We start from the raw sequence: 71,390 nt of genomic DNA, 5'->3' as shown, positions 1-71,390 counted from the left end.
TCCTCGTCAGCCTGTCCAGGCACAGGGGCTCTATCATTGTCTCCTCTTTTGCGACAGGCGGAATATTACTAAAAGGAAATGCCTGTACCTCGGCTGGGAATCAGCATTTGGGTGAAAGCTGCCCCCTTGGTGGATCAGCATCCTGACTCTGCAGACAGGAAAGGCCCTCCTCCACCCCCGCTGCAGGGTAGCCCAGTGGCCCCTTCCCTGTGGTGAGTCTTCTCCGAGGAACCAGTGGAAGAGCTACACTTTAGTCCCTTCGGGAGCACGAAGTCTCCCCCAGGTGGCGGTCTGCAGCCCATTCTTCCACTTTACGGCTGTCTGGGAACAATTCTCTCACCGCCGAAGGTAACAAAAGCTTTCCTCTTCGCATATTTCCACAAAAACACGGATGGACTATGAATGGACTCCGAGTCACATTTGATGTGGCATGCCCATTTGGGGAACATCTGAAAGAATTTGCCTCCCGGCATTTCTGGGATCCTGGCTGGAAGCACTGGGTGCTTTCGGGGTGTGGGCCCTTTAATAGCAGCGAGGCCCCGCCCCGCCCGGCGTCTCCGGGGACGCCAACTTTCTGGAGACTACATTACCCAGGAGACGCTGCGGCGCCGGTGCTCTTAAAGTCACTTCCGTGCGTGCGTGGGGCGTGTGGGCGGGACATCCGGCATCTTCCTCGCGGACATCTTGTGGAGCGCCCAGCGGGACCGTGGGAGGCGGGGCTCTGCAGCGCCGGGCCGGTTCCGCGCTGACGGACGCCGGAGACTAGGAGGGGACGCTGTCCCCGCCGCAGAGTGGGTGGGCGCTGGGCTCAAGGGCGGAGCGCCGGGCCGGAGTGCGGCCGAGCGTGGGGCGAGGAGCCGCGGCGTCGTGGGACGGCGAGCCGCGGGCGCGAACCCACGGGTGAGCAGGCGGATGGCTGGTCGGGCGTTGCGGGTTTGCTGTGCCCTCGGAGCCGAGCCGGTCCCCCGCGCCCTTGTGGCGCACCCGGGGGCGACGCCGCCCAGGCGGGCGCGGGGTGTCGGGCTGGAGGGTGGAGCCGCCGGCCCGCGCGCGAGGCTGCCGCCCCGGGGATCCGACCTGGGGAGGGCGGTGAGGACGCTGGTGCCGCGGCGGCCTCGCCGGGGCCTGCGCTGTAGGCAGCGCCCTCTCCCCGAGCCCCTCGCCTGGGTTCTCTGGTGCCACTTCCCAGCGGGGTTCTGGTCTCCCCGCTCCGTGTGCTCCCTAACTCCTCTGCAGCTGCTCCAGGGGGCCTGGGGGTCAGGCGGTCAGCCCTGTGCATCCCACCACTCGTTGGGAGTCTCTTGTCTTGACACCTCTGGGCTCCAGCTTCTGCCACCTTTGTCTAGTTGACCTTTCGTTGGGTCCACCTGTGCCATGTCGCCATTTGTGGACCCTACTGGTAGTACCAGCAAGACATTTTTATTTTGTTATGTTCGTTTCTTTGGTGGGCTACTCAGAGCCAGTGCTTTGAGTTCCCTGTCCCATCTTCCCCCGGTGACTTGTATCCTCCAGATCCTTTGAGGTTGCGGACTGTAATGAGAGAGAACCCTGGGTTCCTCAGAGGTTATGAGGCTCCCACAGCAGGAGAGGCTTGGACGGACACTGGTGGTTCCCTGGTGGGGAAGGCACGACTTCTGTGCTGTGTTCTGTTGGTACCAGGAATTTGCCATGATTTGATTCCAAAGCCAGAGGCCATGCCTCATTTCAGTCTTGCCTCCCTGTTCGGGACACTTGTCATTTCTTATTCCAGACCCAGGGCTGTTTCTACCTCTCTCTCTGCAGTACTTTCCAACATACATGAACGCATCAGATGTGCAGATACCCTTCAGTAGTCCTTGCACCCCCATCCTTTGTTTTTAATAGATTTCCTGGGCAGAGACATGCATTCCTGCATAGTGTTTATCTGTCACCAACAGCCAGCCAAGGCCTTGCTGAATGCCATTTGCAGAGGATGAGGTTGTAGCCTGCTGACCTTTTCTGCCTGTGCTACATTGTCGTGTCTTTGTCCCTTGTGAGGCCTTCTCCATTCTATAAACTTTAGGTCCCTATACAGCAGACTTTCAAATCTGAGCCCCATCCAGCCAATAGTCCCATAGACTTAACCCTGAGGGTACTAGACTCACAGTTGTGATGGATTGCCCCATCTACCAAAGTCATCTTGTGTGTCAGCACTATTTTTCTGCTTTCAGGGTGTTGGTGCAGAGTGAAGGATGGAAGCAGAGCATTTCTGTAGGAGTATTGCATGGTAGCACTGATACATCTACTAGGTGCGTCCATGCAAGCAGCTCACCCTTGTGATTTATGTGGCACCATCTTGAAACATATTTTGTTCCTGGAAGGAACACACTGTGGACTTCAGACTTACACATGAGGGGTATATGGGAGACAGTTGTCGTTCATTAAAGACTTTAACTGGAACTTAAAGCCTTACAGTGTAGAGAAACCTTCACAAAGAGATGAAGGCAAGACTTCATTGGTGAAGAACTGCAGAGTTTGTGAAGAGCTCACTTATTAGAAAACCCCTTTAAATGTGAGGTGGAGCAGAAGAACTTCCAGGCTAGCTTGGGCCATTGCCAACAAAAGATCACCCATAACAAGAGGAAGACGGCCCAGAGAACTGCAAGCAGGGAGATCCTGCATGTTGGACAAATGCATTACAAATGCAGTGAATGTGGGAAAGCTTTCAGTCGCAAAGATACACTTGTCCAGCACCAGAGGATCCATAGTGGGGAAAAGCCTTATGAGTGCAGCGAGTGTGGGAAAGCCTTTAGTCGAAAAGCTACACTGGTCCAGCACCAGAGGATCCACACTGGAGAAAGACCGTATGAGTGCAATGAATGTGGAAAAGCCTTTAGTCGAAAAGACAATCTTACTCAGCACAAGAGAATCCACACAGGAGAAATGCCTTATAAGTGTGGTGAATGTGGAAAATATTTTAGCCATCACTCTAACCTAATTGTACACCAGAGAGTGCACAACGGAGCAAGGCCTTACAAGTGCAATGATTGTGGGAAAGTCTTCAGACACAAATCCACACTTGTTCAGCATGAAAGCATCCATACAGGGGAAAATCCGTATGATTGCAGTGATTGTGGGAAATCCTTTGGCCACAAATACACTCTTATTAAACATCAGCGAATTCACACTGAGACTAAGCCTTTTGAGTGCACTGAATGTGGCAAGTTCTTTAGTCGGAGTTCTGACTTTATTGCACACCAGAGGGTTCACACAGGGGAAAGGCCTTTTGTGTGCAGTAAATGTGGGAAAGACTTCATCAGGACCTCCCACCTAGTTCGGCATCAGAAAGTGCACACGGGAGAAAGGCCCTACGAGTGCAGTGAGTGTGGCAAGGCCTATAGCTTAAGCTCCCACCTCATTCGGCACCAGAAAATACATGCTGCAGGCAGGCTTTAGCTGAGCTGTTCACACAGCAGGATTCGTCAGTGAGATGTCAGGCCTCACGTGAACGTTCACACAGGGACATACCTTGTTTGCCAGGTATTCAGCGGCTTTCCAGGTCTGTGTTGCACTTCCTGACCACCTCAAGTTTATGCCAGAACTCATGCCTGAACTCATCTCAACTGCTCCAGCTTAGTTACCCAACATCTTCAGGGACAGTAGCACTTGTACTCTCTCCAATGCCCAGGGTGAGCCATGGGACATCGGAGTTCAGAGGGTCCTCATTCCCTTTTGTGTGACTAGAGGGTGTGAGTGTGACCCATCTCTGGTGGCTTTCAGATGTTTTCTTTCATGATGGACGTTTGTTGATCTTACATAAAATCTGGCCTTGAACTCATGGGCTCAAATGATCCTGAGGCCTCAGCCCTCACGTAGTTGGGATCACAAGCACATGTCACTGTGCCCAGCTTTTACTTGAAATTTCAATGGATAAGTTTTCAGCCTCCCGAGTCACCTAGCCTGGAAAAGTACTTCCTCATGTTGCTCTGGTTTGTAATAATAAAGGCCTTATAATTTAAGCCACCTTTAACCTTGGGGGTCTTTTCATTTTCTAGAATGGATTGAGAACAGAATTAGGCCCTGCCTGTGTGGGGACCTCCAGCTTTCTGTGGACAAGGTGTGGGTGGAGAAGTTCTCCGTTCAGCTTTGATGTTAATTCTTCCCAATTCATGTTTCTCAGAGATTGGTTTTTCATGGGATGAACTTCTAAATATGGGTTTGTAACAAAGGGACACATGCAGACTGGGACAGTTTTATTCTCTGGTGTCCAGTTTCTCTCTTACTGATTTTGTTCCCTGTATCAGTTCAATCCTTTTGGTCTTTATTTCCTCCTCTTTAGTGGTTCTTGGGTAATTCTTCCACTTTCCACTAATGGCTGATGTCCCTAGTGTGTCATGTGCATTGAAGTTAGTGCTGTGTCCTTTACTCCCTGAAGCACTTCAGGTCTTCCCAACAGCCATTGCCACCCAGGATACCTGTACATAACTTACACAGGTGCCACATGTGGACTTGGGTAGGAGAACAGGAGCATCAGTAAGTTAGAAAAGCACTGGACGTAGCAGCCCGCCATGAGCGTGGATGAACAAGGACGTGCAGGAGAGAAATGGGAAGCCCAAGAGCCACCTCTGCCTGAGCTGTGGTAAGGGCCTGAGTGGGCTCCTCTGCCACAGTCAGAAGTGGGTGAGGGACGGGAGGGGACAAGCAGCAGTGGCAGCAGGAGTCTGCCTACAGTGTTCCGACTGTCCAGTGCAACACCCTGCCACCTGACCTTTACCTGACTGGGTACTTCCTGACAGAGCCCCATGTACATTGCATGGAGACCCTGCCGCCCCAGGCCACCCACCCTCTTGAGTTCCATACTTTGAAGGCCCTGTGTACCTCTCACATGCTGCTCCCTGCCTAGGTGACTCGTTCCCAGGTGCCCTTCCCCATTCTGGCCTCTGTGCCCATCTAATGCTGCCTGCCCTCTGTTCTGTAGAATCAGGGTAGATGGCACGTGTTACTAAGAAATACCTGGGGCTGGCCCACACCAGCTGCCCAGGATCACTACAAACTGGTCTGGAGAAGTGGCTCTGGGGCAGAGATGGACAGCGGATGCCAGGCAGCCAGTGCAGGAGAGAGCCGCACTGGGCCCCTTGACCTGGGGAGACCTCTAGGAGGCCTGTCTCTGCCCAGGAGTTGGGCTTCACCCATGGCTCCAAGGCCATCCCTGTGCGACAGTAAATGAACCTTAGGTTGCCTGGTTATAGCAGCTAAAGTGATAGAGTGACGTCACAATGCTCGCTCCTGCTAAGAATTTGAACCAGGCAGGGTCCAGGCCTAGAGAACTGGCCAGGTTTTTGGCCAGAACCTGGAACCCTGGTGGAGGTCCACACATGAAAGGCCCCGGTAGCTGAGCGAAAGAAGCAGGGATGTGGGTCTGAGGAAGGACAGGTGCAGGCCATCTTTGGGGTGAGCCTCGCACTTCTGGTGGCAAGACTGGAGCTGCGGGATAGCTCTGCGGGGCGGGGCGGCGAGGGACTCCCCAGACAGGAGCGCCTGGACAGCAGGGCCAGCCAGGTACAGGAGCAGGTGGCCAAGCCTCGCGGGGTGGCAAAGCGCATGCTCCTGCCGGCCCTTCCTCCCAGGAGCCCTGGTAGAGCCCACCGCTGCCACTTGCCCTGTCCTGCCACCTGCCCTGTCCTGTGGAGCCGGGCTCCATGGCTCCTCTTGGGAGGCACCGCTTCAGTAAGGTTTTCAATTCATGCCGAATTTCCTTCCTTTTGATGCTCTGCTTCCTCGTGCTGGTGCTATGTGGCTGACTTCTCCCTGCGTTTTCCTTTTGTATGTCGCGTGTCACTCCCCTTCGTGGTACGTTCTCTTAGAACACATGCGTCATGACTGTGGTGCTGGGGATGGAACCCAGACCCTGGTGAACGCCAGACAAGCACTCTACCACGCGCTACGTCCCCAGCCCTAAAACAGCTGCTTTTCCGATGGCATTTCCGAAATCACTTTTCCTGTAAATACAGGAAAACATGAGCCACATGACAGTGCTGTGCAATGCGTCAGCCTCGAGTTTACTATGGCTGCCTAAATTCAATTTAATGACCAATGCTTCGTTTGAACTGGCCACACTTCAAGGTAATATTAAAATTATAAATAATGTATGTAGATTAATAGTAAAACAAAACTAATTTATTTACCAGCTCCTGCCCGAAGAAGGACGTGTTTTATGATTTTGTGTGATCCCCATCTACCCATTTCTGTTCCCCAGATATACTGTTCTTCTTAATTTTTATGATCAATTTCTTGCCTTTCTTTTTTTTCCCCCAATACTGATGACTGAACCCAAGGGCACTCTACACTGAGCCAAATCCCCAACCCTTTTATTTTTTATTTTGAGACAGGGCCTCACTAAGTTGCTGAGGCTGGTCTTGAACTTGCAATCCTCCTGCCTGGGCCTCCCAAGTCACTGGAGTTATAGGTGTGGCCATAGCGCCTGGTTCTTGCTATTCTTTAGATGATTATATTAAAATTATATTATAGATGATTATATTAAAACCAAAACTAAGCTGGCGCACGTCTATAATCCCTGTGGCTCAGGAGGCTGAGGCAAGAGGATCGTAAGTTCAAAGTCAGCCTTAGCAATGGTGAGGCGCTACAGTGAGACTTTGTCTGTAAATAGTATAAAAAATTGGGCTGGGGATGTGGCTCAGTGGTTGAGTGCCCTAAGTTCAAACCCTGGTACAAAAAAAAAAAAAAAAAATCACCAAAACTAGATTGAATTGTTGTGTATACAACACACATAAGTGGGTACTTTATATTTTCTGAATCTTGGTTTTATTAATATCAAACTTGTGGGATCTTACATCTTGGACAAATCCATTGATGATGTTCTGGGGACAACAGAAAATGAATGGAAGCACGCAGAGCAGTCTGTATCTAGGCACTGAGGCTACTTGTGTTTTGGTTTGATTTTTTTTTTTTTAATTCAACTTTTGGAAGTGTATCTCTGAGATTAGTTGGAAGTATAAACAAGCTAGAAGTGAAAATTGTCCTATTGACAGCATTTAGAATCATGAACTCAGAAGCAGCACACAGTGTGGCTCCATGCGACGGGTGTGTGGAGCATGCTGTTCATAATGTGATTTCAGCGGAAAAGTGGGGTGCAGTGCATGTGAGTGTTTGCACATGTGCAGTAAGACTAACAAGGGGGGAATCTGTCAAACTGGGGCAATTTTAGCTGGATACATTTTTTAGAAATTGCATTGTGTATTTAATCATACTGTGTATATAAAATTTATCATAATAAAAACAGAAGTGCCTTTGATGCTAAACTGCTATTTAGGAAAAAAAGATCAATATTCCCCATTTTCACTCCATCTACATGGGTTTTCCATAGGACAATGACTTTTCTCCCACAAAGGCTTTGGCATCATTAATGGAAATTCTTCTGCCGTGAGAAGCCTGAGTTCAGCGGGCAGCCAGCTGCCTGACCCAGGGGCCTGCCCTGGAAGTGAGCGCCTTTCCCTTCCACCTTGGGGGTGGTGTGTCCCCGGTTCTCTGGTCAGTGGTAGAGTGCTTGTCTAGCGTTCACCTGATTAGGGTTTGTTCTAGCCAGGTAAGACATGGAGACACAGAAATAGCTGTGAGGAAGTTCTGTGTGCACAGATCCCAAGAAGAAAGCCCAGGCAGCCTGGGGGGGGGGGGGGGGCTGCGAGGAAGGCACAGCAGCAGAGGTAGCAGGGGACAGCCTTCCTGGGTGGGAAGGAGCACAGCAGGCAAGGCAGGGGAGCAGCCAGGTTGGCCGCAGGCTTGGGATTCGCTGGTTTGAATCTTCTCTGTGGACTCCAGGCTTAGGGACTGTCCCAGCTGACTGGTGGGATGATGGCCTGACACCAAGAGTCTTGAGAATCCCTGGCCTAGATAGAGATTTCCCCACTCGAATCAGAACAGGGACAAGAACTTATCAGGGAGACCAACGGTGCTTGACAGTAGCATTGTCGTGGCTCCCCAGCCGGAAGCAGCCGGAGAGCTCAGCAGCAGGAGAAGCTGACAAGTTGCCATAGGATCCTCAACAGCTATGGAAACAGGCGAGATGTGCAACAGCCTGGTGAGTCTCAGGCATTTACTGTGCCCCCGACTAGCAGAACCCACAAGACAGTGTCCCCATTCCATCACCCAGGAAGTGTTCGGCCAGGGACGGGGATTCCAACTACGCACTGGGGACTTACACACTATAAAGAAAGCTACAGGAAAACCCGGTAAATGCTGTGTTAAAAAGAGAATCATGGGGTCTCTCCTGTGCCTCTGGAGGCCACTTGAGATGCAGACAGTGCCGAACAACCTCTCTCTGGCCACCAGGTGAAAATTTAAGAAAAAAATTGCGTCCTTTATTTTCCAGTATTGAGTATTGATTTTCCAGTATTTGAGTATTTGAGTCCAACAGCTGCCAGAGTCTGTGGGACGCTTGCTGCTGTGGCAGACAAGGTCCGGGGGTCATAAACCCACCTGGCTTTGCCTTCATTTCAAGGCACGTTGAGTCAGCACACTCTCAGGTAATTTGGTGTTGGTATCTTAGAATTCAGTGTCTCTTCACAGTCCATTTTTATACAACACTCAGACACCATAAAATGCACAATTCAAGTGAGCATTCCTGGAGCTGAGACGGGTGTGCACCCCTGGGTGTCCCCACCAGGCTGCACCGACGCAGCCCTGCCCAGCCCCCTCCTGGCAGTCAGTCTCCTCCCAGACCCAGAGGAACCAGGATGGTTGCCCACCACGGACGACGGCGTTTCCCTGGTGGCTGGAGTGCGCTCTCAGGTAAGGACCCTTCCCCGAGCCCGCGCTTTGAAGGTCACTCCCCGTGGTCAACCTTCTTTCACTGTAGATGTCGCATCTGCTTCCCATCACACTCATGCTTAGGTCTGCGGGCCCCACCCTCCTGAGACCAGTGTCCTAAAATGTCTGCTCCCCTGTCACCCGAGGACACGCCCGACCCACGCTGGACTGCGGTGGTGATCCTGGACTCTGGTCCGCACACCTGAGAGCAGGGTCTGTGCTTCACGCAGGGCCCAGCTCCCGCGGGCTAAGATAGGGGTCTGTCACACTGTCCCGTAATGGCCTCATTGACCTAGAAGAGTACTTTGAAAAGTCGGCCCCACCCTCTGTCTCTGAAGGACCCCTTTTGTCACATCAGGTGTCCCAACAGGTATGATCTCCTCCTAAGCTCAACACAGGTCCCCTGGCCCATGCTCCTGGTTCTGTGCTGATCTGCGGTGTCACCCACGGGTTTACCCTCATTTCAGAGGGCAAGGCTGCAGTCTGCAGGGGTCTCCTCCCTTCTGGGGCCCAGGAGCAGCAGGGGCTGAGTGCACACAATGGGAGGGTCCTCCCGCCCTCCCTGAGGCTGAGGCTGGCTGGAGGGAGCCCATGGAGAATGCCCCTAGCCCCCTTCCCAGGCTCTTGCCCACGGTTGACAGTGCTCCCTCCCAGCAAGCCCCTGACCGTCCCAGAACTCACCAGCTCTCCATTTCCCAGGCCGTCTCAGGGTGCTCACTGGGAAGCTGTCACTTCTCCCAGAATGTAGAGAGAATTGTGAGGACCGTTTCCACAGAGTTGAGGACATTCACGGGATGTGCCTGTTTACACCTATGACCCTGGGTTTAGAGGGAGATGACAGTTTCTCTGTCGGGTGCACCAGGGCCGGTGGCAGAGCCAGACGCTGTCTTTCTTTCTCAGAGGACAGGAGCACCAGGAGGCCATTCTCATAGTTATGTGCATAAGAAGCAGAAAAGTCAGACACCTGTGGTTTCCATTTCAGAAGATCCTGCTGAGGTCTCTCTGACCAGTGAATCCACCCAGTGTCACCCAGACCTCAGCACCCACATCTCTGCTGCTTCCCCAGTCCCTCTGGGCTTACCCAGAGTCGGGGCACCTTACAGAAGTGTCACATTTTTATTCGCCTGTCAGTTAGCAAACCACAGTACAACATGGAGGATGTCATCTCTGTAGGAAGCACACTGTTCACAAGACGTGTATTATCTCCACTCCGTACCTGGCATTTTCAGACAGATGCAATATTGTTGGCTAATTCTAGGAATCAATAATTACACTTCATTCCAACTACATTAAGGATCTTCTCTTGCCATCCTAACATGGAGACACTCGAGCATTCAGTAAACTCAACTTTAAAGTAACTTTGCTCTTTGGTGTCTTCTTATCCTTGTTGTATTTGATATTTGCATTTTGTGCATGTATAATACAGGCCTGTGGAACTTTTTAAATTTTTATTTGTTATATAGGACAGTAGAATGCATTACAATTCATATCACATGCATAGAGCACAATCTTTCATATCTCTGATTGTACACGAAGTAGCGTCACCCATTTGGGTCTTCATACATGTACTTAGGGTAATGATGTCCACCTCATTCCACCCTCCTTTATATCCCATGTCCCCTCCTTTCCCCTCTCTCCCCTTTGCCCTATCTAGAGTTCACCTAATCCTCCCATGAACCCCTAAGTACATTATGAACCAACATTCTTAAATCAGAGAAAACTTTCAGCATTTGGGTTTTTTGGGATCAGCTAACTTAACTTAGCAGTATATTCTCCAACTCCATCCATTTACCTGCAGATGCCATGATTTTATTCTCTTTTGTTGCTGAATAATATTCGTGTGTGTGTGTGTATGTATGTATCACATTTTCTTTATCCATTCATCTACTGAAGGACACTTAGGTGGGTTCCACAGTTTAGCTATTGTGAATTGTGCTGCTGTAAACATTGATGTGGCTGTGTCCCTGTAGTGTGCTGTTTTTAAGTACTTTGGGTATAGACCAAGGAGAGGGATAGCTGGGTCAAATGGTGGTTTTCCAAGGAATCTCCATACTGATTTCCATGTTGGCTGCACCAATTTGCAGTCCCACCAGCAGTGTAAGAACGTACCTTTTCCCCACATCGTCACCAACATTATTGCTGTTTGTCTCCATAATATCTGCCATTCTTACTGGAATGAGGTGAAATCTTAGAGTAATCTTGATTTGAATTTCTCTAATTGCTAAAGATGATGAGCATTTTTCACATATTTGTTGGCTGACGAGGCCTGTAGAACTTTTAACAGGAAATTAAACAGCAGGAGAGCAGAACTGAAGAGAGACTGAGAGACAATGGCAAGTTGAACCATCTTGCAACGTTAGATTGAGATGAGGAGTGTGAGGAGGGGAACTGACAGCTGTCACGTGCGCAGGTGGTCACTGTGCTCCTTGGAGCTGGACAGCTTGGGCTCTGCCGAGTTCTGGCCTTTGGCCAGCTCTAGGCCTGGGATTCTTCAGCATCTAGGGACCCAGGGAGCTTCATCTGAAGGAGGTCTCGTGCTCTGAGCCTCACTCAGGGCTGCTGTGAAATTCAAGTCGGGGACTGTTGGTCCAGCACTGGGGAAAGTGCCGGCCCTCGGCCAGCTGCACTCCAGACAGCAGGGCACTCTGGCCAGGAAGCTTGCTGTGCAGGACAGGCCTCAATGTTGCTGGGAGCAGTGGAGGGGACCCATGGAGAAGGTCACCCTGTGTTTGTATCAGGGGCCCGCTGAGGGACCTTCCCAGGACCAGGATGAATGGCCTCCAGAGATGTGGCCCTCTTCCTGTCCCAGACTGGACTGGGCACCTTGGCAATGCTGCCTTCCTCTACCACGTTGTCCTCAGCGACTTCACTGGGAGCAGGGTGAAGCCCACGACGTGAGCCTCAGAAACCTGGCCTGGGCCAACCATGGTTCCCCTCTGTAAGGGAGCCCCCTTTACAGAGGCGGCTTTTGGTCTGGGTCACTCCCTGGACGACATCGCTTGTAGACTTGTTTCTACTTCCACAGAGTCACCAGGGGTATGGCTTGGCTCCATGTGCCTCTTGAGTGTCTTTCAGGCCACCACCATCGCCCCAGTAACTCCAAGTGGGCACAGCTCAAGGTCAGAGCCCCCACGGTCATCGGTCCCTCCCTGTGCCTGTGCTGGGCCCTGCACAGCTGGTAAATGTCCTCAAACCTGTCAAAGTGGTGACACGGGCTGGAGACATCTCCCTGGGGTGAGGGATCTGGGTCATTGTGTCACCCAACGTCCCAGGAGACGGTGTGTGTGTGATGTCAGCCCTGCCTGCCCCACCGATGTCCTGTGTTTGGGACTCGTGATGTGGACCAGTGGCACAAGAAGAGGGCCCCACACACCCCCCAGTGCCTCTCCGAGGTCCTCCCCTGAGAGCAGGCCACCCACAGCACCCTTGCCCTCCCATACAGGACCTCCGCCATCTTAACCACCACGTGCCCTCCAGGACGGAGCCACGAGGTGGTGGTGGACATCCGTGTGGCAGTGGCTGCCGTGTCCCAGCCTCCTGCCCCTCTCTGCTCCTCAGCCAGGACACAGGTTCCCAGGCTCTGCTCTGCTTGTTGGTGTCGGGTGACAGCTGCCCTCACATGGTTAGGGAGCTCCAGAGGTCCTGCTCCTGACCACCCTCCATTGCTTGTTTCTTTCCAGTTGTCAGATGGTGGCCTGCTCCCCTCGTCATATGCCCACCGTCGAGGGCCCCATCTGTCACCGACCTTCACAGCACCTAAGGCGTACCACAAATGCTGCCGTCATGCTCTCCGTGTCCTTGGAGAATGTCACAGTGCTGCGAGAGCTAAGTGTGCAGGCTCTGTGGATGGCAGCAGTTGAGAGCTTCCATGGGGCTGGGTGTCCATCAAAGCTGTCCTCTGTAGACCCAGGTGAGCCGGCCTGGGCCTGCAACCAGAGCACCGTCCTGGAGGTAGAACCAGGGCCAGGGCCCTTCAGCAAACAGGAGCAAGTGGGGCCGAGAGGATGCGGAACCGGCATCCTGTGGAGCTCACCTGTGCCAGGGCTGGACACTGCATGGAATTTGGTATCAGAGATCACTCCTCAAACCCTAGAGGCCGGGGCCAACATCCGAAGGGCACAGTGTTGGGCTGCAGTAACATTGCTGGATCACACTTAGAAGAGCTCGGAGTTGAAGGGGAGAAATAGTAAGCACCAGGAGACCTTGAGGCGCAGTCACGGGGGCAGTGGTGTGGACGAGGCTGGGTGTGGCACAGCAACAGCAGGGGTCATGGGCCTTGAGAGGGGCCAGTCTGAGGTCAGACACGAGGGAAACTAGGGCGTCCATCAGGAGGAAAATCTGGTGGCCACGGTGTTTCTTCCTTGGGGAAATTTGACTTTTTGGGAATTTAGGGGTATTTGGATAACTGGAGGTAGAAACATTTTAGCAGGAAAGATCATGAATCATTTTCATGGCTTGGGGACTGTGGTACTTGTGGAATGTTTTAGGCATAAAACTGGACAAACTTGCTGGGCACAGTGGCACACAGCTGGCATCCCAGCACCTCAGGAGGCTGAGGCAGGAGGATCTTGAGTTCAATGTCAGCCTCAGCAATTTAGAGAGGCCCTAAGCAACTAAGCTAGACCTGTCTGTAAATTAAATACACACAAAAAGGCTGGGGATGGTGTGGCTCAATGGGTAAGCAACCTCTGGGTTCAATGTCCCTTCCTTCAAAAAGAACTGGACAGACTTAAAAGGAGAAATGAGCAAATAGAGTTCAATGGAGAGATTTTAATTGTTCAGATTCACTTGATCAATAAACATGAACAAAACCATCAGCATTTCCAACCCAATGCAGATGACTCTCAGATATAAAGTACAGGCATTTCTGATGTCATTAAAAGTATTTAAGAAAATACACTATCTAGGGCAATGCGCTAAATTCCACCAATAAAATTCAGTTGATCATTAACATAATGCCATGAAACAAATTCTGAAATGTCAGTTCTGAAGGAAGCTTGTCGTGGTGAGTACGTTATTGGAGGACATCAGAGCAGTTTTCTCGAGTTTATATATTACAAACCCTGAAGGAAATATCAAAGGAGGTAGCCATGGACTAACCTGCTAGAGAGGAATGAAATTTGAAAACCAAATGTATACATAAAGCAGAAAAACGGGCCTGAGGGCGGGAAAACAGAAAGGAGCCTTGGACAGAACTGGGGGCCCTGGGGGGCTCGGGGAGCAGGGCAGGAAGAGGGGGCAGGCACGTCCCTGGCCTGCTCCCCGGGCGCGGGTGACCCTGGCAGGCTCTGGCCAGGGCTGAGACCGCAGGGAGCTGGGCACCATTCTGACCAGGACTGGACATTGGCGCCGTTGTCTACCCCGCCAGGAAACGCCAATCCCCAGTAAAGGCCGATGGCAGCCTCCGTTCCCAGCAGCCTAGCCTCGCCTGGAGCCTCTCACGGCATCGCCAAGCCTCCCGGGAGGGAGGCCCCGAGGAGGCCAGGAAGGGAGGCCGAGTTGCCGTCCTCTGCCCTGGCACCCGCTGCCCAGGGCTGCGGCCTCCTCTGCTGCGGGGCGGTCACCATCCTGAAGTCCTTCCCGGGCAGCGTCCCGCCCGCACAGGTTAGATGACCGACTCCAGTCCTGAGGACACGGCAGAGGTCAGACCAGTGTTCCCGAACCTTCAGCGATGAGGGTCCACCCTGCTCTGGAGGTGAGCATCCCATGCGACATGAATAAGGCGCATCAATGATCAAAGTCACACAGGCAGCTTGGAGGGGCCGCAGGCTTTTGATCATCATTATTAAAGCCGTTATTTTTTGTCTCACTGGCAAAGGAAAAATGCGTGTTAATGTGAGACAGACTGTTCCACCCTAGTTCTGCACTGTGGACCATTCACCCTGGTCATTTGTAGCTTTGGACTTTCTTGCTTATATTTGAAGTGATTTGCCTTTATATTCATTTCTTTTGGTGTTGAAGATAGTTCTTATGTACAAATCTAATACAAATATTCCATAAAGCATTTGGCTGTTGGCTCTTAATAAATTAATAAATAAGAAAGGAAGGAAATTTGGAAGGGGGCTAAAATTGCCAAGTTCGATTTTCTTCACCAGTATTGAATTCTCACCTCACGATTATCTGTCCTGTATATAAAATGTTTTGTTTCCATATCTAATAATTCAAAATTTCTGAGTAATTTTATTTCTTTAAGTTGTTTTTATACCAGGGACTGAACTTAAGGATGCTCTGCTGTTGAGCTACATCCCCAAATCTTTATATTTTTTGAGACAGGTTGCTAAGTTGCTGAGAGTCTCACTAAGTTGCTGAGGCTGGCCTCTAACTTGTGATCCTCCTGCCTCAGCCTCCCCAGTCACTGGGATCACAAGAGAGTGCTATTTCTCCAGGGCTTTTCAGATTTTAAAAAAAATGATTCTCTAGCTTAGAGGTGGGAGATCAACCCACTACCAAATGTGGATGCTAATGCCACACCTGATTTGCTTTCACGGCCAGCAAACATGATAAACCAAGTCCTTTCAGACTGAGAGGCCCTGCCCATCTGGTTGACCGCAGTGTGGACAGCTAGTCGCAGCCGATGCCTGCTCCTCTAACTGCAGCTCTGCGTCGAGGTGACTCACACCTGAGAATGTGGAGCCACCTGAGAAACAGGGGGGCTCTGACCTGGGCACCAGAGTGACGTGTGACAACAGGGGCAGGGGCCCTCGGCTGCTGACCCTGAGACCCCCAAGAGTCCTTTAGAAGCACAGGGTCCCTCCACGGGGCTGCTGCCCACTCCCCCAGCACTGCCCAGTGGAGCTGCCTCCCTCGAGGCCAGGCCTTCCCGTGGAGACTCCCTGATGGCCACCCGAGGAGCCGGCGGGAGCTAATGCACTTGCCAGAGGGACTCAAGTGCTCAGCCAGTGCCTGATGCCCCCAGGGCTGCGGCTGCTTTGTCCTGACGTGGACAGAATGGAAATGGCCCCTCCCCCTGCTGTGCCCGCCTGAGCTCCCGCCACCCAAGGCGCACCCTCCGGTGGCGGGTGGTGTCTCACTTCCCCCGACCGCGGTGACCCTGGCCCAGGTCGTCAGTGAGGATCAGGAGCAGCCCGTGGAACAGTCCCCAGCAGCTGTGCCATTTTATTGTCAGTGCCAAGCCGTCAGAGGACACATCTCTTCAACCCCAGAGAGGGTCCCCAGGACACTGCTCCTGGGCTGCGCGTGAAGTCCCTGAGGACGGAGACGCAGGCAAGAGCCAAGGCCACAGACCAGGGGGAGAGAGAGAAGCCACCCACTTCCTGGCCCAGCGTCGGCCTGTGGACAGGGGAGTTTTCCAGGGAGCCCACAGTGGGAAGCTGGCAGGGCGCCTGTGGGGACATTGTCTTACTCTTGGGTAAAGCAAAGGTTCAAAGGCTCAGAAACTGGGTGAGAACCAGAGATGCACCCAGTCAGGCCTGCCATGTTCTGTGACAGCCCAAAACGGGAAGCCGAGAGGACCTTGCCCCCAGCTGAGACCGGGCCACCAAGGCTGCTTCGCCCCACCCCTCGGGCTCCAGGGAAGACCATGAGGAGACTGAGGTCCCTTTCCTTGGAGGGCACCAGGGCCACTGTCACCATTTGTGATGAGGGCCGACAGCAGCCATGTTTGGACAATCTCCGGCCTTGAGGACAGAAAGGTCAGTCTGGTGGTGACAAGAGCCCGTGAGTGTGGTTAACGATCACCACTACTGCACCCGGAAACCTCCAGGTGCAAAACAGATCGCTGTCACCCTGAGGGGGAACTGTGGGGCCGACCCACGCACCCCTGGTTGACTCGAATACTGCTTCAGAACGTGGAGACCCACGCTGGGGACACACCCCACTCCCGCGCCTTGTGAGGAGGCCTCGGGGAATCCGCAGCAGGTCTTGTGGACGCGGACATTTCTAGCACAATTCACGTCAAATGTTCTCACCACAAAAATATGACACTGCATGAGGTGATGGTGTGTCCGTTAGCTTGATTCATCTCACAATAAACATGCGTTGGTCAATTTCCCGACCCTGTGGCCACACCTCACATAGTCAACTTCTAAAGAGGGAAACTTCATTCTGGCTCGGGGTTGTAGAGCCTGAATCCACGGCTGCTGTCCAGTGCTTTGGGGCCTGTGGAAACGCAGCGCAGGGTGCTGCAGTCCTCAGAGCTCGAGGCCCAGGAGCAGCGAGTGAGGAAGAGCCCCCCACCCCCACCCCGTCCTTCAGGGCAGCCCCCTGGCCCCATTCCCCTGGGCCCCTGCAGCTTCAACCCCGCAACAGCAGCCTGCAGGCCACCGGGTCTCCACCACAGGTCGGGGGACATTCCGGGTCCAAACCAGAGCAGATGCACGTATCAAACGTCACCTTGTGCACCCCAGATGTGTGAGCTGGTCAAGCAGAATGACGGACACTTCACTCTGTGTATTTTAAAAACAATGGGATTTTAAAATGAAGGCAGATGGAGCAGAAGATGGCTCTTTTTCTTATGAGCTTTATAGTGTGGGTCGACTTTTTAGTCTTGGCACACAGATTCTGGGGTTGAAAATAAAAAAACAAAGTTGATAAAGCTGCATCCCACTCAGCAATGGAAGGGATGAATTCTTGAAATTCACATTATCTGGAATTAATCTCGTAGGAATAAGAAAAGCCAGGCACAAAGCCCTCCTAATGTACCAGTGGTTTTCTTGTCAGTGTCTTGACCTCTTGAAAAGTCTGCTGACCCCGGAGAGCTTGCCCCTTCCAGGGTCAGCAGTGCCCAGGAGTGGCCACCTCACCTGCAGCCTGGGTGTCACATGCAGACCACGTGACCCATGGGGCCTGCCCACCCAGCCACTCCCTGCCCAAGCCACCACTGCCCCTGCTGGCTCTCGGGGAGGAAACCAGGACCATCCCTGCCGCCCACGGTGTCCAGGAGCCGTCCAACTGGCCAGCCCTCAACGTCCATCCTGCCCGTGCCACTTCCCACAGAAACACTGACTGAACCTTAGCTGAGGCCTTCTGCCTCTTTGCTTCTGCCTCCTGAACAAACCTGGCACTCCTCGAGAGGTGGCATCTCCCATCCACTCAGGAAACGGAGGTAAAGAGCCCTTTCAATAGTATTCACCCCCTTCCCTCACTCCTCACCTGGCTAAATTGGAATCCCCTGAGTGTAAATTAGACGAATCATTATTTTATACAAATTTCTAGAACTACCCAAACCTCCGCTGTGTTCCTTAAAAACTCAGGTCAGTCTCTCTGAGGGGAAATCTGCTGAAGACGGCAGGGAGAATCCCGGCTCTGTGGATCTGTCACAAGATGTGGGTTTCCTGGAGACGCGCCCTTGCCACACTTCCAATAGGAGTCGAAGTCTGCACGTTGTCCTTCATACAAATGCCCTCCACAAAAGCTTCATCTCTGGTAACGGCTTTGGGAGGCACTGGGGGCCTGGTTTCATCCTACCCCCAGGCCCCTGGAGCTTCAGACCCGACCAAGGCCTGGACCTCAGTTGGCAACAGTGCCCTGCAGTAGGAGGTGGCAGACCTCCTGGGGAGGAGACTGGACCCGCCCAGGGCAGGGCGTGGCAAGAGGAGCCTGGAATGTCTCACTAGGAGGAAGTGTGACCAAGGAGCAAAGATGACATGGTCCAGGGACGAAGGAATCCACTTGGAGAAGCTGTCACAGACCCAGTCCGTGAAAACTGGAGCCTCAGAGAGGACAACGATGAAGCCAGAGTACGCCGGGGGAGGCCTGGGAGTCTGCGGCAGCGCGAAGCAGGCTGGGCACCAGAGCTACAGTGCACACCAAAGCTCTCCTGTGAGGCTGACATCTGCACCTTGACTTCCCCGCAGTGGCCCAACCACAGGGTTCTCCAGCGTCCAACAACTGAGATCCACACTGTGGCCCATCAGTGCAGAACACTGACAGTCGAGTTCACAACTAGTGCCTCGAAGAGATTCTGCCTCGAGGAAGCATCGTCCAGCACACCTGTTTTGCTTACTGAAACTGAGGAGTTGGCAGGACCCAGGGGAGATTGTGCACTCCTGGCACTGGAGATGACCACGGCTGCCCTGGTCCACAAGGTCTACATGTTTCACTGAAGAGAAGTGGGAAACAGACATGTTTTAAAATCATGCCTGGCCTACATGATTCCTCCAAAGTCACGCAGTTTTGAGTTATTGAGATTTTTATTCACCTATATTTTAAATTGTGACAAAGGGTTCTTCGACAGTTCTGTAAATAGATTTTTATATATTTCAAATTAACAATGACACTACGATTTGCAAAGATGACTATGAATAACAGCTTAACCTGTCTGTCCCGATGCCTCTGTGTTTGATTTACTTGAAGCCTGGCATAATGGTCTCTGCCTATAATCCTGGCCACTTGAGAGACTGAGGAGGAGAATCACAACTTGGAGGCTACCCTGGGGAAACTTACCCAGACCCTGCTTTCAAGGAAAGATATTAAAAGGAGGGCTGTGGATGTGGTCCTGCTGTTCCCATGGGCCCTGCTGTCCCCACAGACACTCCTGTCCCCAGCGGGAGGAAGTAGAACAACATTCAAGTAATCCAACGATTTTTTCATCTAATTTTGGATACTATTGATTTTGAAATCTAATGTGATTACTATTTTTCAGAACTCATGGGAAACATTTAGATTTGTATTATTCAAACATACATCAGATCACTTTACAGAGCTGGCATTTCTACACTTCCACCATGTTCTATCTCTGCCCCAATATTTCTTTTTTTATATAATTTTTAGATGTAGAGAGACTTTTAGGTGGGGATGAGGACAAAACCCAGTGCCTCACACGTGGTAGGCAGGTGCTCTACACCTGAGCTACAGCCCACGGCTAATGTGCACCAATATTTCTGTTCTTCTCCTTTAAAAACTTGAGTGCTGCACCTGTCTGGATCCTGCCTAAACCTGTGGAGTATATGCTGGAGGACAACTCATTGCAGAGCACAGGGCTCTACCTCCTCCTGCACAGACACCCTACTGCACACCCTCCACGATGAGGGTGCACCCCTGTCAGAGCACAAGACTCTCCCTCCTCCCTGCACAGACACCCTACTTCACACCCTCCACCTGAGGGTGCACCCCTGTCAGAGCACAGGACTCTCCCTCCTCCCTGCACAGACACCCTACTGCACACCCTGCACCCTCAGGGTGCACCCCTGTCACAGCACAGGACTCTCCCTCCTCCTGCACAGACACCCTACTGCACACCCTCCACCCTGAGGGTGCACCCCTGTAAGAGCACAGGACTCTCCCTCCTCCCTGCACAGACACCCTACTGCACACCCTCCACCCTGAGGGTGCACCTCTGTCAGAGCACAGGGCTCTCCCTCCTCCCTGCCCAGACACGCTACTACACACCCTACACCCTGAGGGTGCACTCGTGTCACAGCACAGGACTCTCCCTCCTCCTGCACAGACACCAAACTGCACACCCTCCACCCTGAGGGTGCACCCCTGTCAGAGCACAGGACTCTCCCTCCACCTGCACAGACACCAAACTGCACACCCTCCACCCTGAGGGTGCACCTCTGTCAGAGCACAAGACTCTCCCTCCTCCCTGCACAGACACCCTACTGCACACCCTCCACCCTGAGGGTGCACCCCTGTCACAGCACAGGACTCACCCTCCTCCCTGCATAGACACCCTACTGCACACCCTCCACCTGAGGGTGCACCCCTGTCAGAGCACAGGACTCTCCCTCCTCCCTGCATAAACACCCTACTGCACACCCTCCACCAGAGGGTGCACCCCTGTCAGAGCACAGGACTCTCCCTCCTCCCTGCATAGACACCCTACTGCACACCCTCCACCTGAGGGTGCACCCCTATCAGAGCACAGGACTCTCCCTCCTCCTGCACAGACACCAAACTGCACACCATCCACCCTGAGGGTGCACCCCTGTCAGAGCACAGGACTCTCCCTCCTCCTGCGCAGACACCAAACTGCACACCTTCCACCCTGAGGGTGCACCTCTGTCAGAGCACAGGACTCTCCCTCCTCCTGCACAGACACCCTACTACACACCCTCCACCCTGAGGGTGCACCCCTGTCACAGCACAGGACTCTCCCTCCTCCTGCACAGACACCAAACTGCACACCATCCACGCTGAGGGTGCACCCCTGTCAGAGCACAGGACTCTCACTCCTCCCTGCACAGACACCCTACTGCACACCCTGCACCCTCAGGGTGCACCCCTGTCACAGCACAGGGCTCTCCCTCCTCCCTGCACAGACACCCTACTGCACTCCCTCCACCCAGAGGGTGCACCCCTGTCACAGCACAGGACTCTCCCCACACCCTGCAAAGACACCCTACTGCACACCCTCCACCCTGAGGGTGCACCCCTGTCACAGCACAGGGCTCTCCCTCCTCCCTGCATAGACACCCTACAGCACACCCTCCACCTGAGGGTGCACCCCTGTCAGAGCACAGGGCTCTCCCTCCTCCCTGCACAGACAGCCTACTGCACACCCTGCACCCTCAGGGTGCACCCCTGTCACAGCACAGGACTCTCCCTCCTCCCTGCACAGACACCCTACTGCACTCCCTCCACCCTGAGGGTGCACCCCTGTCACAGCACAGGACTCTCCCTCCTCCCCGCACAGACACCCTACTGCACACCCTGCACCCTCAGGGTGCACCCCTGTCAGAGCACAGGGCTCTCCCTCCTCCCTGCACAGAAACCCTACTGCACACCCTCCACCCTGAGGGTGCACCCCTGTCACAGCACAGGACTCTCCCTCCAACCTGCAAGGACACCCTACTGCAGACCCTCCACCCTGAGGATGCACCCCTGTCAGAGCACAGGCCTCCCCCTCCTCCCTGCACAGACACCGTACTGCACACCCTCCACCCGGAGGGTGCACCCCTGTCATAGCACAGGGCTCTCCCTCCTCCTGCACAGACACCCTACTGCACACCCTCCACCCTGAGGGTGCACCCCTGTCACAGCCAGGGCTCTCACTCCTCCCTGCACAGACACCAAACTGCACACGCTCCACCCTGAGGCTGCACCCCTGTCACAGCACAGGGCTCTCCCTCCTCCCTGCACAGACACCCTACTGCAACCCTCCACCCTGAGGGTCCACCCCTGTCACAACACAGGACTCTTCCCACACCCTGCACAGACACCCTACTGCAACCCTCCACCCTGAGGGTGCACCCCTGTCACAGCACAGGGCTCTCCCTCCTCCCTGCACAGACACCCTACTGCACACCCTCCACCGGAGGGTGCACCCCTGTCAGAGCACAGGACTCTCATCACACCCTGCACAGACACCCTACTGCACACCCTCCACCCTGAGGGTGCACCCCTGTCACAGGACAGGGCTCTCCCTCCTCCCTGCACAGACACCCTACTGCACACCCTCCACCTGAGGGTGCACCCCTGTCAGAGCACAGGACTCTCCCTCCTCCCTGCAGAGACACCCTACTACACACTCTCCACCCTGAGGGTGCACCCCTGTCACAGGACAGGGCTCTCCCTCCTCCCTGCACAGACACCCTACTGCACACCCTCCACCTGAGGGTGCACCCCTGTCAGAGCACAGGACTCTCCCCACACCCTGCACAGACACCCTACTGCACACCCTCCACCTGAGGGTGCACCCCTGTCACAGCACAGGACTCTCCCCACACCCTGCACAGACACCCTACTGCACACCCTCCACCCTGAGGGTGCACCCCTGTCACAGCACAGGACTCTCCCTCCTCCCTGCATAGACACCCTACTGCATTCCCTCCACCCTGAGGGTGCACCCCTGTCACAGCACAGGACTCTCCCTCCTCCTGCACAGACACCAAACTGCACACCCTCCACCATGAGGGTGCACCTCTGTCAGAGCACAAGACTGTCCCTCCTCCCTGCACAGACTCCCTACTGCACACCCTCCACCTGAGGGTGCACCCCTGTCAGAGCACAGGGCTCTCCCTCCTCCTGCACAGACACCAAACTGCACACCCTCCACCCTGAGGGTGCACCTCTGTCAGAGCACAAGACTCTCCCTCCTCCCTGCACAGACACCCTACTGCACACCCTCCACCTGAGGGTGCACCCCTGTCAGAGCACAGGGCTCTCCCTCCTCCTGCACAGACACCCTACTGCAAATCCTCTACCCTGAGGGTGCACCCCTGTCACAGCACAGGGCTCTCCCTCCTCCCTGCACAGACACCCTACTGCACACCCTCCACCTGAGGGTGCACCCCTGTCAGAGCACAGGACTCTCCCTCCAACCTGCAAGGACACCCTACTGCACACCCTCCACCCTGAGGGTGCACCCCTGTCAGAGCACAGGCCTCCCCCTCCTCCCTGCACAGACACCTACTACACCCTCCACCCTGAGGGTGCACCCCTGTCACAGCACAGGGCTCTCTCTCCTGCACAGACACCCTACTGCACACCCTCCACCCTGAGGGTGCACCCCTGTCAGAGCACAGGGCTCTCCCTACTTCCTGCACAGACACCCTACTGCAAACCCTCTACCAGAAGGGTGCACCCCTGTCAGAGCACAGGACTCTCCCTCCTCCCTGCACAGACACCCTACTGCACACCCTCCACCCTCAGGGTCCACCCCTGTCAGAGCACAGGGCTCTCCCTCCTCCCTGCACAGACACCCTACTGCACACCCTCCACCCTGAGGGTGCACCCCTGTCACAGCACAGGACTCTCCCTCGTCCCTGCATAGACACCCTACTGCACACCCTCCACCTGAGGGTGCACCCCTGTCAGAGCACAGGACTCTCCCTCCTCCTGCACAGACACCAAACTGCACACCCTCCACCCTGAGGGTGCACCTCTGTCAGAGCACAAGACTCTCCCTCCTCCCTGCACAGACACCCTACTACACACCCTCCAACTGAGGGTGCACCCCTGTCAGAGCACAGGACTCTCCCTCCTCCCCGCACAGACACCCTACTGCACACCCTGCACCCTCAGGGTGCACCCCTGTCACAGCACAGGACTCTCCCTCCAACCTGCAAGGACACCCTACTGCACACCCTCCACCCTGAGGGTGCACCCTGTCAGAGCACAGGGCTCTCCCTCCTCCTTCACAGAAACCCTACTGCACACCGTCCATCCTGAGGGTGCACCCCTGTCAGAGCACAAGACTCTCCCTCCTCCCTGCACAAACACCCTCCACCCTGAGGGTGCACCCCTGTCACAGCACAGGACTCTCCCCACACCCTGCACAGACACCCTACTGCACACCCTCCACCCTGAGGGTGCACCCCTGTCACAGCACAGGACTCTCCATCCTCCCTGCATAGACACCCTACTGCACTCCCTCCACCCTGAGGGTGCACCCCTGTCAGAGCACAGGACTCTCCCTCCTCCTGCACAGACACCAAACTGCACACCCTCCACCATGAGGGTGCACCCCTGTCAGAGCACAGGACTCTCCCTCCTCCTGCACAGACACCAAACTGCACACCCTCCACCCTGAGGGTGCACCTCTGTCAGAGCACAAGATTCTCCCTCCTCCCTGCACAGACACCCTACTGCACACCCTCCACCTGAGAGTGCACCCCTGTCAGAGCACAGGACTCTCCCTCCTCCTGCACAGACACCCTACTGCAAATCCTCTACCCTGAGGGTGCACCCCTGTCACAGCACAGGGCTCTCCCTCCTCCCTGCACAGACACCCTACTGCACACCCTCCACCTGAGGGTGCACCCCTGTCAGAGCACAGGGCTCTCCCTCCTCCTGCACAGACACCCTACTGCAAATCCTCTACCCTGAGGGTGCACCCCTGTCACAGCACAGGGCTCTCCCTCCTCCCTGCACAGACACCCTACTGCACACCCTCCACCTGAGGGTGCACCCCTGTCAGAGCACAGGCCTCCCCCTCCTCCCTGCACAGACACCCTACTACACCCTCCACCCTGAGGGTGCACCCCTGTCACAGCACAGGGCTCTCTCTCCTGCACAGACACCCTACTGCACACCCTCCACCCTGAGGGTGCACCTCTGTCAGAGCACAGGGCTCTCCCTCCTCCCTGCCCAGACACCCTACTTCAAACCCTCCACCCTGAGGGTGCACCCCTGTCAGAGCACAGGGCTCTCCCTCCTTCCTGCACAGACACCCTACTGCTAACCCTCTACCAGAAGGGTGCACCCCTGTCAGATCACAGGACTCTCCCTCCTCCCTGCACAGACACCCTACTGCACACCCTCCACCCTCAGGGTGCACCCCTGTCAGAGCACAGGGCTCTCCCTCCTCCCTGCACAGACACCCTACTGCAAACCCTCCACCCTGAGGGTGCACCCCTGGCAGAGCACAGGACTCTCCCTCCTCCCTGCACAGACTCCCTACTGCACACCCTCCACCCTCAGGGTGCACCCCTGTCAGAGCACAGGGCTCTCCCTCCTTCCTGCACAGACACCCTACTGCACACCCTCCACCCTGAGGGTGCACTCCTGTAAGAGCACAGGACTCTCCCTCCTCCCTGCACAGACAACCTACTGCACACCCTCCACCTGAGGGTGCACCCCTGTCACAGCACAGGGCTCTCCCTCCTCCCTGCACAGACACCCTACTGCACACCCTCCACCTGATGGTGCACCCCTTCAGAGCACAGGACTCTCCCTCCTCCCTGCACAGACACCCTACTGCACACCCTCCACCCTGAGGGTGCACCCCTGTAAGAGCACAGGACTCTCCCTCCTCCCTGCATAGACACCCTACTGCACACCCTCCACCTGAGGGTGCACCCCTGTCAGAGCACAGGACTCTCCCTCCTCCCTGCACAGACACCCTACTGCACACCCTCCACCTGAGGGTGCACCCCTGTCAGAGCACAGGACTCTCCCTCCTCCTGCACAGACACCCTACTGCAAATCCTCTACCCTGAGGGTGCCCCCCTGTCACAGCACAGGGCTCTCCCTCCTCCTGCATAGACACCCTACTGCACACCATCCACCCTGAGGGTGCACCCCTGTCAGAGCACAGGACTCTCCCTCCTCCCTGCACAGACACCCTACTGCACACCCTCCACCCTGAGGATGCACCCCTGTCAGAGCACCGGACTCTCCCTCCTCCCTGCACATACACCCTACTGCACTCCCTCCACCCTGAGGATGCACCCCTGTCAGAGCACAGGACTCTCCCTCCTCCCTGCACAGACACCCTACTGCACACCCTCCACCTGAGGGTGCACCCCTGTCACAGCACAGGGCTCTCCCTCCTCCCTGCACAGACACCAAACTGCACACGCTCCACCCTGAGGGTGCACCCCTGTCACAGCACAGGACTCTCCCTCCTCCCTGCACATACACCCTACTGCACTCCCTCCACCCTGAGGATGCACCCCTGTCAGAGCACAGGACTCTCCCTCGTCCCTGCAGAGACACCCTACTGCACTCCCTCCACCCTGAGGGTGCACCCCTGTCACAGGACAGGGCTCTCCCTCCTCCCTGCACAGACACCCTACTGCACACCCTCCACCTGAGGGTGCACCCCTGTCACAGCACAGGGCTCTCCCTCCTCCCTGCACAGACACCCTACTACACACTCTCCACCCTGATGGTGCACCCCTGTCAGAGCACAGGACTCTCCCTCCTCCCTGCACAGACACCCTACTGCACACCCTCCACCCTGAGGGTGCACCCCTGTCAGAGCACAGGGCTCTCCCTCCTCCCTGCACAGACACCCTACTGCACACCCTCCACCCTGAGGGTGCACCCCTGTCAGATCACAGGGCTCTCCCTCCTCCCTGCATAGACACCCTACTGCACACCCTCCACCTGAGGGTGCACCTCTGTCACATCACAGGGCTCTCCCTCCTCCCTGCAGAGACACCCTACTACACACTCTCCACCCTGAGGGTGCACCCCTGTCAGAGCACAGGACTCTCCCTCCTCCCTGCACAGACACCCTACTGCACACCATCCACCCTGAGGCTGCTCCCCTGTCAGAGCACAGGACTCTCCCTCCTCCCTGCACAGACACCCTACTGCACACCCTCCACCTGAGGGTGCACCCCTGTCACAGCACAGGGCTCTCCCTCCTCCCTGCACAGACACCCTACTGCAAACCCTCTACCCGAAGTGTGCACCCCTGTCAGAGCACAGGGCTCTCCCTCCTTCCTGCACAAACACCCTACTGCACACCCTCCACCCTGAGGGTGCACCCCTGGCAGAGCACAGGACTCTCCCTCCTCCCTGCACAGACACCCTACTGCACACCCTCCACCCTGAGGTTGCACCTCTGTCAGAGCACAGGGCTCTCCCTCCTCCCTGCAGAGACACCCTACTACACACTCTCCACCCTGAGGGTGCACCCCTGTCAGAGCACAGGACTCTCCCTCCTCCCTGCACAGACACCCTACTGCACACCATCCACCCTGAGGCTGCTCCCCTGTCAGAGCACAGGACTCTCCCTCCTCCCTGCACAGACACCCTACTGCACACCCTCCACCTGAGGGTGCACCCCTGTCACAGCACAGGGCTCTCCCTCCTCCCTGCACAGACACCCTACTGCAAACCCTCTACCCGAAGGGTGCACCCCTGTCAGAGCACAGGATTCTCCCTCCTCCCCGCATAAACACCCTACTGCACACCCTCCACCCTGAGGGTGCACCCCTGTCAGAGCACAGGACTCTCCCTCCTCCCTGCAGAGAAACCCTGCTTCTTGGATAACCTTTCTCACCATATTTGGTGGGGGCAGCTATCAGATTGGATCTCCATCTGGCCAAGTACCAGGTATCCTACTCCCTGACCCCAGACGTGATAACTCAGCACAGTGACCACCCAACACAAAAACAGCTCTCAGTTGGGCAGTGTGCAGTGGGACCAGGGTGCTGCCCACCTGGTGTGAGCCTTGGTTTGAGAGGTCCCATAGTTGGGAACTGCTACTTGAGAGGGAGATGGGACTAAAGTGTGGAGCCTAACAGAGAGACCAGGAACTGGGAGATTCCAGGCACAGAGGGAGGTAACACCAGCACTCAAGGCAGACAAGCGGTCCCCCAAAAAAGTGCAATCTCCCTTTAGGGACTGGTGGGTGGCACTCCCTGCTTCCAGGCACCCTACTCCAGGACCAGTCTTCCCACCCTGGTTACCTCCACCCTCCTGAGGGCTGAGCTTACAACAGACAACCCCACCTATTGGATGAGAAGAGAAACTGGAAAGACATGGATCTCTGAAATTAGCCGCAACCCTGGTTTCTTTTTTGAGTATTTTTTTTCCTCTTTCTCTTCTACCCTCTATCTTCTGACCCTCTCATACCCAATATATATGTGAAACCAAGAACTTTGTATGAAATAGGATTTTGAGGACTGGGTCATCTGAATAATATAATATAGAGGTGTTGTATATGCCCTTTTCTCTCTTTTTTTCATTTTTCTTCCCCCCTCCAAATTTTATGATTTTAACACCCTGTATTTTTCTTAAGACATGTGTGTTTTTGGTTTTTGTACAATACCGTCTTCCCACATTTTTGTCTACCCTAAATTACTTCCTGTCTATTCTCTTGCTACTAACCCTCTTCATTAGATGTCTCCTTCACATGACACATGAGGAACATGAAAAGACAAGGGAAGAAAGTAACAAAAACAAACCAAGACACCACATCATTAGAATCATTGGCAGCCACATCAGAATAAATGATGGAGAAGGAGTTCAGGGTGTGCATGGTTAAAATGTTCTGTGAACTCAAGGAAGACCTAAGAGAGCAAATACAGGCAGCAAAAGATCACCTCAACAGGGAGATAGGGGTTCTAAAAAAAACCAAAACAGAAATCCTTGAAATGAAATAATAAGCCAAATTAAAAGCTCAAATGAAAGCATCACCAACAGAGTAGACCACTTGGAAGACAGGACATCAGACAATGAAGATAAAACATATAAGGACATCAGACAATGAAGATAAAATATATAATCTTGAAAAGTACATAGACCACAAGTGATAATGGTAAGAAACCATGAGCAGAACATTCAAGACATATGGGATAGCATAAAAAGACCAAATTTAAGAATCATTGGGATAGAGCAAGGCATAGAGGTCCAAACCAAAGGAATGAACAATCTATTCAATGAAATAACATCAGAAAACTTTCTAAACATGGAGAATAAATTGGAAATCCAAATTCAACAAGCCTATAGGATGCCAAATATACAAATTCTCAACAGATCCGCACAAAGCCACATTATAATAAAAATGCCCAACATACAGAATAAGTAGAGAATTTTAAAAGCCATGAGAGAAAAAAATTCAGATTACATATAGGGGAAAACCAGTTAGGATAATGGCAGGTATTTCAACACAGACCCTGAAAGCTAGAAGGTCCTGCAACAACATATATCAAGCTCTGAAAGAAAATGGGTTCCAACCACAAATCTTGTATCCAGCAAAATTAAGCTTAGATTTGAAGATGAAATAAAAACCCTCCACAATAAACAAAAGTTAAAAGAATTTATAGGAGAAAACTGGCACTAAAAAACATCCTTGGCAAAATATTCCATGAAGAGGAAATGAAAAACAACAATGAAAATCAGCAGAGGGAGGTAGTACCCTAAAGGAAAAACTAATCAAAGAAGAAAATCAAGTCAAGTTCAGTAACAAAAATAAACAAATAAGACTGGAAATACAAACCATGTCTCAGTAATAACCCTGAATGTTAAGGGCTTAAACTCACCAATCAAAAGACATAGGCTAGTAGGCCAGACTTCAAAAAAGACCCAACAATATGCTGCCTCCAGGAGACTCATCTGATAGGAAAAGACATCCACAGACTGAAGCTGAAAGGTTGGGAAAATCATGCCACTCACATGGACTGCAGAAGCAAGCAGGGGTTTCCATCCTTGTATCAAATAAAGTAGACCTCAAGCCAAAGTTAATCAAAAGGGATAAAGATGGACATTACATACTGCTCAAGGGAACCACACACCAACAAGACATAACAATCATAAATATATATGCCCCTAACAATGGTGCAGCTATGTTCATCAAACAAACTCTTCTCAAGTTCAAGAGTCAAGTTGACCACAACACAATGATCTTGGGTGACTTTAACACACCTCTCTCACCACTGGATAGATCTTCCAAACAAAAGTTGAACAAATAAACTATAGAACTGAATAATACAATGAATAACTTAGAATTAACTGTCATATATAGAATATTTCAACCTGCATCAAGCAGATACACTTTCTTCTCAGCAGCATATGGATCCTTCTCTAAAATAGACCATATACAAAGCAACTCTTAGAAAATACCAAAAGTAGAGATACTACCATCCATTTTATCAGGTCATAGTGGAATAAAATTGGAAATCAATGGCAAAATAAAATATAAGAATTTCTCCATCACATGGAGACTAACCAATATGCTACTTAATGAACAATGGGTTGCAGAAGACATGGAGGAGGAGATTAAAAAATTCTTAGAGGTAATATAGAACACAGACACAACATAGCGAAATCTCTAGGACTCTCGGAAAGCAGCTAAGAGGAAAACTCATTGCATGGAGCTCATTCCTTAAAAGAAAAAAAAGTCAACAAATAAATGCTCTCACACTACATCTCAAAGCCCTAGAAAAATAAGAACAAATCAGCAGCAAATGCAATAGAAGGCAAGAAATAATTAAAATTAGAGCCAAAATCAATGAAATTGAAACAAAAGAAACAATAAAAAATGACAAAACAAAAAGTTGCTTCTTTGAAAAAAATAAATAAAATTGACAGACCCTTAGCTACGCTAACAAACAGAAGGAGAGAGAGAACTCAAATTACCAGCATACGTGATGAAAAAGAAGTTATATCATAACAGACACTAGAGAAATACATAAAATAATTAGAAATTATTTTGAAAACTTATACTCCAATAAAATTGAAGACATCAACAAATTTCTTAAGTCATACGATTTGCCCAGATTGAATCAGGAAGATATACACAATTTAAACAGGCCGATATCAAGTGATGAAATAGAAGATGCCATCAGAAGCCTATCAACCAGAAAAGCCCAGAACTGGATGAATGCACAGCCGAGTTCTACAAGACCTTTAAAGAAGAACTAATACCAATACTCTTCAATATATTTCAAGAAATACAAAAAGAGGCAGCACTTCCAAACTCATTCTATGAGGCCAATATCACCCTGATCCCCAAACCAGGCAAAAACACATCAAAGAAAGAAAACTTTAGACCAATATCTCTAATGAACATAGATGCAAAAATTCTCAATAAAATTCTGGCAAATCAAATACAAAATCATATCAAAAAGATTGTGCAACTTGATCAAGTGGGACTCATCCCAGGTAGGCAAGGTTGGTTCAACACACAGAAATCAATAAATGTAATTCATCACATTAATAGATTCAAAGATAGGAATCACATGATTATCTCAATAGATGCAGAAAAAGCACTTCACAAAATACAGCACCTTTACATGTTCAAAACACTAGAAAAACTAAGGATAACAGGAACATATCTCAACATCATAAAGGCTATCTATGCTAAGCCTCAGGCCAATATCATTCTAAATGGAGAAAAATTAAAGGTATTTTCTCTAAAAACTGGAATGAGACAGGGATGCCCTCTTTCACCACTTCTATTCAACATAGTTCTTGAAACACTGGCCAGAGCAATTAGACAGATGAAAGAAATTAAAGGGATGTGTATAGGAAAAGAAGAACTTAAACTAGCACCGCTTGCTGACAATATGATTCTATACCTAGAAGACCCAAAAAGCTCCACCAGAAAACTTCTAGAACTATTAAATGAATTCAGCAAAGAAGCAGGATATAAAATCAACACCCATAAGTCAAAGGCATTTCTATATATCAGTGACAAATCCTCATAAAGGGAAATGAGGAAAACTACCCCATTTACAATGGCCTCAAAAAAATATAAAATACTTGGGAATCAACTTAATGAAAAGGTAAAAGATGTATACAATGAAACTACAGAACCCTAAAGAAAGAATTCAAAAGACCTTAGAAGATGGAAAGATCTACCTTGCTCTTGGATAGACAAAATTAATATAATCAAAATGACCATACAATTTCATGCAATTCTGATCAAAATCCCAATGGCACTCCTCATAGAAATATAAAAAACAATCATGAAATTCATCTGGAAAAATAAGAGACCCAGAATAGCTGAAGCAATCCTTATCAGAAAGAGTGAAGCAGGTGGCATCACTATACCAGACCTTAAACTATACTACAGAGCAATAGTAACAAAACCAGCATGGTATTGGCACCAAAACAGACTGGTAGACCAATGGTACAGAATAGAGGACACAGAAACTAACCCACAAAATTACAATTATCTTATATCAGACAAAGGTGCCAAAAACATGCATTGGAGAAAAGACCTCTTCAACACATGGTGCTGGGAAAACTGGAAATCCATATGCAACAATATGAGATTAAACCCCTATCTCTCACCATGCACAAAACTCAAAGTGGACCAAGGATCTAGGAATTAAACCAGAGACTCTGTGCCTAATGGAAGAAAAAGTAGGCCCAAATCTACATCATGTAGGATTAGACCCCTACTTCCTTAATAAGACTCCTATAGTGCAAGAATTAAAACCAAGAATCAATAAATGGGGTGGATTCAAACTAAAGTTTCTTCTCGGCAAAAGAAACAATCTGTGAGGTGAACAGAGAGCCTATATCCTGGGAGCAAATTTTTACCCTTCACACATCAGATAGAGTACTAATTTCTAGGGTATATAAAGAACTCAAAAAGCTAAGCACCAAAAAATCAAATAACCCAATCAACAAATGGGCCAAGGACCTGAACAGACACTTCTCAGAAGAGGATATTCAATCAGTCAATCAATATATGAAAAAATGCTCATCATCTCTAGTAATTAGAGAAATGCAAATCAAAACTACTCTAACATATCATCTCACTGCAGTCAGAATGGCAGCTATTATGGAGACAAACAACAATAAGTGTTGGTGAGGATGTGGGGAAAAGGCACACTCTTACACTGCTGGTGGGACTGCAAACTGGTGCAGCCAACATGGAAACCAGTATGGAGATTCCTTGGAAAACTGGGAATGGAACCACCATTTGACCCAGCTATCCCTCTCCTCCATCTATATCCAAAGGACTTAAAAACAGCATACTACAGGGACACAGCCACATCAATGTTTATAGCAGCACAATTCACAATAGCTAAACTGTGGAGCCAACCCAGATGCCCTTCAGTAGATGAGTGAATAAAAAATGTGTCATATATACACAATGGAATATTACTCGGCAATAAAAGAGAATAAAATCATGGCATTTGCAGGTAAATGGATGGAGTTGGAGAAGATAATGCTAAGTGAATTCCAAAAAGACAAATGCTGAGTGTTTTCTCTGATATAAGGAGGTTGATTCATAGTGGGGTAGGGAGGAGGAGCACGGGAGGAATAGACGAATTCTAGATAGGGCAGAGGGGTGGGAGGGGAAGGGAGGGGTCAGGGAGTTAGCAATGATGGTGGAATGTGATGGGCATCAGGATCCAAAGTACAGGTATGAAGACATGAATTGGTGTGAACATACTTCATATACAACATGATGTGAAACATTGTGACGTATATGTGTGATATAAAATTGCAATGCATTCCCTGTCATTTATTTTTAAAACCAATTAATAAAAAGACAATTATAAAGCAAGAACTGTCATAGGCAGATCTAAGACCCCATTTTGCTGCCTTCTATAAAAAAACATACAAGAGCTATTTCTGAGCAACTGAAATGGAAGCTGTTTTCTTATTTAAAAATTCTTTCTGTACTTTGTACCCCACAAATTGTACCCCACTCAGGATGCAGCGGTGGCCGTGGTGAACTACATCCCTCGTTTGAATGCCCTTGTGGGTCTCCATGATTTTGAAGTAAATTCTCACCCACCAACCCCCACCCAATGACTGTCCAACACCTGCTTGAACCCAGGACAGTGGTCAACTGAACAGAAAAGGTAATGCTTTTTTAGCTTCTGTGATCGCTTGCTTGCTGACTGCAGTCCTGCCTAGAGCCCACAGGTCCCCCTGATCAATGTTTTAATTTCTATGATGGGTTTCCTTGCAGGACATAAGCAAGTCACTGAGTTGTGGGTTTTGTGCTTACATTCTCCTTAGTGGACCAGGAACTGCTGTCCTCCCACAGAGTCTCTGCAGTGGGGGACAGTCCCTGGCCAGATAAATAAAGCTCTCTCTTTCCATTTGAAATTCGGACTTAGAGTGTTTTCTGGAGGGACTCCCCATAACAAAGGGGCCGCTGTTACAGATGGGACAGGAGTGACGTGTGGGGAAGGGCCCATCCAGTCTGGGCCTGGGTTTGTCCCGAAGCCACGTCCCACTGGTTGCTCGCAGCCAGGTCGGTCCCAAAGCCCGTTACTGTCACCTGGTCCTCTCTGCCAGATAGAGTGGATGTTGCAAGCCCCAAACGTCCAGGGTGCACACGGACTGCGCCACATGTCCCTGAGAGCAGGAGCAGTCTATCAGGTGTGCAGCGAGGAAGGCGTCTGGGGCTGTCTAGATCCACAGGGCCAGCAAGGCCAGTTAGAGACCCGCCTGCAGGAGGACCCAGAAGGCATACAGGTGGGTGCAGGCGGGATACAGGTGGGATGCAGATGGCATACCTGTGGGATGGCTGTGGGATGCCTGTGAGATGCCTGTGGGCTGCAGGTGGGATGCCTGTGAGATGCCTGTGGGATGCCTGTGGGATGCAGGTGGGATGCAGGTGGGATGCCTGTGGGATGCCTGTGAGATGCCTGTGGGATGCCTGTGGGATGCAGGTGGGATGCCTGTGGGATACCTGTGAGATGCCTGTGGGATGCCTGTGGGATGCAGGTGGGATGCCTGTGGGATGCCTGTGGGATGCCTGTGGGATGCAGGTGGGATGCCTGTGGGATGTCTGTGGGATGCCTGTGGGATGCAGGTGGGATGCAGGTGGGATGCCTGTGGGATGCAGGTGGGATGCAGGTGGGATGCCTGTGGGATGCAGGTGGGATGCCTGTGGGATGCCTGTGGGATGTCTGTGGGATGCCTGTGGGATGCAGGTGGGATGCAGGTGGGATGCCTGTGGGATGCAGGTGGGATGCTGGTGGGATGCCTGTGGGATGCAGGTGGGATGCAGGTGGGATGCCTGTGGGATGCAGGTGGGATGCAGGTGGGATGCCTGTGGGATGCAGGTGGGATGCCTGTGGGATGCAGGTGGGATGCTGGTGGGATGCAGGTGGGATGCCTGTGGGATGCAGGTGGGATGCTGGTGGGATGCCTGTGGGATGCAGGTGGGATGCCTGTGGGATGCAGGTGGGATGCAGGTAGAGGGCGTGCCTGGAGCAGAGTCCTGTAAAGAGGCTGTCTTTCAGATGGGGCTAATCCGACGGGTACAGAAGGAGACTTTTTCGCCGTTTTACAAATACATAGAATGTGATAATAATCCCCAACAAACAATAAAGTCGATTTTATGACTTAGAAACTTCGGATGTAAGTCAGGAACACAGGGCGTAAGCAAAAGTCTATGCTTTGTGAACGTCCAGACTTCACAGGCCAAAGGCACGTTTCAGGGGACAGGAATAGACGCCCCGTGTGCGTGCACCCTGCGCTGTCCACCCTGGCTCAGTCCGCCCCCCCCACACACACACACCGCCTTTGGTCCCTTCTTGGCGCCAGTCTGAGCCGATGGCGTGCCCCCACGCATTTGAAGAGCGATGCGGCCGTGGCAACGCTTCTAGCTAACTGCGGGGCTCTGTGTGCGTCGGCTTCTTGGGTCTGAAATAATGTCCACATATTTAAGTGGTCAGTTGCACTGGAGACTGGACTCCCCGGACACCGGCTGGGGGCCCTGGCGGCGCTGCGGGGACTTTTCCCTCAAGGTTGCTGTTCCTGGCTTCCCTGGGCGCGATCGGCGTGGCCGTGGGAACTACATTACCCAGAAGTGCTTGCGCCCAGTGGCAGGGTGCTGACCCAATGAAGGTCCAGAGGAGAGGCGTTTCCGTGCAGGGCGTCTCCCTTGGGGCGGGACTTCCGGCGTTTTCCTGGAGATCTTTTCGGCGGCCCTCGGGCGGGTTCTGTCAGTCTGGTGTGCTGCGCTGGAACCTGAGTGACAGGCGACCAGGCGCTGCAGACTGTGACGCCGCTGAGAGCGGCAGCGCGCGGTCGCCGCCCCGGTGCCCCGCCAGGAGAGTAGGATGGAGGCGGCCGCGCCGAGGGGCCCGGCCGGGGTGAGCGCCGCGTCCTCGGCCCCGGCCCGGGTCAGCGCGGGGCGCGGAGGGCGCGGGGACGTGGGGTGCGCGGAGCTTGGGGGAGGCCCGCCCCCGCAGGGCAGGCGCAGGAGTCGCGCCCGGTGCGCGGGGCCGGGCGGGGACAGCCCCGGGCGGGGACAGCCCCGGGCGGGGACAGCCCCGAGCGGGAGACGCGGCCGGTGGGTGTGGAAAGCCTGCCCGAGGCTGTTCCGGGAACCCGCGGGTGGTGCGCCCCGGAGGCGGAGGGAGAGTAAGCCCCGCCCGAGGCCAGCCGCTGACCGGAGGTGGCCCCCAGCTGGAGGTCAGTCGCCAGGCCTGGCGGGCAGGGGGACGGGGAGGCGGTGCAGGGGGAGCACAGCCCTGCTCACTCCGCCTGGCTCTGCCCTTCCCAACCGTTTGGAACCTCACAGGTAAGTGCAGGGCGCCCCGGTCTTAGGGCTCCTGACTTCCACCCACATTTTCTCTGCCTTCGGGTCTCTTGGACTTCGCCTGCCATTTCCCCAGCCCTGTGTTCACCAAGCTGAGGGTCCCGCATCTGTGTGGGCAGTCACTTGGGGAGCTCCCGTTTAGGACCTCCCAGGGAGGTGTGGAAGCTTAACCCGGGTGCAGATACCAGCGCTTGGAACTGCTTGCAGGGGAATGTGTCCCGGGAACTACAGGTCTCCTGCCTTTCTGATGGCCACAAACTCCGGGAGCGGGAGGCAGCAGGCAGAGCCAGGCTTGGAATGTCACACTGTTAGGTGGAGGCAGCGGGAGGTTGGGTTTAGAGGAGGGAGGTTTTCGTACCCAAGTGTTGACGGGTTTTATCTGGTTGCAGAATGGAAAACAGAATGAATGAATGCAGTGACTGTTGGGAGCACCAGGAGAGCAGGCACCAATGACACCAGGGTCTGGTGTCCCTTCCGAGTTGAGGAGCTTGGGAGGAGGGTGGACATGGGGGCAGATGTGTGGACAAGGATCATGGGTCTTCCAGAGTGAGCTGTTCATGATTTCATCAGTCTCTGTCCTGCCAGGGCAGGTGACCTTTCAAGATGTGGCTGTGTACTTCTCTTGGGAGGAATGGGATCTTCTTGATGAGGCTCAGAGACACCTGCACCTTGAGGTGATGCTGGAGAACTTGGCACTTATATCCTCACTGGGTAAGTCCCTGGTATCCACTGTTGTGGCCTGGGCTGCACTGCCTTTCTCCTTTTCCTTGGGAGCCGCTCTGTTCTCCTCTGATCTCATCCCCAGTTCCCTGGGCAGGTGCTGGGACTGAGTGCTTGCCTTCTTCCCTCCCCTTGTGGCCATAATTCCTGCTGCCCCAGAGCATCATGGACAAGGATCAGTAGTCTCAAGTGACCCTATCAGATCCCACCTACTTGTCTTCTTCCTGTCTGGTGACTCTCTAGGTCCATGCACGTTCTTTTCCTTTCTTATATCTGACGTTCATCAGTGTTTAGTGTGCCATGAAATATAGTCACTGACATCAGTACTTATTTAGCCTATTTTTACAAGAACTTCCCCAAGGTGTTATTTATTTATTTGAATTGTGGTGAAATATATATGATATTTTATCATTTTAACTGTACATTTCATTGGTTTTAAATACTTAAAATTCACATTATTATGTGACTATCGCTACCTTTCTTCCATAGAACTTTTTCATCTTGCAAAGCTAAAACTCTAGTCACTAAGCAATAATTCCCTTCATCTCTTACAAAGCACCATTCTGCTTTCTTTCTGTGAATTTGACCACTCTAAGTGTCTCAGGTGAGTAGAATCATAAAGTATTTGTTCTTGTGTGGTAGGTTTTTCAAGGTCCAAGCCTGAATTTCCTTTCAAGACTGAATAGCATTCCCTTGCATGATGTCCTACATGTTGTTTATCCATCTGTCCACCTGTGTGTACTTGGAGCTACTGTGAATAATGCTTCAATGAACACGAGTCTACAGATACCTTTTCATGTACTTGCTTTTAATTCTGTGGACACATAACCAGAGGTGGAATTGCTGGATCATGTACTAATTCTGTTTTTTAAGGCACAACCGTACTGTTTTTGTTGCATCTACCATCCTCTTTCCTTAGCCTCCCCAGCCACTGGGATTATGGGTGTGTGTTAGCATGCCCAGTTATGGGTCCGACTTTATGGAAGCATGACACTATTTTAATTTCTGTAGCTTTGTGATAAGTTTTGTATGTGAGTCCTCCAACTTTGATCTTCAAGGTTGTTTTACCTTATTTGGTGACTCTTGGAAATCCATGTAAATTTTAGGATTTTTTTTTCTATTTCTGGGGGGAAAACGTCATTGGGATTTTGATAGTATTCATTTTGTAGATCACTTTGGGATGATCAAGTTGGCCAGTCCATGAACATTCATGTAATGCCTTTCTATTTATTATTATTCTTTATTTTCATTTTAGCAATAACATGTCTTACTTCCTTGGCTGATTTAATTCCTTAGTATTCTACTCCTTTTTAATACTTCTTTTCCTTTTTTTCTTTTCCCTGCTAGCTTTGGCTTTAGTTTACTGTTTTTTTTTTGTTTTTTGTTTTGTTTTTATGGTAATGGAGATTAAACCCAGGGTGCTCTACCACTGAACAGTGTCCTCAGCCATTTGAGACGTGTCTTGCTAAGTCACCCAGGCTAGCCTAAATTTGCAGTCTTCCAGCCTCAGCCTCTTGAGTTGCTGGGATTACACGCGTGTGCCATCTCCAGACTTGTGCTTCTTTTTGAAGTTCCTTAAGATGTCAAAGTAGGCTGATAAGTAGAGATCTTTCTTCTTTTTTAATATAAGTGGTTATGCCGTATGTTTCCCCCTTATTACTGTTTTTGTTGCATCCCATAAATTTGTGTATATTATGTTTTTATTTCCTATTTCTTCTCTGTTGCATTGGTTTACAATCTAAGATCATGTTGTTTAATTTCCACACATTTGTAAATTTTCCAGTTTTCCTTCTGTTGTTTCCAGCTTTGTCCCATTGGATTGGAGAATATTCTTTGTATGATGCCCTCTGTCTGTTTAAATCTAGGCAGGCTTAGTTTACCTCCTAACCCAGTCTGTCCTGGGGAATGCCTCAGGTGCACTTGAGAAGTGTGTTCCTTCTTGTTGGGCAGAGTACTTCTGTGTGGTTGTTAGGTCTAGTTGGATTATTGGGCTGTTCAGGTCCTCATTTCTTTCTTCCCTGGTTAGTCTGTTGTTGAGATTTGGGTGTAAATGTTTCCAACTGTTACTGTAAAACTGTATATCATTGTAAAACTATCTTCCTCCCTTCAGTTTTTATTTTTTACTTTATGTATATGTGGTGCTGAGGATTGAACCCAGGGCCTCACACAGCCAGCTACCACTGAGCCACAACCCCAGTCCCTCTCCCTTCAGTTTTGATGGTCTGTTGTCTTTTGCTCAGAAAGTCTCATCTACTTATGTTTAGAATAATCACTGACAAGAGGGACTGGCTTTGTCATTTTGCCATTTGCTCTCTATATGCCTCATAGCTTTTTGTTTCCAATTTCCTACATTGATTTTGTGTTCAGTTGATTTTTATAGTAAACTTTAATTCCTTGTCATTTCTTTTATATACTTCTATGGCTATTTATTTATCTGTGTGTAGTTACCATGGAGATTGCATTTAACATTGTAGTACAGTATTTGAATTTATACCACGTGACTTCCTTGCTTTTCCTGAGTTTGGCCATTTGCTGAATTGTTCTGGGCCTGCGTTAGCTGCTCAGATGTCCTGTTCTTCCTTTATCCTCCCGGTCCCATGCAGCTCCTCACCTGGGGTTAGTGAAAGAGCCTCCATGCTTCCCAGGATGTTCGTGACCCCAGTCTTAGCAGGATGGGTTCAGAGAGGGCCTGGACAAAGGGAAGGGATGGCATTGGGGTTACACACAGGTCATGCTAGGAGCCTGCCTGTTCAGCCCTTGTCTTTATGTCGTTGCTTGTGGCAGCTTGCTTTTACCTTCCCTTGTATATTCTTGACATTTTACCATCTTTTCCTTTCTACAAACCAGCCCAGTGCAAATCCCTTTGTCTCTGGACTCACACTGCCTCCTGAGTGTCCTCTGATGTTGTGGTCTGAGTGTACATGTATCCTTTAACAGAGCCTGAGCCAGTTACTGTTCCAGTCCAGTTCTTCGGGGTCTAGAGGTCACTTCATAGCACCACATGTCACCAGCAGGTATGGTCCTGCTAGAAGTCATTGACAAAGGGATGAGGTGTAAAACATGACTCTCACCCTAAGTGCTCAGCTGGTAAGGCCTATTCCACTGGGGGACCTTGGGGTCCAGGAATGCAGAGCAGCTGCTTCCTCAGCCTGAAAACAGTTGCATAGACTGGTTCTTTGCTTGTTGGATGAATATTGGTGATTCATGGCCACATCCTAATTAAGGCAGCATGTCCTTCACCATTCCTCCTCTAATGTCTGCTTTCAGGTTGTTTGCATGGAGTAGAGCATGAGGAAGCACCTTCTGAACCAAGCATTTCTGAAGGATTGTCACATGTCATGACTCACAGAGAGGGGTCGTCATCCCAGAATGCCTACACCTGTGAAATATGTGGCCTGGTCTTGAGAAACATTTTGCAGTTGGCTCAGCACCACAGAACAACACATCCAGGGCAGAAGCCACGCACATGTGGAAGTCAATTCTATTTTGCTGCAAATCTTCAGCAGCATCAGAGGCAGCACATTAAAGAGGTTCCCTTCAGAGGTGACATTGACAGAACCTTGTTTATAAAGAGCTGCATGATCCATGTGTCAGGGAAGCCTTATACTTGCAAAGAGGTGGGGAAGGATTTTCTGGCCAGCATGGGATTTCCCCATCAAGAGGCCACTCACACCGGGGAGAAACCAAATGCCAGTTACAAGTGTGGGGTGGCCTTTCACAATGGAAAAAGTCTTCACCACTGGGGGGAATGCAAGAAAGCTTTTAGCCACACAGATACACTCGTTCAGTACCGGAGGGCACTCACAAGTGAAGGCCTTTTTGAGTGCAGCAAGTGTGGGAAAGCCTGTACTCGGAGATGTAATCTCATTCAGCACCAGAAAGTCCACAGTGAAGACAGGCCTTATGAATGCAGTGAATGTGGGAAATTCTTCACCTACTACTCGAGCTTCATTATCCACCAGAGAGTGCACACTGGAGAAAGGCCTTATGAGTGCAGTGAGTGTGGGAAAGCCTTCAGTCAGATCTACAGCCTCAACAGCCATAGGAAAGTCCACACTGGAGAGAGGCCTTATGAGTGTGGGGAATGTGGGAAATTCTTCAGCCAGAGGTCCAACCTCATTCAACATCAAAGAGTGCACACTGGAGAAAGACCTTATGAGTGCAGTGAATGTGGGAAATCCTTTAGCCAAAACTTCAGCCTCATTTACCACCAGAGAGTTCACACTGGAGAAAGGCCTCATGAGTGCAATGAGTGTGGGAAATCCTTTAGCCGAAGTTCCAGCCTCATTCACCACCGGAGACTTCACACTGGAGAAAGGCCCTATGAGTGCAGTAAATGTGGGAAATCCTTTAAGCAAAGCTCCAGCTTCAGTTCACATCGGAAAGTCCACACAGGAGAAAGGCCTTATGTATGTGAGGAGTGTGGGAAATCCTTCAGCCACAGCTCCAACCTTAAGAACCATCAGAGGGTTCACACTGGAGAAAGGCCTATTGAGTGTAGTGAATGTGGGAAATCCTTTAGCTGCAAATCTAACCTCATTAAACACCTGAGGGTTCACACTGGAGAAAGGCCTTATAAATGTAGTGAATGTGGGAAATCTTTCAGCCAAAGCTCCAGCCTCATTCAACACCAGAGAATTCACACTGGAAAAAGGCCTTATCAGTGCAGTGAATGTGGGAAATCCTTTGGCTGCAAATCTGTGCTCGTTCAGCACCAGAGAGTTCACAGTGGAGAAAGGTCTTAGCTATATAGGGAATATGCACTTTTTTTTAGTGGAATCATTGGAGGAGACCACCTGGAAGAGCAGCCTACCTGGACTGAAGCCCAGCAACTGAATGTGCATGGCAGAGATTCCCTTAAGTCCAGGTTTGTGGCAGCTCCAAGGATCTGAGTTACACAGTTCCTAGAGTCCATAACCCTTGCAGTTTAGGTTACTGACAGTTTCTGAGACAGAAGCCATTTCACTGCCACTTGCTAAGTCCAGCTGTGTCAGTCACACCACCACTGTGTTCAGGGAAGCGGATCTGTGTTCTCCCATTGCTGAAGGAAATGAGTAGTCTGAGCCCACATTCCCTTCTCCAAAAAGCTGGGGCATGAACCTGACCCAGTTTTGTTCCAGAGATCCTGATAGAAGTAAACTCTTTCAGGGACACATTTCTTGTGACGATGTTGGGGTTTTTTGTTTGGGTGGGTGGTTGGGTTTTTTCCCACAGCCTCTAAGACCCTCTCCTGGGAACTACTTGCCTCACTTTTCTTTTGAGGACTGTTATTTATTGTCTGAAGCACCTGTAATCTTGGGATTTTGTTCACTGTGTGAGATGGCTTAAAAACAGGATTGGTCCCATCCAGCATTAAACAGCTGTGGTGTGTGGGGGTGGCACAGGGAGGTCACATAACTCCAAACCTCAGAGACATTGGTTTAATGGAAGAATTCGACTCTCTTCCCAGTTTTGTCCTACTATGAATTGTTGCCCGAGGCCCCCTAGGAGCTTCAGGGCCTTATGGTCCTACATGGTGGAGTATATGCACGATGTTTTGTGGGCTGGGGTCACCTTGAGGCAGGAAGTTCTGACAACTCCCAGTGCTGCCCGGAGCAGCGTGAACTGTGGCACAGGACATCACGTGATGCCTAGTACCATGGGGGCCGAGAGTACCTGATCCCCGTCATTCTGTGGGCTTGAGCCTGGGGAAACTGTGATTGGGACAGAAACACTGGGTTCACAGGACTTGGAGGAGATCGCAGCAAACTAGATTCTAGTGATGGTGCAGGTTTGAGGTGTGCACAGATTCTCACGGTCTCCAGGGATGTGCACCTTCATATCTGCGGTCATTGTCAGGGAAAAAAAAGTTTTGTGTGTTCCACTCAGGTAGCCTTTCTGGAATGTTCCCTAAAGGCCAGGAAAACAAGCATGGAGGGAAGGGAGATCCCCACTCTAGCAAGATGGCTTTGTGACCAGCCACCATCCTGTGTAGAAGTGAACGTCACCGGTCACTAATATTTTCTGCCACTGAGGCAAGGTTGTCCCCATAAGGTCATCAAGAAGGAGGTGGAGTTCATGTGGGGTTACCAGACCTCACAATCAACCCTAGACTCACTGCAGCTATTACATGAACGCTCTGCACCCTGACCTACCTCATGCCCTTCATTGACCCATCCCATCCCTGGCCGCCAGGCCACCTTTACTCTGTCTTCCCCGATGGCTTAGATTGTGTTAGCAGGACGTGGATGACTTGATTCATAAAATGTTTATTTTTCTAGTTTCATTCATGATTATTATTTTGATTCTTCTGCTATGTGAGCTGTTCATTTTTAATGCATTTGTCCATTCCTTTAGGTTATTTCTGGGTTCTGGCTAATGCCAAAACAGTGAAGCTGCTACAGCATGTGCAGTTCTTTACATATTTATGTCAGCTACTTTGGGGTCAGTGACTCAGGTGCAAAGCTGAGACACAGGGCAGGCGACAGTCAGCTTGTTAAGAAACCACCAGGCTGTGAGCAGGGGGCCTGTTGGGCCTGTGGGGATTTCGGTTCTTCCACATCCTTGCCAATATTCAGTGTGGTCTGGATTTACTACATCAATAGATGAGTAGTTTTAACTGCATTTCCTTAAGCATTCATAATGCTGGACCCTTTTTCATGGATTTGTGACCCGTATGTATTCTTTGGTAAGATTCTGTTCATATCTTTTGCCTGTTTTCTTTGTTATGAAAGAAGAAACATGAACAGTTATTAATTCTGTTTTACTTTTCATTAACAAGCAGCTAATTTTTGTCCCACATTTTTTTTCCTGCCACACAGTGAACAACCACCTACGTCACAACTTTTAAAATCTGTGTTATTCAGCTGTTCTCTGTGGTGTCAGTAACTCTGTGGTGTCATAAACCAAGCCATGGTTGGAAGTGTTTGGCCTCCAGTCATGGCTGATTTCAAACTCCAACTGCAGTCACTGGACAGGAGCCAACCAGGAAGGGCTGCCAGGGACGTGCCACTCTGTCCCACCACAGCTCCAGTAGCTGCATCTGCCCTCTGAGATCCAGTGAGGAACAGGGAAGTGATTAGCAAGGGGCAAGTTTTAATGCTTGTTTTAAAAACTGAAATGCATGTATAAATGACAAAGCATAAACATTTGAAATGTGTGTGGACGTTTTGCTGTTTATACCTGAAATTTTTAAAATCCATTGAAGGGCTGGGGTTGTGGCTCAAGCAGTAGCGTTGCCTGGCATGTGTGGGGCGCTGGATTCGATCCTCAACACCACATAAAAAATGAAGACATTGTGTCCACCTAAAACTAAAAAAAATAAATAAATAAATATTTTTAAAAATCCATTGAAAGCAAAATGTGTGATACTGGCGGTGATTCAGTTAGATTGTTTGTAATTCAATCCATTCTTAAAAAGAAAATCATAAACTTAAGCCAGGTGGATGCCTGTCATCCCATCAACTCGGAGGCTAAGGCAGGCGGATTGCAAGTTCAAAGCCAGCCTCAGCAACTTAGTGAGACCCTGTCTCAAATAAAAGAAACTGGGGTTGTAGTTTAGGAGTAGAGTGCCCCTGGGTTCAATCCCCAGGGAAGGAAGGAAATCAAACTTTGAAGGTATTTTTCTCATAAAGGATTGGAAAGAGTGATCTAAGTTGCAGTCAGATGGGATTGAGTTGCTTGGAGTGCTGTTACATAGTGGGTGTAATTGTATACTGCATATTCAGAAAGCTAGAAAAAGGGATTTTGAATGATTTCATCAAAAAATGGTAAATGATGGCTGGGGCACGGTAGCACACACCTGTAATTCCAGCTTCAGGGGCTGAGGCAGGAGGATCGCCAGTTCAAAGCCAGCCTTAGCAAAAGCAAGGCCCTAAGCAACTCAGCAAGACCCTGTCTCTAAATAAAATGTAAAAAGGGCTGAGGATGTGGCTCAGGGGTTAAGCACTCCTGGGTTCAATCCCCAGTACCCCCCTAAAAAAATGTTGTGATAAATGAAGTCATTATGATTCCACATGTATACATTTATTGAAATATCACACAGCATCCCGTGAAGATGTACAATTTTTGTGTTTTTTACATCAGTTTAAAGTAAATAAAGGGTCTTTAAAGAATGTTATTAATATATTAATAAGATTTATTTGGAGTCAAAAGTCCATTCTTATATGAGTCTTGGAATTTTGTTTTGTTTTTGTTGACTGAAGAGCCTTAAAATCATCTAACAATTCAGTCTGAGGTTCAATAAAGTGATGAGAATTTCCATAGATTTGGAACACTCAGAGGGGGCATGTTTATAAAGCACTGTGCCCTTGACTGTACCATCACATTTACAGACAACACCAGCCCCTAGGTCCCAGTGGCTGCCAGTGTGTATACATTAGGATTTATTGATAACCGCATCACCGCTGCCCACACTTTATATTGGTACACTGTCATTCCAGAAAATGAATAGCCTAAGTATTGGGGGGAGAAACATTGCTCCCTGTTGTCATGTGACCGGGTGGAGCAGAGGGTGGGGGCTGTGTGAAGCCTCTTACAAGCCCTTGGCCCCTTCCTGAGGGAGGGCACTTCCCCGATCCGCAGGTCTGCTGAAGCAGCCCCCCAGCACGTGGGCCGTGGACATTCACTTCCAACTTAAATTCTGAAGGCACAGCATCAAACCCAGCAGCACCCAGTAAAGAAACGGCTGATCGAGGTCACAAACAGGGCTCTTTAGGTGACTCTGCTTCTCTTCTGCCCAGGACAGGCCAGGGTCCTGGATCACGTTGTACCAAAGAGCCTGGGTCTTGAAAACCACCCTCGTTCTGGGTGGAGGGTGCATGTCTGTGATCCCAGAGACTCGGGAGGCTGAGGCAGGACGATGGCAAGTTCCAGGCACCCCAGGCAACTTTGCAAGGCCCTAAGCAACTGAGACCCTGTCTCAAAAAGGGCTGGGGATGTGACTCAATGCTTAAGCACCACTGGGTTCCATCCCCAGTAAAGTCGGGGAGGGGTGTGGGAATCAATCCCAGCATAGAATACAGAGATGGGATTGTGACAGTATTTTTTTTTTTAATTTGTGGGTCCTAGCTAGGCGTGGTGCACACGCCTGTAATCCCATCAACCCACAGGCTGAGGCAGGAGGATTCCAAGTTCAAAGCCAGCCTCAGCAACTTAGCAAGACCCTGTCTTAAAGTTTTAAAAAATGCATTTAAAGGGGGCTGGGCATGTAGTTCAGTGTTAAAGCATGCCAATCCCCAGAACCTCAAAAAACAATGAATACAGTACTTGTAGGTCCAGCTGGAAGGGTGAGTATGTGAGTGATAACGGAGAGCGATCCTGAGCTGCGTCCTACCAAACTAACCCAGAGCGGCCCTCGGGAGCCTCGGCAGTCAAACCTTGACCAAACGCAATGGGTACAATAGGAGTCTTACACTTTTTTTTTAAAGTTTCCAGATTTGAAAAGATTAGTTGAAAATGCTTTTCCTGGTTTCTTAGCATCATTAAAGTTCTCGCGGCTTCTGTTTATTTTATTTTTTTTTGGGGGGGGGGACCTGGGCTGGAATCCTGGCTCCACCACCCAGCTACAGCCCCAGCCCTTTCTGTTGACCCAAAAGCCTTAAAATAATCCAATTTCTCATACTTTTTCTCTTACCAGCCAGCGTTTACTCAGTGACTGATATCCTTGGGGGAAAGCAACATTAAAACAAGGATCTGAAGTATGATATCTATTATCCGCAAATCCAAAGAAGGAAATTAAAATCGGTAAAGGAGAAAATATTTTTAACAACTTTAAAATTTTAAAAAAATAAATTTATACAAGGGAGTGTTGGGAAGAAATGGGATGGGGAAATGGTTCCAGGAGTGAACAAAACACTCTCCTACACCGAAGCGGAAAAGGGAAGGGAAACAGACGCCCCAACTAAGGAAGGCAGCTGAAGCAGCGGGGTCAGGCCGCCCGCTGCCCCTGCCCCTGCCCGCCGCCCGCTGCCCGCCGCCCGCTGCCCCTGCCCCCTACCCCGCTGCCCTTGCCCCCTGCCCGCTGCCCCTGCCCGCCGACCCCTGCCGGCCGACCCCTGCCCGCTGCCCGCCGCCCGCCGCCCGCTGCCCCCTACCCCGCTGCCCCTGCCCCCTGCCCGCTGCCCCTGCCCCCTACCCCGCTGCCCCTGCCCCCTACCCCGCTGCCCCTTCCCCCTACCCCGCTGCCCCTGCCCCTGCCCCTGCCCGCTGCCCCTGCCCCTGCCGGCTGCCTGCCGCCCGCTGCCCCTGCCCCTGCCCCCTGCCCGCCGCCCGCTGCCCCTGCCCCTGCCCCTGCCCGCTGCCCCCTGCCCTCCTCCCGCTGCCCGCCGCCCACTGCCCGCTGCCCCCTACCCCGCTGCCCGCTGCCCCCTACCCCGCTGCCCGCTGCCCCCTACCCCGCTGCCCCCTACCCCGCTGCCCGCCGCCCACTGCCCGCTGCCCCCTACCCCGCTGCCCGCTGCCCCCTACCCCGCTGCCCGCTGCCCCGCTGCCCGCTGCCCCCTACCCCGCTGCCCGCCGCCCACTGCCCGCCGCCCCCTACCCCGCTGCCCCCCGCCCGCCGCCCGCTGCCCTTCGGCGAACCTGGGCTCGCGCTTGGCCCCCGGGCGCCTGGGAGGTCTTTTCCGCAGCCGAAGTCCAGGCACCACCGCGGCGAGGGCCGAGCTGAGGTCCCATCCCCGCCCGAGGGACCGCTCCAGCTCCTGCCCAGTGACAGGCGCCAGGAAGTCCCCCAGGTCTCCTCTACACACAGCAAGCCTCCGGGTGCTGCCGTCGGCCAAGACCCTCGGCGAGGTCACCCGTGACACTCAAGTCCCCCAGAAGTCCACCGGGAGCGACGAGGGAAGGAGGGAGGGAGGTGGCAAGGCCCGACCTTTGTCGCCCCTCACAGCGGCGACAGCCTCCCTCGCCGTCCACGGAGCAGGCCCGCGAGCCTCACCCCCCCCCCAATCCTGGAGGACCGTCCACCGTCCCTGTCCCTTGGACTGCACACGCTGGGGCCCTGTCCTGCTGTTAGACCACGACGCAAGAAAAGACCACTGACTCCAATTAAAATCAAATTAAAGCAAGCTTATTATTTCGACCGTCCGGGCTGCCTTGCCCCTCAAAATCGTGGGAGCCAAGGACAGCCCCGAGGCTTCTTTGTGGCCCAGTTTTATAGCCCAAAAAGTTACACAAAAAGGGGGGGGGGTTACAGATAACAACACTCTGAGGAGCATAACACAAGTTTACATTTTTGCTGGCCCCGGCATCAGAATTTATGGAGATCTTAGAGACTCAGAGAGGGTCGTTGTCCGGCCAGGGAAGGCCAGAATTTATGAGGCGTCACTAAGGTTTAGGAAAGGGTTGTTATCTGGTCAGGGAAAACCGGACCTGGGTGAGTTCAGGGCACGGGCAGGCATTCCAATCAGCTTTACAACATCAGCATATGGCCAGGCCATACAGACATCCTGATATTGTTACAGAAAACAGAAATGAACCCTTCCTAACTTGTGACAAGCTGGCTTCTGATCTAAAGAGAGAACTAGGCTAGGTATATCACTGCCCCAGGGAGCCGCGACTTCCACGTCCTTCTGTGGTGACGCTGATGAACACGAGCTCCAGAAGGAAATGCCAAAATGCAAAGAATCATAAAGACGATCCAGTAAACGCCTGGACATCCGACCATCTTGTTAAGAAGGAGAAATCTTTTATTTTAGTTTTTGCAGAACTGAGGACTGAACCCAGGAGCTCTCTACCGCTGAGCTACATCCCCAGCCCTTTTTATTTTTAAGATGGAATCTTGCTCAGTTGCCCAGTTTGGCCTTGAACTTGTGACTCCTCTTGCGTCAGCCTCCCTGCCAGCTGGGATTGGAGGCTGCCTCTGGCCTGACTCACTAAGGAGGCAAGTTCTCTTGGGAGAGAAGCCAGATGCCCCCTGGTCAAAACCTGCCCATCCAGCTTCCCGAACAGAAGGAAAACTGAGCCACAGAAAAGCTTGCAAACACCTCGAATCTGTACTGTTTGACTCTTTTCAAATGGTTATCGTGTAATTAAAAATCCAAATAAAACATATATGGTGAATATCTTCCATCTCTAACATTACCATGAAAGAATGGAAATCTCTATGGTGGCTGCTCATACGTCATCGATACATCAAGACATTTACTTGATAAAGCTCATTTACTTGATAAAACAATTCATAGGTATAAAAACTCATAACTCTGAAGTAAAACAGGATGATTTCATTATATAAAATGTTTACAAAGTTCCATGTTGGAGCACAGCTTGGTGGTACCCACCTGTAACCCCAGAAACTCAGGAGGCTGAAGGGTTAGCAAGTTCAAGGTCAACCTTAGCCACTTAGCAAGACCTTGTCTCAATAAAAAGGGCTGAGGATGTAGCTGAGTGATAAAGTTCAATCCCAAATACCAAAAAACAAACACCGAAGCTCCATGTCGGAGACTGTTTGCTGCCACCGTGTTGATGGATGAGCTCATGTGAAGCCTACTTCCTCCTGACCCCAGGGAAGATCGAGAGCATGAAGAGCACGGAAAATTGGGGCCTCCTGGAGGTGCAGGTCAGCCTTCTACCAAATTCACAGTCCTGACCCCCCCCAGCCCTCAGGTGGCAGTTTTCAAACATGAGATTTTCGCCCACCTCTCCTTCCCACATAAGTGGCCCATCCTTGGCCCCTGGGATCTTTTTGCTGGGTTCAGAATTCCTTCTCCAGAGTCCTGGAGCCCCCTCTGTTTGGAACTGACACAGGAGGAGAGAGAATACTGGGGTTCTCTACCCCATTGGTAATCCATAAATCTCTGAAATTTTTTTTAAAAAGTTTTAGTAAGTTTGTAATGAATCACTCACAACAAATTTGATAAAATTTTGACATGAGACTTGACCAGAATTTATGTCAGCTTGAGGCTGAACTTTACATTCCCACTGGTGTGAATCTTGTTACATGTCACCGCAGTCATATCCACGTGGTTGACTCCACCGCCCAGGGGTGGCATCTGTAGAGTCACCCACATGGATATGACTGCAGTGACATGTAACAAGATATTTTTCTTTCACCTCTCAATCTGACGTAAATTCAGCCTCAATCTGACCTGGGTGAAAACTGTGGAGGATCCAATCAACAGGCAAGCTCCATCCAATCACACCTTAAACCAAGTGTGGTTCCCAGGCTCTATAAAAGGGAGGAGCCTTGGGAGGTGGATTGATGCTGAGCAGAAGCTCGCGAGCAGCCGGGAGTATCCCTGTCTGAAGCTCACCTGAGAAGGAGGTAAGTTTTTAGGATGGAAAGCAATTCCTGGTGTGTGTGTGTGTGTGTGTGTGTGTGTGAGCGTGCATACACGTGTAGGCACAGGGACTGGGTAGAAATTCCTAGTGACAAAGCTCTGGAGCTCTCCCTTTGCTCTGACACAAAGGACTTGATGTTGGGAGCTCCGTGTAGAGGCCTGGGAAGACGGAAGGAGGTTGCTCTGGGAGAGTGCTGTGTGGTTCATGTTTCCAGGACTCGTCTTTATTGTATCTCAAGGAAAGGTGGCTCCAGCGAATCAGAGTGGGGTGGGGCTAACGCGTTGCTTCTGTCTGCACGGGCAGCATCCCCAGGCCCCAGTACTGAACCCGATATCACCTTTCTTGCCACAGATATCCTTGGAGTGGTTTTTGTTTGTTTGTCTATTTGTTTGTTTTGTTTTTGGTGCCAGGGATTGAATTCGGGCTCTCAACTACTGAGCCACAACCTCAGCCCTATTTTTACTTACTTAGAGAAAGGGTCTCACTGAGCCGCCTAGGGCCTCACTAAGTTGCTGAGGCTGGCTTTGAACTCCTGTCTCAGCCTCCTGAGCCACTGGGATTAGAGGCCTGAGCCACTTGTAGATGTACACAATACCTTTATTTTTAAAATCTGTTTTTGTGTGGTGCTGATGATCGAAGCCAGGGCCTCGCACGTGCCAGTCAAGCGCTCCACCCCCCAGCCCCAGCCCCAGCCCCCCTTTCACCTTTTCAATCAAAGGAAACACTTTGCAGCCTCTTTTGGGTGTGTCTCAACCTCCATCCTCGCCACCCTGGCACTTTGGGGGCATCACTAAGTAAGAGTTACTTGAACACCAGCACTGCAGCTGGTGACAGCTGAGCTGGGAACTCGGAAGGCTGGGGGTGGCCAGCTCGCAGGTGTCCTCCAGACACCCTGGAGAAGGGGTGACGCACAGGGGACAGAACAGAGCGGCCCAGCACAAGCTCTCACCCTGCCACTCTCCGTGACATGAGGTTTAAAATGTGAATGATTTATTTCTGGAAATTTCCATTTAACCTCTTCAGACTGTGCTTGACCACAGATAGCGGGAACTGAACAGCTAGCCCTTGGGCAAGGGCTCTGTGTTTAGCAAACTCCTCCGGAGGGCCTACCGCTTGCCAGCGGCTGGTCTGAGGACTTCCTCTGTGCTCACTGAGCTTCCATGACAAGTTGGGAGCAGAGCGCCTGTGGAGCTCAGAGCCTCCACGACCAGATGGCGACGTGGTGGGCAACATGCCTGGGTCACAGGTCATGTGGCACCAGACTCCAGACTAGGACCCCAGCAGCCTGGTTTGAATGCCGAGGACGGTGCCATATGCTGAGGGCCTGTATGCAAGTGTGAGCCTTCGGCCAGAGTGTTGGGGGGAGGAGGAGGGTGGTCAGCTTGGAGGACAGAACGTTTTGGTTTGGTATTGAGGATTGAACCCAAGGGTGCTTTACCACTGAACAAAGTCCCCCTACCTTAATTTTTCTTCATCTTGAGAGAACGTCTGGCTAAATTGCTGAGGATCCCGATAAGTTACTGAGGCTGGCCTACAGATTCTGATCCTAGGAGAGAACTTTTGTGAGGTTGGAGCGAATAAGGCATGGGTCCTACAGAGAGAGACAAAGCTGGGTGCTGTGGGGCACACCTGGAATCCCCACGACTCCTTGGGGCTGAGGGAGGAGGAGGACTGCAAGTTCAAGACCAGCCTCAGCCACTTAGCTCAAAATTAAAAACGGAAAGGGCTGGGGATGTAGTTCAGTGGTAGCCCGCCCCTGGGTTAGATTCCAGGACCTAAAGAGAGAGAGCACTCAACTTACTCAGACACAAACTCTAAAATGGAACTGGTGGGACTTAGAGCCGCCTCCAAGAGCCCTGGTAGAATCAGGAACGGCTTTGCACGTTCCCCGGGGGCAAGAGGGAGCCAGGGAGGGAGGGAGGGAGGGTGTGAGGAGAGATCGGCCTTTCTGTAGTTGACTGGCTCAGGGATGAATGGCTCAGGGAGGAGCAAGCGTGTTCAGAGCCTGGGTGTTTGGCCATGGGTCCCAAGGTGGTCAACCCCGACGTGTCAAACAACACCATCCAACAAATCAATCAGACATTCACATACCCTGCATCACTCCCGCCAAAAAGCCTCACTTTTTGATTTTATGAAATTGCTTTTTTAAAAAATATAAATTGTTGAAATGCTAACCCTATATGAAATGAGAGATACTAAGAAATAAAGCCATGATATAGAAAAGGGATGAGAGGGCTGGGGTTGTGGCTCAGCGGTAGAGTACTCGCCTAGCACATGCCAGGCCCTGGGTTCCATCCCCAGCACCACATAAAAATAAATAAATAAAATAAAGGTATGTGTCCAACTTCTCAGAAGAGGATATACAGTCAACGAATATATGAAAAAATGTTAGCATCACTAGCAATTAGAGAAATGCAAATCAAAACTCCTCTAACTTATCACCTCACTCCAGTCAGAATGGCAGCTATTATGGAGACAAACATGAATAAGTGTTGGTGAGGATGTGGGGGAAAGGCACACTCACACACTGCTGGTGGGACTGCAAACTGGTGCAGCCAACATGGAAAGCAGTATGGAGACTCCTTGGAAAACAGGGAATGGAACCACCATTGACCCAGCTATCCCTACAGGGACACAGCCACATTGATGTTTATAGCAGCAAAATTCACAATAGCTAAACTGTGGGGCCAACCTAGATGCCCTTCAGTGGATGAATGGATAAAGAAAATGTGTCATATATACACAATGGAATATTACTCAGCAATAAAAGAGAATAAAATCATGGCATTTGCAGGTAAATGGTCGGAGTTGGAGAAGATAATGCTGAGTGAAGTTAGCCAATCCCAGAAAACCAAATGCTGAATGTTTTCTCTGACATAAGGAGGCTGACTCCTAGTGGGGTAGGGAGGGGGAGCGTGGGAGGGATAGACCAACTCTAGACAGGGCAGAGGGGTGGGAGGGGAAGGGAGGGGCAGGGAGTTAGCAATGATGGTGGAATGTGATGGGCATCAGGATCCAAAGTACAGGTATGAAGACATGAATTGGTGTCAACATACTTCATATACAAACAGAGATATGAAAAACTGTGCTCTATACGTGTAATAAGAATTGTGATGCATTCTGCTGTCATGTATTTTTAAAAGGGATGAGGCCAGGTGTGGTGGTTTATGCCTTTAATCCCAGCTACTAAGAGGCAGGGGCAGGAGGATAGCAAGTTCAAAGCCAGCCTCAGCAATGTAGTAAGGCCCTAAGCCCCTCAGTAAGACTCTGTCTCTAAGTAAGACACAAAAAAAGGACTGGGGATGTGGCCCCATGGTTGAGTGCCATGAGTTTGATCCTTGCTACCAAAATAATAATAACAACAACAACAACTGGGGATGTGGCTTGTAAAGTAGCCTGGGTTCAGTCTCCAGTACCAAAACAGGTGGTGATTAAATGTCATATCCTTATTCCAAAGGGTGTGCCCATTGTGATTCGGGTAATGTGATTTGTGATCACAAATCAAGTTCACTAAATGCATACAGAATTCCACCTCTGCCAGATGCCAGACTCTAAAGGCAAAGGACAGAAATTAAAAACAGACAAGCAAATTTTAAAAAGCAATGTTGACATGGTGTTCAGCCCAGAGAAAAATGTCATTTATGTGGATTTCGGCCTCTTCTTCTTTCCCCATCTGCTCGACTTCCCTGACGTATAATTGGAAAGGGAAAATCATTTAAATCTAAGGTATTTAACAGTGATGGTGAGATGTCTGTTGCAGTGACAGGGCTCGAACCTAAGGCACCTTACACCGAGGCACATCTCCAACCCTTTTTGTGTGTTCCTTGGCACCAGGGATTGAACCCAGGGGTATGTGACCATCGAACCACGTCCCCAGCTCTTTTTATTTTTTATGTTGAGACAGGGTCTCATCAAGTTCTTAGGGCCTCACTAAGGTATTGAGGCTGGCCTCCAACTTGCAATTCTCCTGCCTCAGCGTCCTGAGATGCCGGGATTATGGGCATGTGCCACTGAGCCCAGTAGGACATTTTTTCCCCTAAAGGCTGAATAATATTCCATTCTCTCTCCCTCTCTCCCACCCCATTTCTCTTCCTATCTATCCTACATATTCTTATCCATTCATCTGTGGACAAAATTGTCTTCATGTTTTTGCCACTGTGGACTATCCACCTTTTCTCATAAATTCTGGTGATTTTTGAAAGGACATATTGCATGAATTTTATTGAACTTTATTGCATGAATTATAATGTAATTATAATGTAAGACCACACTTACACTCTTATGAGCACTTTTGTTAAAGTCTGATGCCTATACAGGAAATTTAAAAATCCTGAAGTATTGGGGGATACCGGTCAGGTGCTTGCCTGGCAAGGTCACCACTGTGTAGTCTATAGCACAGGGAAGAGCCAGCTCTACTGTGTAACTAGTTTCCACGGGGAAAAAATAAATCGCTACCAACTAAACCTGGAAACCATGGCGGTAGAGCCCTCCTGAGATGCCCCCATATGCCATTCCTGTTGCAGTAATTCACTTGCAGGTCAGCATGGGAAAACAAAGAAGAAGAAGAAGCAGAGCAAGCAAAGCAGCAGCAGAAAAAAAAGTCCTTTATTGTGTATAAGCAATCTTTTTATAGTATTGTGAACAAAGAAGGCAGCCTTCCAACATCAATAAATCAGGTCTTTCAGCTAATTAAACATAGCACACAGAAGTTTTACTTTCTAATCAGAAGTGACCCGCTTCTCATGGCTAATCTACTTTTGACCTGGAGTATGCTGAGCTCTGCTCTTTGTTTAGAACAGATAAAAATTTTTCTTAGCGCCCTCCTAGCCCATTTGGCAGAACATCCCATTTGCAGGCAAGTTCTCCCAAGGTCAGCAAACACCTCGCTTTCAAGCATGGCTGTTGTTACCTATCTAAACCTTGAAGAAGCCTCTCGTTTGCGAGCAAGCCCTCCCAAGGACAGCAGACACCTCGTTTGCAAGCATGTCCGCTGTTGCCTTTCTATATCTTGACAGAATATCCTGTTTGCAGGCAAACTCCATCAAGGACAGTAATAGTAACGCAGTCACATCTGATTCTCTACAATTCCAGTTTCTCCTTAGCTGCAGAAGTAACCCATACCCTCATATAGTGTGGACGATATATTAATACCAATAATATACTTCTGAATTTCCATGTGATGATGTATATTAATATTTATAACATAACTTCTGAATTCCATATACTGTATAATAATAAGCAAAAAGTATTATGTAGTGTATGGGTTATTCCAGTCCATGTTATTATTTGAATTTAACTTTAATTTAATGAAGCAGCTGTTTGCCTAGTTTCATTGCTGACAAATATCCCTTTATATGAATGAGTCATAATCTGTGCCATCTAACATTATATATTTAGGTTGAAACATAGGACTGTCACAGACGGTGAGGATGCACATTTTTCTTATATGTCTTTGAGGCATATTTACAACTTGGAGCCAAGAGTTAGGCTAGTTCCATCTCATAGAAAGTGGGAAATAGGCACCCAATCTCCCATGATGATATTTTAAAATCATGGCTCCTGGGTCCTTGAGAAAATCATTCCTGGATTGCATGACCTATAAAAGGTTTACTAGGCTTTTAAAATCTTTTACATACATCACAAAGGGTTTGAGAAACAATTCTGAATACCAGGTTTTCTAAAGTAAATGTAGCATCTCCTTTATGCATCAATAAGAATACAAGCATTTTCATTTTAGTGAGTTGCCCTTAGAATCATCATGTCAAATGTCACACACAAGATAAAAAGTGGGTTTGTATTGCTGAATTTTCTTGATTGTATTGAATTATAAAGGAATTTGGATGTAACTGACATTTTTGTATTGTTGATTCTTGCTGAGAGCCACAGCCGAGTCGGTATGGCCCCCGGCATTTTGCCAACAGTATTGGTTGACAGGCGAGGCATTACTCTCCGCCTCGGCCGCTACTTTGGAGTTCTCTCGCTACTTTGGAGTTCTCGTTGGGATTCCTGGGGATTCCCCGAGCGTTCCCATTGGTTGGGGAAGTGCAGGAGGAGGGATTTCCGGGGGAGATTTTCCAGAGGCGGGTTCCTGGACCAGCCGCCTGGCCTGGCGTGGGGGAGGAGTTGCTGGTGGAGTTCAAAAATAAAGTTTGTTCCTGCTTCAGTGGCTCCTGATTTGTGCTCAGCCAGACTGCGGCAGATTCTTCCAATCCATGGTAATATAAGTGAAAGGTTTATTCTTTTTAATTTTTAACTATCAATCATTGATAACACAATAATACAAAATCAGTTCATTTTGATACATTAGCCTTCTATTGGACACCTTGCTAAATTCATTAAGACTAATATTTGTTGAACATTGTTCTGTAATAAAATAAGGAGTGTTATGATATATCATAGATTTTCCTTCCTTATTTTACTGGTTAAAAAAACAGTCTAATGTCTCAGAGATTACATAGGATATGTGCCTCTTGACCTTAGGGAGAAAACTTTTAAGAATATTTTTCTGTAATTTTACAAAAACACTCTCACATCCAGGATGTTTCCTTAAATTTTTAGTTTATTAAATGCCTTCTTCAGAAATGAGTACTAACATTCATTTTAAATGCATCTATTATAACATATGATTATGTTATATTCTTCTATAATCTATTAACATGGTAAATTCAGTTGATGATTTTTAACCCAAACTTTTTTGGGGGGTACTGGAGATTGAACCCAGGGGTGATCTAGGAGTAGGTCATATTCCCAGCCCTTATTATTTTTTATTTTGAGAAAAAGTGTCACTAAGTTACTGAGACTGGCTTCAAACTTGCAATCCTCCTGACTCAGCCTCCTGAGTCTCTGGAATTACAGGGCCACCACGTGGGGCTTAATCAAAACTTCTTGCATTTTGAAAATATTTTGCTTTGAATTATTTGAATATACTTGTAAGATTTTGTTATCTGAGAAGTGATGACCTCATTGATGAAAAGAGGTAGAGTTTCTTCCTACAGTGTTTTAATGTTTGATAGAATTCATCCATAAAAGCATCTGTCCCTGAAATTTCACACTATTCATTTGTGTGTAACTAACTGTATGTTTCTTCTGTTTCTAGCTTACATCTGTTAGTCATCCACCCATTGCTGAAACGGATTCTCAGAGAAACAAGACAGCAGAGACTAAAGTGCCAAAGCTGAGCCTGAGAACTTTTGCTAAGAATGCCTTCGAATCTCACAAACTCGTGTCAGTGTAAAACATCCCAGAATGATTTTGAATTAGAAAACACAGAATTCAGACGAACCCCAGGACCTGCTGTCCAGAATGGAGAGATCATCTCTGAATTCTCAAGCTCTCAGCTCGACTCACTTCCAGACAATGGCCACTCAAATGCAAGGAAGGAACTGCAGAGACTCCATGGGATTTTTCACTCATGGCTGCAGCCGGAAAAGCATAGTAAGGATGAGATCATTTCTCGATTGGTCCTGGAGCAGTTTATGATTAATGGAAACTGCAGGGACAGATCCATTTTGAAAGAGAAATGGGAATCAAGTGGAAGAAACCTGGAGAAATTAATGGAAGACCTGACTGATGATTGCATGGAGCCACCAGTCTTGGTGAGTAGATGGTTATGAACTTTGGTGAGAGACAAAGCAAAGTCAGGAAGAGCACAGTCTAGTACAGTTGCCTGGAAATAGAAAAAAGTCATAGCAGACCTGATTTTTCATCAGATCACACTCTCTCCCAACCACTCTTTCTCACCAAGGAGAATTTTCCCTGTTCTACTTAACAGAAAATGTGTATCTGTTTATTCTGAGGATATCTATGAGCCAAACACATTGGTTGATTGAAGTTAATGAATTCAGTTTGTGCAGAAGTGGTGGCGATCTATAACAAATTAACATTTGAGTAAAGACCTCAAGGATTAAGAATTACCTTGACAGGAGCTTTTATTTCCTTAAGGATCCACAATATAATATTATTAATCATGAAAAAAATATAATTTTATTAATCAGTGATAACTGATCAAGAATGCATATTAAATGAGATGCTTTGAGTGGATACACATAAACCAAGGTTATGTGTTGCCCAGTTGATGAAAATATTGTGGCCAGAAGTTCACCAGAAACAGCATTTTCCCCAGGCATAATTATTCTATAGCTACAAATTCAATGTTCATAGTTACTTATAAAGCATAACAACTTGTGAACGATGGAAATAGCACTATCAGAGATTGGGTTAGACAAGGTGTGGTAACTCAGAGTTGAGAGATCTTGTGACAGTCTGTTGAGGGCAAGTTTTCCAAAAAGTTTTTTCCTTACACAACTGACTCACATATAAAAATGAAATGGCTTTCTTTACAGGTACGTGTTCACATGCAAGGACAGGAAGCCCTTTTTTCTGAGAATATGCCCTTAAAAGAAGTTATTGTTCATCTCAAAAAACAGCTATCAGCAGAAAACACAACAGGAGAGAATAAAGGGCCATCCTTCCAGGCTCCTCAGGATACTCCCCTGGAGACGAGACAAGGTGAGTCAGGCAGACCTCCACCCTGGGGGTTATTCTGTGTGTGCCCCTTCTTGAGTACCACTTCATTTCATGGCTTCTTTACTTCCACAGGGAATGAAGATAAAGAAAATGCATGCAACAATTTCTGGAAAAATACTCAAGTAAATGACAGTATTACTTGTCAAGGAACTCAAACACCTTCCCTACTCATTATCCAGGAAGATAACTGTCTGAGGTTAGAAGATGGAGGTGCTTCTTGTGAGAACCCACACAACTCCAGAAGGGGAGTCACATCTAATTCTGAGAAAGGGCCCCTGGAGGGACTTTCTTACCAAAATTTCCCTGTGGGGGAGCAACCAGAGTTTCTCCCCACATCAGACCAGTCCTCCTCCGAGTTTGTCCCTGCCCACCAGAGCAATAAGGGAAACTCCACATGTGGGGGACACCATGAAAAATACCGTGGAGCTCAAAAGTCATACAAATGTAAGGAATGTCCCAAGATTTTTAGGTATCTCTGTCACTTTTTAGCCCACCAGAGAAGACACAGAAATGAGAGGCCATTTGTTTGTGCTGAGTGTCAAAAAGGCTTCTTCCAGGCGTCAGACCTACGTGTGCACCAGATGATTCACACAAAGGAGAAGCCTTTCAAATGCAGCCTATGTGAAAAATCCTTCAGCCACAAAACCAACTTGAGGGCCCATGAGAGAATTCACACAGGAGAAAAGCCCTATACGTGCTCCCTGTGCCAGACAAGCTACCGCCAATCGTCTACATACCACCGTCACCTGAGGATTCACCAGAAAATCAGATTCAAAAGTGTTTCTTCCACACCAAAAGCTTCCTCCACTACTGCCCCTATGTAATTTAAGTGCATATATTGCATACATGTGTATTTCCATAGAATTTATCCATGGAGAACACACAGTGTACCTTCCTGATTATGTTGTCTCTCACCATGAAAATGTAAGGTTAAAGAGGGCACCGAATGTGTCAATTTTGTTCACTACAGTATTCCAAGTGCTTAGAAAAGTGACTGATATTTCATGTTTAATAAATATCTGTTGAGTGAACAAATTAATCTGTAATGTTCATGTTATTAGCCGCTTAGAAATTTAAAAAAATGTGCCCACATGAAAAGATCCATCCTGGAGGACAAAACACCACCACCTCACAGTGGTCCAGAGGGGCTTTCACTACCCATCCCCGCCATCATCCCAGCACACTCTATTTCTGTAACCACAGACACCTAAAAACACCCTGAGCAGAGGTGGATATTTGAAGGCAGGTCTTGCAAGATGACTTTTTTCAATTTAGTGGAAATGTTAATAACTAAATTAGGACTGAATATGACTGATAACTTAAAGCTGCAGAAGGTAATTTTATGAACAGATGACAAAAAAGACAACTACTTCCCATTATTTTCTTCCAAGAATGGCAGGTAAGGAGGGAAGGGGAATTTATTTCCAGAACCAGCTTTAAAAGGAAGTTCCGAGAAAAAGAAATCCTGTGCAGATCTGAGGTGAATGGGCATATAGAGATCGACTTGTTGGCATGTATTGGTGGGCTGCTTTCCACTAGGAAATTGGAGCTCAAACCCACCGACTAACTAGAGGATGTCATGCAGGAATGCCCTAAAACATGGAAGGGGGAATTGTGCAGTGTAAATTGTGATGGTTCTCTCATGGTCCCTCTCCAGAACTATGGGGCTGTGTACAGTGCTCTATTGGGTGGGACTCATTTTATTCATCCTCTTTCATGGACTGTCTCCAGGTGTTTTGCTACTGTGGACATTTTTGCATATGATTCTTGGTACACAAGGGAAAATATTTCTTTAATAAATGAGGCAAAGAAAAACGTTTTGTAAGCTTTTTTTTCCCCTTTTCTTTTTGAATCCATGACAGCGCCATCAGCAGCAAAAAAAAAAAAAAAAAAAAAAATTCCTGAATGTCCATGTCTTCTCCAACACTCAGTATGGCGATAGCTTTGGTTTTAATACCTGGATCCTGAGTACAATTATTGGAGTCTCCAGGTAATACAAAGGGGCAAATAAAGCTCTTTGCCTCCCTCCCCCTTGCACAGCTGGTAGGCACGCCTGTGCATTCTCCAGGACACATAGCCCCCGCAGTAACGGTCCTGACTAGTCACAGGAATCACGAATAGACTAGACGACCACCTGGTCTAGCCCACTTCCACATACCGGTCATTATGTCCTTCCCAGAGTCCAAGGACACCAGAGGTTCCTGCACATAGCTTTTGGCACGGGTTCTCACATGGGACTGAAGGCTAAATTCCCAGGATAAGGTTAAAAACATCTTCTGTCTAGGGAGCCGTACTGGAGGCCAGCTCTGCGCAGGCGGACCAGTGCCACCTGGAACTTCCTGCCTACAGCTCCCTACAGAGGTCGGACTGAGTCCCGGCACCTCCTACCTACAGCTCCCCTACAGAGGTGGACTGAGTCCCGGCACCTCCTGCCTACAGCTCCCTACGGAGGTCGGACTGAGTCCCGGCACCTCCTGCCTACAGCTCCCTACAGTGGTCGGACTGAGTCCCGGCACCTCCTGCCTACAGCTCCCTACGGAGGTCGGACTGAGTCCCGGCACCTCCTGCCTACAGCTCCCTACAGTGGTCGGACTGAGTCCCGGCACCTCCTGCCTACAGCTCCCTACGGAGGTCGGACTGAGTCCCGGCACCTCCTGCCTACAGCTCCCTACAGTGGTCGGACTGAGTCCCGGCACCTCCTGCCTACAGCTCCCTACGGAGGTCGGACTGAGTCCCGGCACCTCCTGCCTACAGCTCCCTACGGAGGTCGGACTGAGTCCCGGCACCTCCTGCCTACAGCTCCCTACAGAGGTGGACTGAGTCCAGGCACCTCCTGCCTACAGCTCCCCTACAGAGGTGGACTGAGTCCCGGCACCTCCTGCCTACAGCTCCCTACAGAGGTCGGACTGAGTCCCGGCACCTCCTGCCTACAGCTCCCCTACAGAGGTGGACTGAGTCCCGGCACCTCCTGCCTACAGCTCCCTACAGAGGTCGGACTGAGTCCCGGCACCTCCTGCCTACAGCTCCCTACGGAGGTCGGACTGAGTCCCGGCACCTCCTGCCTACAGCTCCCTACAGTGGTCGGACTGAGTCCCGGCACCTCCTGCCTACAGCTCCCTACGGAGGTCGGACTGAGTCCCGGCACCTCCTGCCTACAGCTCCCTACAGTGGTCGGACTGAGTCCCGGCACCTCCTGCCTACAGCTCCCTACGGAGGTCGGACTGAGTCCCGGCACCTCCTGCCTACAGCTCCCTACGGAGGTCGGACTGAGTCCCGGCACCTCCTGCCTACAGCTCCCTACAGAGGTGGACTGAGTCCAGGCACCTCCTGCCTACAGCTCCCCTACAGAGGTGGACTGAGTCCCGGCACCTCCTGCCTACAGCTCCCTACAGAGGTCGGACTGAGTCCCGGCACCTCCTGCCTACAGCTCCCCTACAGAGGTGGACTGAGTCCCGGCACCTCCTGCCTACAGCTCCCTACGGAGGTCGGACTGAGTCCCGGCACCTCCTGCCTACAGCTCCCTACGGAGGTCGGACTGAGTCCCGGCACCTCCTGCCTACAGCTCCCCTACAGAGGTCGGACTGAGTCCCGGCACCTCCTGCCTACAGCTCCCCTACAGAGGTGGACTGAGTCCCGGCACCTCCTGCCTACAGCTCCCTACAGAGGTCGGACTGAGTCCCGGCACCTCCTGCCTACAGCTCCCCTACAGAGGTCGGACTGAGTCCCGGCACCTCCTGCCTACAGCTCCCCTACAGAGGTCGGACTGAGTCCCGGCACCTCCTGCCTACAGCTCCCCTACAGAGGTGGACTGAGTCCCGGCACCTCCTGCCTACAGCTCCCTACAGAGGTCGGACTGAGTCCCGGCACCTCCTGCCTACAGCTCCCTACAGAGGTCGGACTGAGTCCCGGCACCTCCTGCCTACAGCTCCCCTACAGAGGTCGGACTGAGTCCCGGCACCTCCTGCCTACAGCTCCCTACGGAGGTCGGACTGAGTCCCGGCACCTCCTGCCTACAGCTCCCTACAGAGGTCGGACTGAGTCCCGGCACCTCCTGCCTACAGCTCCCTACAGAGGTCGGACTGAGTCCCGGCACCTCCTGCCTACAGCTCCCCTACAGAGGTCGGACTGAGTCCCGGCACCTCCTGCCTACAGCTCCCTACAGAGGTCGGACTGAGTCCCAGCACCTCCTGCCTACAGCTCCCTACAGAGGGGTCGGACTGAGTCCCGGAAATCACGGACATGAAGGCAGGTTTCCATGGAATCCTGGTCATATACAGATCCTAAAGACGCAGCCCCTCCCTGCGCCGTCCATCAGTGGACCCCTGCAGGTCATACTGATGGTAAGTAACTGGAAAGTGACATGGGTGGGAGAGCCAGGCTCGGAGCCCACCTGGCCTGGGATGGTGTGAGGAGCACTGCACATGGAGCCCAGCAGCAGGGCACTGTGGGAGCGACTGTGCTGAAGGTGTGTTCTCCCATCTGTGAATCCACTGTGTCTCCACACACTGCCCCTGCGACTCTTTTGACATCAGGGCTCTGAGGCTTTTTTTGCTCAACAAAATAAACCTGTATGCGAATTCTGTTTAAAATATTCTCCTTTGACGTCCTTCTCCTTTTCCTTATGTTAGAAAGAGTTCTACTGTTCAATTTCTGGTCTGTAATTATACTAGTCTCCTCCTATGTTATTGAAGACTTAATATTTTGTCATCTGTTGCAGTAATTCACTTGCAGGTCAGCATGGGAAAACAAAGAAGAAGAAGAAGCAGAGCAAGCAAAGCAGCAGGAAAAAAAGTCCTTTATTGTGTACAAGCAATCTTTTTATAGTATTGTGAACAAAAAAGGCAGCCTTCCAACTTCAATAAATCAGGTCTTTCAGCTAATTAAACATAGTACATAGAAGTTTTACTTTCTAATCAGAAGTGACCCGCTTCTCATGGCTAATCTATTCTCGGCTTGGAGTATGCTGAGCTCTGCTCTTTGTTTAGAACAGATAAAAAATTTTTCTCAGCGCCCTCCTAGCCCACTTGGCAGAACATCCCGTTTGCAGGCAAGTTCTCCCAAGGTCAGCAGACACCTCACTTTCAAGCATGTCTGTTGTTACCTATCTAAACCTTGAAGAAGCCTCTCGTTTGCGAGTAGACTCTCCCAGGGACAGCAAACATCTCGTTTTCAAGCATGTCCGCTGCTACTTTATCTAAACCTTGAAGGAGTCCCTCGTTTGCAAGCAAGCCCTCCCAAGGACAGCAGACACCTCGTTTGCAAGCATGTCCGCTGTTGCCTTTCTATATCTTGACAGAATATCCTGTTTGCAGGCAAACTCCATCAAGGACAATAATAGTAACGCAGTTACATCTGATTCTCTACAGTCATCTGCCTCATAATCTAGGTTTTTAAATTCTAGATTTTAGTTCCTCTCTTTATAGCTTTCCCTGCCCCATTTTATGATGAATTGCTTCTCATTTTACATAGACTGAGGAAGAGCTTACTTAACATATTATTTTTATAATAAAATATTACTCATTTATTCTGTCCAGACTTGAAAGCCACATCTATAATTATAGCAGCTGACTTTTCCAGAAGCATGATACTTTCTGGATGATTTTATCTGTAGTGCAGCATCATGCCTATTCTCACTGCTCCCTTCTTCCACTCTCTTCCCTATTCTCCTCCTCCCTCCCTAGGTGTGCAGGGTCACTCTCTCTTGCTTCACAGTATGCATTTGCTCACTATCTCCCTAATCAATGGTCTCACCTAATATCAGAAAGTTTATAAATGAGTGTGTGACCCTGGACACAGGAGAATGAGGGTGCATATAGAGTGATTTCTAGACTTGGAATCTTCTCTGTGTGGACTTACTCATGTCAAGACACTGAGGAAATGTTCCTCAGTTGAACGTATGAGAGGTCCTGGATGTCATATATTCCCGCTCTCTCTCTCTCTCTCTCTTTTCTCATAGTGTTTAGTGAAAACATCAACGATGGAGCTATACGATTATTGATGTATTCATAAAACCTGATCTCTGTAATGCGATAACAGGCTGTATTTCTTTTATACACTGGTCACCCGTCAGGCAAACTCACGTTGTCTCTTTACATTGAAAAGCATGGGCATTACAGGTGCACCCTAGTAGAGAATGGTAGATAACTTCGTTTGGGGGAGGCTCTCAATTCAGGCTAACACTTTAAACCTCATGATGCTTTATAAAATACAAACAATGCTTCTCGTGAGGTAGTGTTCATACAGTAAAAAAAAATAGATGACCTGCTTAACAGGAAAAACAAACCGTCCCTCCTCTCCTAAATATAGGAAATAGCAATTCAAAGTACTGAATTATTTAATATCTCAAGGGTAACCCTATAGTTTTGGAGTCCCCTATAGTCTCTTGTATCTAGAGGCTTGGTGCTCAGGTTGCTGGTATTGGAGGGGAAATTTTAAGAGGTAAAAAAACACACATGATTATGATTGGATGCCTCATCCTTCATATCATTGTCAAGATCCAGGGGTTGAGTAGCTCTCATACGACAGTCTCATAGCAGGCACCACTGTCACTCAATGAACCTTACCCCAATGGGAGGCCCGTATGCCCTCAGAAGGGAATGTTAAAAACTGGTATCTCTTCTGCTTCTGGTTCAAAATGTAATCATTTAGTTGCTCCCTCACAGGCTCCTGCCATTTTTATTAATACCATGAGGCAAGACATCCAAGGGATCACTTTTGCAGATCATGCAATCTACTATTTGGACTTTCAGTCTCCAAAAATGTAATATAAGTAAATCTCTTTTTCATCATCAGTAACCTGTGTCAGCTATTTTATTATAGTGAGGAGAAGTAGACCATTTTATCAGTTTAAAAATTCAAGTTATTTTTTAAGTGTCGTTTTTTTTCTATTTCACGTACATTTCATCTTATCCTAAGTGTCTTGACATATATTTTCTCTTTCCATTCCCCCTGCTCACAAATATCTGTGCCTTTGAGGAGTCTTTAAATTCAGTTTGAGTGACTGGATTATAGGAAAGTGTTGGGTGGATTATCTATATTAATCAAGTCAATTTTTCAAAAATGATAAATTATAATGCAGTTATCAGTTTAGATACTAAAAAACATGAAGGAAATGAAGACCAGAATCAAAGTTTATACTACCTAAAAAAATGAGGGGGCAAAACACTAAAAAGTGTTGGACAATGGCATTTTCTTGAAAATTCAGTCCATTTGAAGCAAGACAGATATTTGACCTCATTCTATTACTCTTTTTTCAGTAAATGTAAAACTTTTAGTTAGGTTGGCATAAAGACCTGAATTTACTTGTCCTGTTCAAAACCACAGATGCCCCTTGTGGCTGGAGAGTTATGTCCCCTTCACGTCTAAAAGACACCTATAAGTATGATTGGCTTTCTCCATTCCTGGTATCATTTTCATGGTTCAGGGCATCAACACCTCTCACATCAAAGTTTCACAGCAGGCACTGCTACTGCTGAATGATCTCAAACCACAAAAGCATTCCATGTAACACCTTGGTCTAATGCCGTTCTAACTTTTTTACAGACGTAGATAGAAGTTCATTTTCTGATCCTTAAATCTATACCATGAAGCTGTGTGCCGAAGCCTCACACATGGTAGGCAAGCACTCTCAATCAATGAAGCACAGCTTCATTTTCTGATCCTTAAATCTATACCATGAAGCTGTGTGCACACAGCTTCATGGTATAGATTTAAGGATCAGAAAATGTGTTATTACTATTTGACCGTCATCGTTATACCTGTATGCTGATTAACAAAAATACCCTAGTAAATTTTTGAAATTGTGGTAGAATACAAATACCAAAACAGTGATTATTTTAACCATTTTAAATTATATAGTACAGTAACATGAAGAGTATTCACATTGGTCTGCCACCAATCTTCAGAAACTTTTTTCATTGCAAAACTGAAATTCTATACCCATTCAAAAACTTTTCATTGTTTTTTCCCTTTGCTTCTAATAGCCATGATTTTAGGTTCTGTGTCTATCAGTCTGAACATTCTGGATGCCTCACCCAGATGGAATCATATAGTACTTGGGACTGGCTTCTTTCTCCTCATACAACGATGCTTATCCAGGTTGTAGCATGTGTTTTTTCCTTTGGGCTGTGGCTGTGGCTCAATGGTAGAGTGCTTGCCTACCATGTGTGAGGCACTGGGTTTGATTCTCAGCATCACATGTAAATAAATAAATAAATATCCATCAACAACTAAAACAATATTCTAAAACTTTTCTTTCCTCTTTAAGGATAAATAATATTACATTGTATGTGTATATCATATTGCATTTATGCATTCATCTCTTGGTAAACTTTGGATTGCATTTGACTTTTGTGAATAATGCTGCTAAGAAAAATGGGCATACAAATATCTTCAAGACTCCACTTTCAATTTTTTAAATACATAGCAAACAGTGGAATCCTGGGATCACATGGTAATTCTATTCATAATTTTGTTCAGAAATCTCCTCTCTATGTTTCAGGAACCTCCTTTCTGCATCAATTTACATTCCCACTGTGTGGCACAAGTGTTCCACATCCTTGACAGCACTTGCTATTTTCTGTTTTGGGGGCATTTTTTCTTATTGTTTGTTTGGGCTAGGATCCATTTATTATTGTTTGTTTTGGCTAGGATCCACCCTACTGATTGAGAGTTGACAACTCATCCTGAAGTTTTGAATTTGTGGTGCTAGTGATCAAATCCAGGACCTTTCACATGCTGGGTAAGCACATGCCATCATGGAGCTATATCATCAATCCCTCATTGTGATTTTGATTTGCATCTATCTAATAATTAGTAATTTAAGCATTTTTTCATAGGTCTGTGGGCCACTTGTATTTGTGTTTGGAAGAAAATATATTTAACCCTGTGCTATTTTTAATCAGATTATTTGGTTTTCTTTCTCTTCTTTTTCATTAGGAGTTGTTTGTAAACTATGAATATGAACGCTTTATCAAATATATGATTTGTACATATTTTCTCCAATTTCTTTTCCAAATTTTTGAGATCTAAGCTGGGTTAATTTCAAAAGCAGTGGTTAACTATTTAAGTTCCTTTGGACATTAATTAGAACTTCATTTATTTGTAAAACATTGGCTTTATGATAATAAGATTCCACATAGAGTGATATGGCACATCTCTTCATTTATTTAATCTTTAATTTTTTTCTAAAAATTATACTGATTGTGGAGTTCCCCATATTTTTATTTTAATTCCTTGAAATTTGAAAAATATCTTTGAATTGATAAGCTGACATTACAGTGCAATATTTTTATATTTATTTCCCATATTTAGTAAGTGTCCAATTTTTGCATTAAATACAATTGATTCAGCTAATTAAATTTAACAAATTGTACAACAGATTTCAAAAATAAAGGTTATTTAGTAATATTTTGCCATATTTTAATTTCCCATTATATTGTCTACACAGCTACACCTTTGAAAATTCAGTTTTGATAACAATTGTAATGTTATTTCTGACTTTAATAAAGATAAATACCCTGTTTCAACATCCTAGCTTCAAACAATCCTCAAATCAAAATATTTTATGAAAGGATGTTAAACAAGTATTATAATCAAACTGTTTATGTCACATTGAATTATTTTTAAGTGAAATTAGGCTTTTTTTAAGGAGACTATAAATTAGTCACAGAGATGCAAAGTGCTTTAAATAAATGAAAGAAACATATTAATGGAGCAAATTTTTAAAACTTGATGATATTTAAATATCTCAAGCATTTAAATTTTATTTAACACATATGAGATGTACCTCTAAGCTCAACACAAAGCATCTATTAATATAAAAAAACGAAGCTTTAGAATACATTCATCAGTGGGAAAGATTTATAAATATAATAAAGTGATAAAAATTTGTTTTAAGCTACTTTAATAAAAGTAACACATACATTATTTTTCTCTCTGGGTCTTTGAACCCTAATAAATTTATCTTCCCTTCACAGATAAGAGAATGATTCTCAAGGAATTAACAGTGGGAGTTGTCTTCTTCCAGACGACAGTGGGAATCTTGGCAATTCCTCACTTCTATTTCATTATTTATTTTATTGAGTGGAAAGAGTTTGATGCCCAAAGACCTGACTGTAAAGCACTAACTTTGACCAACTTCTTGACTATTATCTCAAGAAGAATTTCTCAGACAGTGATAGAGTCTGGGTGGAAGTATTTCTTGGGTGGCACTGGATGTAACTTGCCATCTATCTTTATCAAGTGGCCCAAGGGATGTCTCTGTACACCACCTGCCTCCTAAGTTGCTTGCAGCACTTGTAATCAGCCCCAGCAGCACCAGGTGGATGGAGCTTAAACAGAGCTGCCAAGTCTGTTGATCCCTCTTGTTCACCTCACTGGCTTCTGCCTCTGCTTCTACACATGGTGATCACCATGAGGGTGACTGGCCCTCATATCAGCAAAGATATCACTAAGAGATCCAATTTTGGGTACTTTTTGGGGTTGTTTCTGGCACTAGTGCAACTCCACTGTATGTGTCCATGCTCTTCTTCACTGCTGTTCTGTGTTTGGGTCTGTGCCTCCAAGGTAAGCATCCTTCTCATGCACAAGAGGCAAGACCAGTGTATTCACAGTGTCCTCAGAGTCACCCAGGCCATCCTGGTCCTGGTGTGTAACTTCGTTTCTGTCCACTCGTTGTTTTCCCTCCTGGTACTTTATGTATCATTCTTGATAGTCCAAGACTGTGGGTGATTAGCATCTTGGCATTTGTAAAAACCTGTATATCCACTTTTAACCCCTTCTTCAGGAAGAGCCCTATGCCTCTACACTCTATTATTCTTGCTGGGGGGAAAGGTAATTTTCTCTAAATTTTCACAGGATTTTTGGCAATTTGTGATCTCTGCAATATATATATATCTCACCATTGTGGCCCTGGTGAATTCTGTGGTCTATTTTTTCTCCTCTTCTCCATTTAACTCTTTATATTTCTCCTGTTTTGAATCCAGTCCAGTTTCTGGTGCTCCCCTCTTTTGTTCCAGCTTCATGATTCCAGACATTTGGCTACTTTATGCTAACAAGCAGTGATGCCTGTGCCTCTCAGTTTTACTTTTCCTACTGGAGAAAGAAATTTATATCTTTTGCAACTGATTATACATCTGAAATATTCCTCTTCTTTCCAGAAAACCAGTTTTACTTTCCCAACTTATAAGTGAGAAGTAAGTTCAAGATGTTCTGCTGGAAGTGTGTGATACCTTGTGTTTAAGAGAATCATTGATCTTGTTTTGTCCCATAAAATAAGATAGCATGAATAATTACATAAGGATATTTAATATAATTTGTTATGATCTTCGGTGGAGATATTAGACATTTATGAGATAACAAATGAAAGTTAAGTTCAAGGATATAGAAGAAAAAAGTCCTTGTCTGGCTGCTCTCATGATGGTCCAGAAAGGCCCTTGAAGAGCACTGGACTTTTCCAGTCCTACTTCCAGGTGTGGAGGACTTGACCAGCACAGGCTCCTGCAGGTCTCAGGCTTCTCCACTGGGTCTGCTGCCTGGAGTCAGGATCTCAGCAAGGCCCAGTGGCCGGCAGCTTCCCCTCGCCACTCTGCTGCAGGTGGGTTTCCAGCAGTGTGGCTCCACTTAACCCCCTGTCTGGGAACAGCTTCCTGGGGAAAGCCAGATTGAGGATTTTTGACAAGTTCCAGAGACCATATTTCAAGCAAGTTCTGCCACTGTAGCTCTGTAGTGACTCATTCAATGAGTTCAGGCTCTGTCCTGTTGGCAATGCTTGGAACTCAGTTTGGGAATTTAAGGCACTCTCTTGAATACTTGAGGTTAGTGTGTGCGTGCGTGCGTGTGTGTGTGTGTGTATACATACACATATACATATACACACACACACAAATTACACTAAATTTTACATCAGATAATTCTTATTATATTTTTATGCTATATGTTGTCTTATATATCATATAATAATATGTATTATGCCAATTCACATGTATGATATGTTTTTCCTATATTATTTATAACTATATCCTATATCAGTATTTGTAGTATGTTCATCATCTGGGGCACTAATGCAGAACAGATAGGCTGGGTATTATTTTGAAAAGTGAATACTCTACACCAGTGGTTCTTACTTTTTGGCATCTGACTTGGGTTAATTAAGAATATACAAGCTTAGGCTCACTGAAATGGAGAGACTTGTGATACTACTATTCTACTTTATCTAGAATTTGGGAGCTGTAGCTCTTGGTCACTGACTGTAATGATATTACACTGCATGAAGCCCTGATCATAAAAGGGAAAACATGATGAAAACATTTTGATTAATGAAAAGAATTTTTAAATCTTTATAATGTCAAAATATCTCAAAATTTACATTTTATTAAATGTATTTAACATGTACCACTGAGAACAACACAAAAATATATACTAATATAGATATCTGAAATTGAGTTAGCTCGCTGAATTATACTCCTGCTATGCATAACTATAAAACTTTCTAAAATAT

At 48.8% G+C, this 71,390-nt stretch overlaps 3 protein-coding genes across 6 annotated transcripts in view; all 3 read left to right on the top strand.

Annotated features, from left to right (window-relative positions):
* Window positions 1-3,960, top strand: part of LOC113175466 (uncharacterized) — an 18,334-nt gene extending 14,374 nt beyond the window's left edge. The window contains exon 5 of the mRNA XM_026379712.2: window positions 2,716-3,960. Coding sequence (XP_026235497.1) covers window positions 2,716-3,414 — 699 coding nt within the window. The 3' untranslated portion in view covers window positions 3,415-3,960. The remainder of the gene's footprint in view (window positions 1-2,715) is intronic.
* A 31,800-nt stretch (window positions 3,961-35,760) lies between these two features.
* LOC113175475 (uncharacterized) lies at window positions 35,761-44,337 on the top strand. Of its 4 annotated transcripts, none has more exons than XM_026379731.2 (3): window positions 35,761-35,939; window positions 36,979-37,099; window positions 40,376-44,337. In XM_026379731.2, the coding sequence occupies exons 1-3, from the start codon at window positions 35,907-35,909 to the stop codon at window positions 41,851-41,853; spliced, it is 1,632 nt and encodes a 543-aa protein (XP_026235516.2). In that variant the 5' UTR covers window positions 35,761-35,906; the 3' UTR covers window positions 41,854-44,337. The 4 variants fall into 4 exon arrangements, with proteins under 4 accessions (XP_026235516.2, XP_026235517.2, XP_026235520.2 ...); XM_026379732.2 differs by having other exon boundaries at window positions 36,974-37,099; XM_026379734.2 differs by lacking the exon at window positions 35,761-35,939 and adding an exon at window positions 40,046-40,122 and having other exon boundaries at window positions 37,085-37,099.
* Window positions 44,338-57,564: 13,227 nt separating this feature from the next.
* Zscan4 (zinc finger and SCAN domain containing 4) lies at window positions 57,565-62,612 on the top strand. The gene is made up of 5 exons (XM_077793275.1): window positions 57,565-57,960; window positions 58,708-58,873; window positions 58,964-59,711; window positions 61,176-61,657; window positions 61,870-62,612. Exons 1-5 carry the CDS (start codon window positions 57,565-57,567, stop codon window positions 62,610-62,612), a joined length of 2,535 nt encoding a protein of 844 aa, XP_077649401.1.
* Window positions 62,613-71,390: the final 8,778 nt, after the last annotated feature.

Source organism: Urocitellus parryii, chromosome 15, assembly GCF_045843805.1.
Source record: "Urocitellus parryii isolate mUroPar1 chromosome 15, mUroPar1.hap1, whole genome shotgun sequence".
Lineage (NCBI taxonomy): Eukaryota > Metazoa > Chordata > Mammalia > Rodentia > Sciuridae > Urocitellus > Urocitellus parryii.
The sequence above is the reverse complement of the archived record's forward strand: the minus strand, read 5'-3'. Positions and strand labels throughout refer to the sequence as shown.

Excerpts from the sequence above, each read along its gene's own strand:
- LOC113175475 (XM_026379731.2), top strand. The coding sequence starts at position 35,907 with ATGGAGGCGGCCGCGCCGAGGGGCCCGGCCGGG. Across the intron at positions 35,940-36,978 it reads CGCCGAGGGGCCCGGCCGGG|GTGACCTTTCAAGATGTGGC; the intron begins GTGAGCGCCGCG and ends CTGCCAGGGCAG. Across the intron at positions 37,100-40,375 it reads GGCACTTATATCCTCACTGG|GTTGTTTGCATGGAGTAGAG; the intron begins GTAAGTCCCTGG and ends GTCTGCTTTCAG.
- Zscan4 (XM_077793275.1), top strand. The coding sequence starts at position 57,565 with ATGCCTTCGAATCTCACAAACTCGTGTCAGTGTAAAACATCCCAGAAT. Across the intron at positions 57,961-58,707 it reads GCATGGAGCCACCAGTCTTG|GTACGTGTTCACATGCAAGG; the intron begins GTGAGTAGATGG and ends CTTTCTTTACAG. Across the intron at positions 58,874-58,963 it reads TCCCCTGGAGACGAGACAAG|GGAATGAAGATAAAGAAAAT; the intron begins GTGAGTCAGGCA and ends TTACTTCCACAG.